The 72,089-nt window shown below is 38.4% G+C and overlaps 2 protein-coding genes and 1 pseudogene across 2 annotated transcripts; all 3 read left to right on the top strand.

The window, feature by feature from the left end:
• Positions 1 to 14,563: 14,563 nt before the first annotated feature.
• LOC110906747 (proline-rich receptor-like protein kinase PERK12) lies at positions 14,564 to 21,220 on the top strand. The gene is made up of 3 exons (XM_035982971.1): positions 14,564 to 15,179; positions 16,988 to 17,508; positions 20,945 to 21,220. Exons 1-3 carry the CDS (start codon positions 14,564 to 14,566, stop codon positions 21,218 to 21,220), a joined length of 1,413 nt encoding a protein of 470 aa, XP_035838864.1.
• A 305-nt stretch (positions 21,221 to 21,525) lies between these two features.
• LOC110906745 lies at positions 21,526 to 25,966 on the top strand (annotated as a pseudogene).
• An 88-nt stretch (positions 25,967 to 26,054) lies between these two features.
• Positions 26,055 to 31,814, top strand: LOC110906743 (receptor-like kinase TMK3). The gene is made up of 2 exons (XM_022151835.1): positions 26,055 to 26,514; positions 31,294 to 31,814. Exons 1-2 carry the CDS (start codon positions 26,055 to 26,057, stop codon positions 31,812 to 31,814), a joined length of 981 nt encoding a protein of 326 aa, XP_022007527.1.
• Positions 31,815 to 72,089: the final 40,275 nt, after the last annotated feature.

The following is a 72,089-nucleotide window of genomic DNA, read 5'->3' on the forward strand; positions in this document are numbered from 1 at the left end:
GTTTTGAATCGGGTACAAACACCCACAAGGGGTGGCCAAGCTTCAGGTTTAAAGGACTGAGTTTGGGCTTCGAGTGTGAACCGAGAGGTGTGTGCCAAGATATCCAAATGCGGCCCAACATGTGTGTGCTAACCAAGTTCGTTACCCAAGCGTGTCAATTGCATTCGCAGTTTAATTCAATTAGTTACCCAGTTTCATTTAGCAACACATAAAACGTTTAACGATTCCTAGTATAGCAAAATAATTATGTTCACACAAACATTTAATGGTGCACATGGTGGACAAGACAAGACAAGTAGACGTAATTAAGTTCGTTACACGTCAAAGGTTGTGGAATATTAAGTAGTGCTAACCTCGGTTATTCGGGTTGTCACATCATCCCCAACTTGAAAGAAATTTCATCCCGAAATTTGGTACGTACTCACTGAGGAAGCTCGTTACGTTGCAAGGTTTTCCTGGGGTGTCACACTATCAAAACTCGGACCATGAGAGGGGTTACAAAAACTCGGACATCAAACTCTTTAACAAACTCGGACCCTTAATCATGGAAGAACTCGGACATACTTTTGCTTATCAAAAATTCGGACACTACCTACAATATTCATAAAGTTCGGACAAGCATAGCCTTACATCTTCGGACACATCATTACTCTTACAAATTCGGACCCCATGGCTACTTACAACAAACTCGGACTCTTTGTTTTCATACAAAGTTCGGACATATAAGTGATGAATACTCGGATCCTTTTATTTAAATGAAAGTCGGACAAGATCCTTTTATACATAAACATCGGACCATTTACTTCTTTTAAAACTCAGACAATGCACATTCACTAAACTCTGTCTACAAGTAATACGATTATAGCAGTTTCGTTTCAACATCAACAGTTACGTTTCAAAGACCATTCTAAACCCTAGTTCATGATTTTTCACAGTGCAAGATCATATCAATCCACCAATACTTAACAATAACAATCATCATAAGAACAATCTATCAAACGTACAACTAATCCTCGTCATCAATAATTCAGAATCAAATCAAAATCACAGAAGTATCATATGAGAGCTAGGGTTTTCATGAACACACAATCAAGAATTGATAATGATCAAACAATCAACTAGGTTTACAAGTATTACAATAATCGATAAACAACTACCTTGAATGATTCTAGAGAAAAAGAGGAATCGAAAGTGATGAATGCCTTATGCCAATGATGGTGGTGATGATGATTGCTAGGGGATTAGAGAATTGCAAGTACGTGTTTTGTTTTGTGTGCCAATGATTAGTGAAAAGGGATTAGGGTTAAGTATCTCTAGGATTTCACTAATTACCCTCTACCTCCCTAAGTATCATATTTTACACATGTACACCATCTCATAACCATTTCCTAGTTTCACCACCAAGTTCATATATTTACCAAGTCTTTCACAATTAACAAACAACCATGCACAAACACACAATACGATTCATTGCATCAAAACGTATAAAAATCCATAGCAATTAATTGTGCAAATAATCAACTAAACAATACAAGAACGTGCAATAAATGCGAAATAGAAATCTTGGAAATTCGAGTTGTCACATTATCCCCAACTTGAAAGAAATTTCGTCCCGAAATTTAGCATGCGGTTACTGAGGAAGCTAGGTAAGTTGTATCGTTTACTGGTTTTCCTGGGGTGTCACATCTGAGGTTCGTTGCTTACACTGATTCAGACTTTGGAGGATGCAAATCAAACAGAAAGTCTACAACAGGTGGTTGTCAGTTCTTAGGAGGCAGGATCGTGTCTTGGCAATGCAAGAAGCAATCCTGTGTGTCTACATCTACTTGTGAAGCTGAATATATTGCTGCGGGTAGCTGTTGCTCTCAGGTTCTCTGGATTCAACAGCAGATGCGCGATTACGGTTTGGATTTCACTCGTACTCCTATTATGATAGATAATAATGCCACTATATCAATCACAAATAATCCCGTAAAGCACAGTAGAACTAAACATATTGACATACGTCATCACTTTATTCGGGATTGTGCTGAAAAACGACTAATTGAATTACATCGAGTCGACACAGAAGATAACCTTGCTGATCTTTACACTAAAGCTTTTGATCGAGCTCGCTTTGAACACTTAGTCGAACTCAACGGGATGAGGAATCCTGAATAACTGGTTTTTCATAAGAATTTTGTAAATAGTTTACTGCTTTCTCAAAAATCAAAAATACAAAAACATTGAAAAATCAAAAACATAAAAAAATAGAAAATCCAAAATGAGTTTTCACTGTGTGAAAAAGGAGAAATGATAGTACATCAGCAAGTTAAACTGTCACACTGAAATTGAACCTAACATTGCTTAAGTGTGATAGCAGCTTCATCATATGATGTACCAGTAGGCAAAAGCATGAAATAATCAACTTACCAAAGTGATATAAACCTAAAAGCACTGAGTATAAGTGGGGAACACATCAGTGGTGTATGGTTTAATGACCTTAATTCTTGCGTTGATAGATTGCCAAAATCTGAAGTTTTGGGTCTTTATACTGTTATTTCATCCGGGGATATCATGGGTGTCCTTCTGCTGCATCCAGATACATGCTGACCTAGACACACCCAGGATATCTTAAAAGAGCTAAAAATGCCAAAACCCTGAAGATAGCTCTCAAAGAGAGTCTTTCAATAAGTGCAAAATGCACAATTCGTACCAAAAATGGTATCTGCCTTAGCCCTCGATAAGATATTTTGGTCTCTCTGTTGTACGGAAGTACTGACTCGTTCACCAATTATCTATCGTTGAAAATTAAAATGGATGAATTCAGTATACTCACCTACTACGATGAATCTTTGTGCATACCTTGATCGTGGGGGTACATCCTGAAGGGGGACACGCTTGTATTTCAGTATTCTAAAATTACCTTAACGTATCATATGGTAATGGTACTTGAAATGTTCATGCATTTTGTTTAAGAGGACAAACATACTGGTAATCGTCTTGAACTGCTTTTCACTAAAACATTACATAAAGAATTAACTAATTGTGTGAAACAGTTTGATTGTGCTGATATGATCTTCTTACCGGTGATTCTCACAAAAATAGAGTGTTTATTGCTTTTGTTATTTATTGGCTTTCAGAAAATGCAAAAAATACAAAAATAGTGTCTTTTTCTGTTTAAAATTCTTAACGTACGGAAAACTGTTATTCTTGGAGGAATTGTTACTGATAGGGGGAGACGGTGTTAGTAAGTGAGTTCAAAATTTTCAAATCAAGCAGGTTATGATCTGTTTTGTTTAAAGTTTGTGCGTGTTGGTGCTGAATGGATAGTGCTTAATCTGTGATACAGTTTAACAAATCTCTTGAATAATAATAATTTGTTTCACTTATGTTGAAAAATTCTTATGGTTTCTCGAGATGTTTGTTTTATAGTATACAGATTGAAGCTGTATGTTGCTGGGGAGCTGCTGTGAAGATGAGAGTTTGCTTGGATGCATGGTAGAACCTCCTTTCTACATTGCAGACAAAGTTGAAGAGTTGAAGATTGCTATTCAAATGCTGAACAGGAGTTTACTCAAGCGCTAAAGTTTTGAAGATTTGGTGATTGGATGCATCAGCTTAGGGGGAGTCTGTTGCTGACAGAAGCTGTTAAAGCTGAAGCTATCCAAAGACCAAAAGACTGTGAGATTCTGAAGACTGAAGTTACCTTTGCAAGCTATTGTCAAGGGGGAGTTTGTTGGTGCATGTTTTGTGACAACAGCTTAGATTTGGTCTTTGGATATCTTGTAATTAGTAAAACGATAAACAGTTAGCGGGTTTAGCTTTGTAATACTTTGTAAGAGTGAAGTAAGAGTGATTGGGCCAAACCAAACCCACATATGGGGGAGGGTTTGCGAATTGGGCCTTGCCCAAGTCCTAGCCCATATGCAAAGCTTTGTCCTATATAAACAAAGCTTAGCATTAGGGTTTAGGTTAATCCTCTAATCACCTTAATCACTTGGAGAGAATTCGTGAAAGACAACGGCTTGGACGAATTAGGATCTTGATTGATTGTAATCGTTACGAAGATAATCAATAAAGATCGGGTTTGAAGTGATTCGTGTTCTACTCGTTTTCTGTGAAATCTAATCTAGGGGATTCCGCACTCTAGGTTGGATCGACGATTCTGTTACGATCCGCACGCGTTAGGGGACTTACACCGGTTACACCTTCTACATCAATGGTAGATTACCACCGCCACACATGCACCCTCATTTTAACCATAACACTCATCTACACCTTCCTAATTTCAATCATTTTCAGCACAACAGATCCCAGCGTATTAAACCGGTTACAAAAAGGGTTGGATTTGAGCAACAATAATATTTCCCCTCCTCAGCCTAAGTACAATCCCTCCATGAAACTTGTTTTAAGTGGGAACCCACTGTTTCAATAAAATTCATCAAAAATTCCTCCTAAACCCAATTCACCCTCGGGTTCCCATCCCGACAGGAGCAGCCAACTTTCACCTGGGATTACTCCTAGTACTGGTGATTCGGGCATCGGTGGTGTTCCCGCTATACAGCTAAAGAAGAAACCAAATGTAGTTCCGTCCCTCACTCCTGTTGCGGCTTGTGCTGGTTTAGCGCTTTTAACCGTCCCTTTAGGTCTCTACTTATGCAAGTTGGAGAAAGCTAACTCAAGTTAACCACCGAGCTCACTTGTTATTCACCCTCTGGACCTGTGTAACTCGGATAACAAAGTCAGGATTTCAATCGCCAAGGACACACAGATGCTTGCTAGTGTTGGAAGTGGTTCAAGTAAGTCCCCTGTAATCAAGTCTGGAAACATGATCATTTCAGTTCAATTTAAAAAATGTGACCAAAACTTCGCAAAAGAAAGCGAGCTCGGGCATGGCGGGTTCGGGATCGTTTACAAGGGCCAGTTAGACGATGGCTCAAAAATAGCATTCAAAAGAATGGAATCTGGTGTGATTTGCAACAAAGCATTAGATGAATTTGAATCAGAAATTTTAGTTTTAACCAAGGTTAGACACAGACACTTGGTGTTACTCTTCGAGTATTCAACGGCTGAAAAGGAATTCTTGTTTATGAATATATGCCTCAAGGTGAATTAAGTAGGCATCTATTTCATTGGTAAAACTTCAAATTGGAACCACTTTCTAGGAAAAGGAGGTTAAGTATTGCATTGGATGTGGCTAGAGGTATGGAATATCTTCACTCTTTGGCTCATCAGAGCTTTATACACCGGGATCTTAAATCGTCCAATATTTTACTTAGCTATGATTTTCGAGCCAAAGTTTCGGACTTTGGACCGGTGAGACTCGTCCCGGATGGTGGGAAGTCAATAATGACTCAGGTAGCTGGGACGTTTGGATACGTTGCCCCTAAATATGCTAGTAACTATCTTTCTTCGTCATATATATATATATATATATATATATATATATATATATATGTTGGACGTGACAAAAGGGCAGGTTGGAAACGATTAACTTTTGGCATGGGTCAAGTAAAAAACTTTGAATCGAGATTTTATTTCCGTATTTTTGGATATTCGGATATCCAAAAAATAATAAAATTTAAATTTTTGGATACCCGAATATTTGGATCTCCAAATTTCGGATATACGAAATTTTGGATTCGGATATTGGATATTTCTGATCGGATTTTCGGATACGGATAGTTTTGAACACCTCTAACTTTCATACCACTTCTCTCCTGATTGCTGCAGCACCGGTTACACCTTCTGCATCAATGGTAGATTACCACCGCCACACATGCACCCTCATTTTAACCATAACACTCATCTACACCTTCCTAATTTCAATCATTTTCAGCACAACAGATCCCAACGTATTGAACCAGATACGAAAAGGGTTGGATTTGAGCAACAATAATTTTTCCCCACCTCGGCCTAAGTACAATCCCTCCATGAAACTTGTTTTAAGTAGGAACCCACTGTTTCCATCAAATTCATCGAAAATTCCTCGTAAACCCAGTTCACCCTCGGGTTCCAAGCCCGACAGCAGCAGCCAACTTTCACTGGGATTACTCCTAGTACTGGTGATCCGGGCATTGGTGGTGTTCCCGCTATACAGCTAAAGTAGAAACCAAATGTAGTTCCATCCCTCGCTCCTGTTGCGGCTTTTGCTGGTTTAGCGCTTTTAACCGTCCCTTTAGGTCTCTACTTATGCAAATTGAAGAAAGCTAACTCAAGTGAACCACCTAGCTCACTTGTTATTCACCATCTGGACCTGTTTAACTCTGATAACACAGTAAGGATTTCAATCGCCAAGGACACACAGATGCTTACTCGTGTTGGAAGTGGTTCGCGTGAGTCCCCTGTAATCAAGTCTGGAGACATGATCATTTAAGTTCAAGTTTTAAAAAATGTTACCAAAACTTCGCAAAAGAAATCGAGCTCGGGCATGGCGGGTTCGGGATCGTTTACAAGGGCCTGTTAGACGATGGCCCAAAAATAGCAGTAAAAAAAATGGAATCTGGTGTGATTTGCAACAAAGCATTAGATGAATTTGAATCAGAAATTTAAGTTTTAACAGAGGTTAGACACAGACATTTTGTGTTACTTTTAGTGTAATCAACTCAAGGGCTCAAAAGAATTCTTGTTTATGAATATATGCTTCAAGGTGAATTAAGTAGGCATCTATTTCATTGGAAAAACTTCAAATTGGAACCACTTTCTTGGAAGAGGTTAAGTATCGCATTCGATGTGGCTAGAGGTATGGAATATCTTCACTCTTTGGCTCATAAGAGCTTTCTACACCGGGATCTTAAATCGTCCAATATTTTACTTAGCGATGATTTTCGAGCCAAAGTTTCGGACTTTGCACCGGTGAAACTCGTCCTAGATGGTGGGAAGTCAATAATGACTCAGGTAGTTGGGACGTTTGATACGTTGCCCCTAAATATGCTAGTAACTATCTTTTCACTTTATATATATATATATATAGAAACGGGTTCAGGAGAGAACGCTCAAAAGTGTGAGAACGGTGAGAATGCATCCTGGCCGAACAAGTGGCGGGGGGCATGATCAGGGTCCGAGGGTTTTTTTTGTCTTTTTAGTATTCTTCTCCTTTCATGATTTTCGCGTTTGACATGCTTCTTTTTTTTCTGCGTGCAAGATGATTTTGGCGTTATGTAGATTTATTAAAATTTTGGCGTTTTACTGTTTTTTCTTAGATTTCTTCTCGTTGAATTAATTTTTTTTGTGTGTCACATAGTTAATTTTTTGGTGTTATGGCTTTTTCCATGTCATTTTTGGCGTTTTGTTTCTTTTTGTTAATTATTCATTTCCATGGATTAATATTTTATAAAACTACAATAAAACGAAAATCAAAATAAACTAATAGTCTTCCGTAGGTGGGATTACATCAGAGATGTACCCATCGCTTTGTTCATCACTTTCTTCAGATTCTTCATCATCAAATTTCATTTTTGTGTATAACGCCATTAGCTCGTCTCTTCTTTGCTGCAGCCTATTCTTGAGTATCTCTGCATTCTTGGATTTTGGACCGTTTGAAGGTGTTAAATCACAGAGTTGTTCAATGAGAGATAGCAACCCTTTCTTCAACATTTCTTCCATTGGCCTTGAATATTGCACCACGTTTTTATAAGCCAATTCAAGTGTCCCTTCTTCCTCATGCAATACCCAAGTGCTAATTTTTTGTATATAGGTATCTTCAATATCATCATGATCTTCATCATCTTCTGCTGGAAACTTTCTCTGCAGCCTTTTTATTACAGTTCTTGTTCTTTCACAATGGTTGTCTCTTGGAACACCAAGGGCCAAGATATCCTTCTGAACATTTTCAGTCATTCCCATCATGGCTTTTATTGTTCTTACCTTTACCTTTCTCCTGTCAGAGAACTTTACGATGAATTGTCTCTCTTTCCTTTCAAACCTCCATGCAATAACCTTAGCCATTTTTTAAATTTTTTGGCGTTTTGGAGAATATTTGGCGTTTTAGTCTTTTTGGCGTGTTTGAGCTTGGGTTCTCATGGTCTTCTTTTATATTAACTTTTTTCCCCCCGCGTATGTCAGGAAAGGGAATTATGGCGTTTTGAAAAATATAAATAAATTTAATATAATAAATCTTAGTAATTATGTTTTACGTCGTTTCATTTTACTGTTTTTTTGTAGTTTACGGTGTTTTGTTTTCAGACTCAACTGTTTAATGGTGTAACACGTCAAATCTTTTAACGGCTGTAATTATGGGGTTTTGTTTTCCAATGGCGGTTAGATAACTATTGGACTTCTTTTTTTTATATTCTTTGCACATTGTTTCACGCTTTTTTTTTATAATATTAGTTGTTCAAATTAATTTTATTATATAGTTTGGTAGTTTTTTGGGGGCGTTTTTATGGCATTATGTCGTTTTTCACGTATTTGCTAATTTTGGCGTTTTATTATATTTTTCATTATAGCATTAATATTATTTTATTGTTTATTAACTGACATTACAAAACTAACAATAGATAAAGAAAATTAAAAAAAAAAAAAACAAAGTAGAAGCAATTTATGATTTTAAATCTTCAGTGCCATCAGTCTCTTTTTTTCTTTTGAAACTACAAGAAATGTGACAAATAAATGGCGTTTTGGGGTAGCGTTGTTTATTTTCTTTGTTCATGTGTTGTAGTGTCTTTGTGGATGTTGGAGACATAGAGTGACCCCTGTGGGTGGATGCTATCTGCCTGTGGTCTTCAATATATTCATTGAGGCTAAAGTAGCATTTGGTATTGGTCTCTTCTTATCATCCAAACCTTCTTTAGGAACAAAGATGACAGTATGACATATGGGTGTCATCAATCCCTCTTTTTTCAATTTGTCCATCTCATGCAGCAAAATTTTTCTTCACTCACGTAACAAATCATTCAATGAAGCTTCATGCAGAACATTACTGAGGATCAAAGAAAAGATTCGTTGTATTTTTTGGCGTTTTACATTGAGTTGTAAACTTTTTTAGCAACCATTGTGTGTTTTTTTGTGTTTTTTCGGTGTGATAAACGGAAGATGGTGAGGCGTTTCTATTTATATAATTTTTTTGGCGCGTAATTTAGGCGGGATATTTTTTTTATAACAAAAAATATAATTAACATTTATCCGGATGAAAACTTTGGGGTTATATAATGGTGTTTCATATTGGGGTTTTTTTAGCCAGAGAGCTTAAATATAAACGCATAAAAAAGTACGCAGTGATAAAATTGGCGTTTTGTATTTATTTGGCGTTTTATTTTTCAATGGCGTTTTATGTGAGGAATGGTTTTTTACCTTTTTTACCCTTAATGACACGCGTCCACGTAATAAAATTGGTGTTATTTACTAAAATGCCATCGCGCCAATCTACTCCATAGATTGTTTTAATCGGACGATCAGTAAGCATTCTCACCGTTCTCACACTTTCTACCGTCTTCTCTAAATCCCGACCATATATATATATATATATATATATATATATATATATATATATATATATATATATATATATATACACATCTATATATATATATATATATATATAGGGAGGGGCTCATGCGAGGACCACCCTTATTGTGAGAACCTTGAGAACCAATGTGAAAACAACCTAAAATAGCTAAAAAACCTAAAGAAAACCTAAATAAACTTAACCCCCACCCCCCCCCCCAAAAAAAAAAGCTAAACCCCCCCCCCCCCCCCAAAAGCTAAATGCTAAAAACTAAAACCCCCAAAAAACCTAACCTCCCCCCCCCCCAAAAAAAAAGACCTAAACCCCCCTCCCCCACCCCCCAAGCTAAAATGCTAAAAACTAAACCCCAAAAAACCTAAAAAAATCTAAAAAAATAAAAAAAAAATCTAAATTTTTTTTTTAATATTTTTTATGCTCAAATCGCTAGTTTTAGTGGCCAAAAAAAAAAATTTTTGGCTTCGAAAAGTAGCGATTTTTATATAAAGAATATTAAAAAAAATTTGTGTGATTTTTAGCTATTTTTAGGCATTTTTGGTGTGTTCACATTGGTTCTCGCGGTTCTCACAATAAGAGGTGGTTCTCGCATGATCTTCTCCCTATATATATATATATATATATATATATGCATATATATAGGAGAGGATCATGAGAAAACTAGAAAACTAACTAAAATCCACTAAAAAGGAGGGGGAGGGAGACTTTTAATGAAGGAGGGGGGACTTTTAATGAAGGAGGGCTAAAATTGGAAAAAAAAGAGTAAACTGCCATTTTGGTCCCTGTGGTTTGGCCAGTTTTGCCACTTTAGTCCAAATCTCAAACTTATTACATCTGGATCCCTGTGGTTTGCATTTTGTTGCCATTTTAGTCCAAAATCCAAAAACCCCATTTTTTTTACTGTTACAACCTCCTATTTTGTCCTTTAGTGCAGGGGCATTTTGGTCATTTTTTAAATTTCATTTGTTTTAGTTTTTTTTAATATATATTGAGGATGATGATGTTGGGGATGATGATGATCATAATCAGTTCTCTCTCTCTCTCTTCTCTCTCTCTCTCTCTATAGCACCACAACCGCCACCTCCTCCCTCCCTCTCTCTTCTCTCTCTCTATAGCACCACCACACCACCACCACCACCACCGCCACCTCCTCCCCCTTCCCACCACCACCACCACCTTGAAATCCACCACCGCCACCACTGAAACCCTAAAGCGCCACCGCCGCTGTCACCATCAAAGCCGATACTGAAACCCTAAACCGCCGGAAGTTTAGCAGATCTGGAACCTTCTATGTTCGATCTACGATGGTGTAGCAAAAGTATTGTTGAAAACCAGGTAAATAATCTGCTTTTACAGTGTGGTCAGAGACGGTGGTGGAGGGTGTACGGTGGTGGAGGGGAGATGGATGATGATCTGTGATTTTGTAATGGATGATGATCTGTGATTTTGTTAATGTTTTAGGTGGTGGAGGGTGATTTTGTAACAAACAGGATGATCAAAACTTGAACCCAGTCCTTTTATTCACCACGAGGCTGTGATGATTTCACCTAATCCGAGTCAAAATTGGGTAAACATTTGAGATTTTCCGCAGCTTGGCGTGGCAGAATCGGAGGAGGCCAAGTGCACTTGCAACCTCTGTTTGCAGCCATGGCGGTTTTGATTTGTTGTTGGAGCCTCGTTTCTTTTTACAAATCGTTTTTTTATTTTCTTGAACATGATGTTCTTGATTTTCTGGATTTTCTGGGTTTTGATGATGATGTTCTTGAAGATACAGATCTGAGCCTCGTTTCTTTTTACAAATTGGTTTTTGTTTTAATTTTCTGGGTTTTGATGATGAAGTTTGATGATGTTCTTGAAGATGAATTTATTAATTATTGAAATGTTATAATAAATTAACATGGACCAAAATGCCCCTGCACTAAAGGACAAAATAGGAGGTTGTAACAGTAAAAAAATAGGGTTTTTGAATTTTGGACTAAAATGGCAACAAAATGCAAACCATAGGGACCCAGATGTAATAAGTTTGAGATTTAGACTAAAGTGGCAAAACTGACCAAACCACAGGGACCAAAATGGCAGTTTTACTAAAAAAAATATATAACTTTTCAAACATTTCCCATTTCTCCATACGTTATCATTTTAAAACAAAAATGGCACCATAAGATCACAAATTTTCTTATCTTTCATTCAAGTATATTTGAGCATATTTTTTATGACATAAAAAAAGATTTATGGTGTCGTCTTGTTTTCAACACTATTATTATAGTAGTGCACATGTGCAATATAACATGTACTGTTTTGATTTGTTGTTGGAGCCTCGTTTCTTTTTACAAATCGGTTTTTGATTTTCTTGAAGATGATGTTCTTGATTTTCTGGATTTTCTGGGTTTTGATGATGATGTTCTTGAAGATACAGATCTGAGCCTCGTTCCTTTTTACAAATTTGTTTTTGTTTTGATTTTCTGGGTTTTGATGATGAAGTTTGATGATGTTCTTGAAGATGAATTTATTAATTATTGAAATGTTATAATAAATTAACATGGACCAAAATGCCCCTGCACTAAAGGACAAAATAGGAGGTTGTAACAGTAAAAAAATAGGGTTTTTGAATTTTGGACTAAAATGGCAACAAAATGCAAACCATAGGGACCCAGATGTAATAAGTTTGAGATTTAGACTAAAGTGGCAAAACTGACCAAACCACAGGGACCAAAATGGCAGTTTTACTAAAAAAAAAATATATAACTTTTCAAACATTTCCCATTTCTCCATACGTTATCATTTTAAAACAAAAATGGCACCATAAGATCACAAATTTTCTTATCTTTCATTCAAGTATATTCGAGCATATTTTTTATGACATAAAAAAAGATTTATGGTGTCGTCTTGTTTTCAACACTATTATTATAGTAGTGCACATGTGCAATATAACATGTACTGTTTTGATTTGTTGTTGGAGCCTCGTTTCTTTTTACAAATCGGTTTTTGATTTTCTTGAAGATGATGTTCTTGATTTTCTGGATTTTCTGGGTTTTGATGATGATGTTCTTGAAGATACAGATCTGAGCCTCGTTCCTTTTTACAAATTGGTTTTTGTTTTGATTTTCTGGGTTTTGATGATGAAGTTTGATGATGTTCTTGAAGATGAATTTATTAATTATTGAAATGTTATAATAAATTAACATGGACCAAAATGCCCCTGCACTAAAGGACAAAATAGGAGGTTGTAACAGTAAAAAAATAGGGTTTTTGAATTTTGGACTAAAATGGCAACAAAATGCAAACCATAGGGACCCAGATGTAATAAGTTTGAGATTTAGACTAAAGTGGCAAAACTGACCAAACCACAGGGACCAAAATGGCAGTTTTACTAAAAAAAAAAATATATAACTTTTCAAACATTTCCCATTTCTCCATACGTTATCATTTTAAAACAAAAATGGCACCATAAGATCACAAATTTTCTTATCTTTCATTCAAGTATATTCGAGCATATTTTTTATGACATAAAAAAAGATTTATGGTGTCGTCTTGTTTTCAACACTATTATTATAGTAGTGCACATGTGCAATATAACATGTACTGTTTTGATTTGTTGTTGGAGCCTCGTTTCTTTTTACAAATCGGTTTTTGATTTTCTTGAAGATGATGTTCTTGATTTTCTGGATTTTCTGGGTTTTGATGATGATGTTCTTGAAGATACAGATCTGAGCCTCGTTCCTTTTTACAAATTGGTTTTTGTTTTGATTTTCTGGGTTTTGATGATGAAGTTTGATGATGTTCTTGAAGATGAATTTATTAATTATTGAAATGTTATAATAAATTAACATGGACCAAAATGCCCCTGCACTAAAGGACAAAATAGGAGGTTGTAACAGTAAAAAAATAGGGTTTTTGAATTTTGGACTAAAATGGCAACAAAATGCAAACCACAGGGACCCAGATGTAATAAGTTTGAGATTTGGACTAAAGTGGCAAAACTGACCAAACCACAGGGACCAAAATGGCAGTTTACTAAAAAAAATTATATAACTTTTCAAACATTTCCCATTTCTCCATACGTTATCATTTTAAAACAAAAATGGCACCATAAGATCACAAATTTTCTTATCTTTCATTCAAGTATATTCGATCATATTTTTTATGACATAAAAAAGGATTTATGGTGTCGTCTTGTTTTCAACACTATTATTATAGTAGTGCACATGTGCAATATAACATGTACTACAATTGCATTACATGCTTAAAATTAGCTTTTTGAGTCTAGTTTAGCTTTTAGGGTTAGTTTTTTTGGAGGTTTAGGATTAGGTTTTTGGGTGTGGGGGGAGGGGGGGTTTAGGGTTTTTTTTTTTTTTTTTTTTTTTTTTTTTTTTTTTTGGGGGGGGGGGGGTGGGGGGTTTAGGTTTTTTTTCGGGTTTATGTTTAGGGTTTAGTTTTAGGTTTTTGGGGGGTGGGGGGTGGGGGGGTTTAGGTTTTTGGGGGTGGGGGGAAGGGGGGTTTAGGTTTTTTTTTTTTTTTGGGGGGGGGGGGTGGGGGGTTTAGGGTTTTTTCGGGTTTATGTTTAGGGTTTAGTTTTAGGTTTTGGGGGTGGGGGTGGGGGGGGGGGTTTAGGTTTTTTTTTTTTTTTGGGGGGGGGGGGTAGGCTTTTGGTGGGAGGGTGAATTTAGGTTTTTTGGGGGGGGTGGGGTTGGGGGGGGTTTAGGTTTTTAGGGGGTGTCGGTGGGGGGTGGGTTAAGTGGTTTAGGCTTTCCGTATTAGTGCACATGTGCAGTACAACAAATTTTTTTTTTTTTTTGAAAATTTTTTTCCATACATAAAAAGTAGCGATTTTTCTTTAAAAAATTGTAAAAAAAAAATTTGGGTATTTCTTTAGGTTTTTTTAGTTAGTTTTTTGGTTTTCTCATTTAAACTAGTTTTCTCATGATTCATCCCCTATATATGTATATGTATATATATGTATATACATTATGGACGTGAAAAAAGGGCAGGTTGGAAACGATTCACTTTTGGCATGGGTCATCGAGATTTTATTTCCATATTTTCGGATATTTGGATATCCAAAAAATAATAAAATTTAAATTTTTTGATACCCGAATTTTTGGATATCCATATTTCGGATATATGAAATTTCGGATATCCATATTTTTTGATATTTCGGATTCGGATATTGGATATTTCAGATCGGATTTTCGGATACGGATAGTTTTGAACACCGATAACTTTCAGACCACTTCTCTTCTCATTGCCGCAGCACCGGTTATACCTTCTTCATCAATGGTAGATTACCACCGCCACACATGCACCCTCATTTTAACCAAAACACTCATCTACACCTTCCTAACTTCAATCATTTTCAGCACAATAGATCCCAACGTATTAAACCAGTTACGAAAAGGGTTGGATTTGAGCAACAATAATTTTTCCCCTCCTCAGCCTAAATACAATCCCTCCATGAAACTTGTTTTAAGTGGGAACCCACTGTTTCAATCAAATTCATCGAAAATTCCTCCTAAACCCAGTTCACCCTCGGGTTCCCAGCCCAATAATAGCAGCCAACTTTCACCCGGGATTACTCCTAGTACTGGTGATTCGGGCATTGGTGGTATTCCCGCTATACAACTAAGGAAGAAACAAAATGTAGTTTCGTCCCACACTCCTGTTGCGGCTTTTGCTGGTTTAGCACTTTTAACCGTCCCTTTAGGTCTCTACTTATGTAAATTGAAGAAAGCCAACTCAAGTGAACCACCGAGCTCACTTGTTATTCACCCCCTGGACATGTTTCCGATAACATAATCAGGATTTCAATCGCTAAGGACTCACAAATGCTTGCTAGTGTTGGAAGTGGTTCGAGTGAGTCCCCTGTAATCAAGTCTGGAAACATGATCATTTCAGTACAAGTTTTAAAAAATGTGACCAAAACATCTAAAAAGAAAGCGAGGTCGGGCATGGCGGGTTCGGAGTCATTTACAAGGGCCAGTTAGATGATGGCCCAAAAATAGCAGTCAAAAGAATGGAATCTGGTGTGATTTGCAACAAAGCATTAGATGAAAGAATCAGAAATTTTAGTTTTAACAAAGGTTAGACACAGACATTTGGTGTTATTTTCAGGGTATTCAAATCAAGGGTTCAAAAGAATTCTTGTTTAGGAAAATATGCCTCAAGGTGAATTAAGTAGGCATCTATTTCATTGGAAAAACTTCAAATTGGAACCACTTTCTTGGAAAAGGAGGTTAAGTTTGCATTGGATGTGGCTAGAGGTATGGAATATCTTCACTCTTTGGCTCATCAGAGCTTTATATAGCGGGATCTTAAATCGTCCAATATTTTACTTAGCAATGATTTTCGAGCCAAAGTTACCAACTTTGGACCGGTGATATTCGTCCCGGATGGTGGGAAGTCAATAATCACTCAGGTAGGTAGCTGTGGCGTTTGGATACGTTGCCCCTAAATATGCTAGTAACAATCTTTTTTCTTTATATCTATATATGTATATATATATATATATATATATATATATATATATATATATATATATATATATATATATATATATATATATATATATATTATGGATGTGATAAAAGGGCAGGTTGGAAACGATTAACTTTTGGCATCGGTCAAGTAAAAAACTTTGAATCGAGATTTTATTTCCATATTTTTGGATATTCGGATATCCAAAAAATAACAAAATTTAAATTTTTGGATACCCGAATTTTTGGATATCCAAATTTCGGATATACGAAATTTCGGATATCCAAATTTTTGGAATCGGATTCGGATATTGGATATTTCGGATCGGATTTTCGGTACGGATAGTTATGAAAACCTCTAACTTTCATACCACTTCTCTCCTCATTGCCGCAGCACCGGTTATACCTTCTGCATCAATGGTAGATTACCACCGCCACACATGCACCCTCATTTTAACCATAACACTCATCTACACCTTTCTAATTTCAATCATTTTCACCACAACAGATCCCAACGTATTAAACCAGTTACGAAAAGAGTTGGATTTGAGCAACAATAATATTTCCCGTCCTCAGCCTAAGTACAATCCCTCCATGAAACTTGTTTTAAGTGGGAACCCACTGTTTTAATCAAATTCATCGAAAATTCCTCTTAAACCCAGTTCACCCTCGGGTTCCCAGCCCGACGGCAGCAGCCAACTTTCACCTGGGATTACTCCTAGTACTGGTGATTCGGGCATTGGTGGTGTTCCCGCAATACAGCTAAAGAAGAAACCAGATGTAGTTCCATCCCTCACTCCTGTTGCGGCTTTTCTGGTTTAGTGCTTTTAACCATCCCTTTAGGTCTCTACTTATGCAAATTGAAGAAAGCTAACTTAAGTGAACCACCGAGCTCACTTGTTATTCACCCCTAGACCAGTTTAACTCGGATAACACAGTCAGGATTTCAATCACCTAGGATACACAGATGCTTGATAGTGTTGGAAGTGGTTCGAGTGAGTCCCCTGTAATCAAGTCTGGAAACATGATCATTTCAGTTCAAGTATTAAAAAATGTTACCAAAACTTCGCAAAAGAAAGCGACCTCGGGCATGGCGGGTTCGGGGTCGTTTACAAGGGCCAGTTAGACGATGGCACAAAAATAGCAGTCAAAAGAATGGAATCTAGTGCGATTTGCAACAAAGCATTAGATGAATTTAAATCCAAAATTTCAGTTTTAACAGAGGTTAGACACAGACATTTGGTGTTACTTTTAGGGTATTCAACTCAAAAGCTCAAAAGAATTCTTGTTTATGAATATATGCCTCAAGGTGAATTAAGTAGGCATCTATTTCATTGGAAAAACTTCAAATTAGAACCACTTTCTTGGAAAAGGAGGTTAAGTATTTCATTGGATGTGGCTAGAGGTATAGAATATCTTCAATCTTTGGCTCATCAGAGCTTTATATATCGGGATCTTAAATCGTCCAATATTTTACTTAGCGATGATTTTCGAGCCAAAGTTTCGGACTTTGGACCGGTGAAACTCGTCCCGGATGGTGGGAAGTCAATAATGACTCAGGTAGCTCGGACGTTTGGATACGTTGCCCCTAAATATGCTAGTAACTATCTTTTTTCTTTATATATATATATATATATATATGTATATATATTATGGACGTGACAAAAGGGCAAGTTGGAAACGATTAACTTTTGGCATGGGTCAAGTAAAAAACTTTGAATCGAGATTTTATTTCCATATTTTCGGATATTCAGATATCCAAAAAATAATAAAACTTAAATTTTTGGATACCCGAATTTTTAGATATCCAAATTTCAGATATACGAAATTTCGGATATCCGAATTTTTGGATATTTCGGATTCGGATATTGGATATTTCGGATCGGATTTTTGGATACAGATAGTTTTGAACACCTCTAACTTTCATACCACTTCTCTCCTCATTGCCGCAGCACCGGTTACACCTTCTGCATCAATGGTAGATTACCACCGCAAGACATGCACCCTCATTTTAACCATAACACTCATCTACACCTTCCTAATGTCACACCCCTCCAAAACCCCACCCCGCCTTGGAGGCGTGACATGCCCAGGATCATAGCCACCAATCATATTGAACAACGTATTTAAGTAAATAAAACCAACCACAATACAATTGGTGTCAAAACATAGTTTTACAGCGGAAGCAAAACATAAGTTTAATATAAGTTTTCCCACAACGACCACGCCTCCTAGTGCAAGCTCCTTAAGCTAGGGACCTAATGACCTGCAAGGCATGTAACAACAAGTCAACAACAAAGTTGAGTGAATTCACGGTTGGTTCACTGGCTTACTAGCCCGTATCGCGGTCTCCCAGACATGTGTGCGAAGGTTAGTATCCGTATCGCGTCGCATCGCGGCCCTACAGGCATGTGTGCGAAGATTAGTGGAGTGGCATCCTACCTCTAGAGGATGGCCGTGCCTTGTAGAAAGTTCGTGAACTCACCTTTGCTTTTGCTTTGCTCGGTTTGCTTATCTTCTTTGATTGTAAGGGTATGGGATAGAGTTTAGCCTACTGATAAGCCTAATAATCTAATGCACACGAAATTAGGTAAATAACCAATACAGCATTTACAACAATTCACGAGATTAAACCCTCACAACGATTAATAAGGTGCAATACTTAACAATTCAACGGATTCACAACGAATAACAGAGCATAGTCCGAAATTGGATAATACTCAAATATTCAAGTCGAAATCACGACGAATAACAAAGTATAAACTCAATTTAAGCAGCACTTAAACAATCGTTGGATAGTTTCAATCGATCGGACGTTGTATCGTAATAGCGATCGAATTAATACCCTGAATCGTAGCAGCACATCGTGAATCGTGTGTGTTAATTGTACTGCTATTTCTCTAATTCGACGTACACAGTGAGTTTGGACGTCATTCTAAAGACAGAATTCAAGTGCCAATATCTGCTATTTATACTGATTTTTGGACATGCTTACAGACCGTATGCCTTATCCCTTAGGGTCCGTAAGGGACACCTATTTACTATAGGGTAGCCACGTTTGGGACTAGGCCTGCTGAGTTGACAGAATTGGCAAATGAAATTTAAACAACGATTTATTTAGATAATCGTTAGCTAGGGTTTACCCCCCTTGAGTTTTAGGGGCCCTAATCCTGATTCTGATTGTTCTGGAAATCTTAGGGTTTCTACAGAATCACTTGGGTTTCTCAATTTGGGTTTCCAATTAGACTAATTAAAATAATAAATAGGGCTTTTAGTGAGAGTTGCTACATTCTCCCCTCCTTATAGAAATCTCGTCCTCGAGATTTATTCGAATAAGTAAGGATACCAGTACTAATCTTTTATGCTCGAGAAACTTAACCTTTCTGTCTTCTATCTAAAGTGGTTTTTCAACAAATCTTTAAATTTTTCATTTACTTATATGTCTTGAAGAGGTACTACCAGCTATTCGTCAGATAGATATTTCTTAAAGTTGGATACATGAAATACTTAGGGAAGACTTAACCTTAGCTGTAACACTTAAAATAAATAACACAGTAAAGTATTGAGTCTTGCACTTAGAGCGAAGCATCGTTGCGGATTACTATACAGGTTATAGTCTGGTTTTATCCAAAAAGCTTTTCCCTTTTTAAAACCAAGTTCACTATAACCAATGGCTCTGCTACCACTCTGTCACACCCCTCCAAAACCCCACCCCGCCTTGGAGGTGTGACATGCTCAGGATCATAGCCAACAATCATATTGAACAATGTATTTAAGTAAATAAAACCAACCACAATACAATTGGTGTCAAAACATAGTTTTACAGCGGAAGCAAAACATAAGTTTAATATAAGTTTTCCCACAACGACCACGCCTCCCAGTGCAAGCTCTTTAAGCTAGGGACCTAATGACCTGCAAGGCATGTAACAACGAGTCAACAACAAAGTTGAGTGAATTCACGGTTGGTTCACTGGCTTACTAGCCCGTATCGCGGTCTCCCAGACATGTGTGCGAAGGTTAGTATCCGTATCGCGTCGCATCGCGACCCTATAGGCATGTGTGCGAAGATTAGTGGAGTGGCATCCTACCTCTGGAGGATGGCCGTGCCTTGTAGAAAGTTCGTGAACTCACCTTTGCTTTTGCTTTGCTCGGTTTGCTTATCTTCTTTGATTGTAAGGGTATGGGATAGAGTTTAGCCTACTGATAAGCCTAATAATCTAATGCACACAAAATTAGGTAAATAACCAATACAGCATTTACGACAATTCACGAGATTAAACCCTCACAACGATTAATAAGGTGCAATACTTAACACTTCAACGGATTCACAACGAATAACAGAGCATAGTCCGAAATTGGATAATACTCAAATATTCAAGTCGAAATCACGACGAATAACAAAGTATAAACTCAATTTGAGCAGCACTTAAACAATCGTTGGATAGTTTCAATCGATCGGACGTTGTATCGTAATAGCGATCGAATTAATACCCTGAATCGTAGCAGCACTTCGTGAATCGTGTGTGTTAATTGTACTGCTATTGCTCTAATTCGACGTACACAGTGAGTTTGGACGTCGTTCTAAAGACAGAATTCAAGTGCCAATGTCTGCTATTTATACTGATTTTTGGACATGCTTACGGACCGTATGCCTTATCCCTTACGGTCCGTAAGGGACACCTATTTACTATAGGGTAGCCACGTTTAGGACTAGGCCTGCTGAGTTGACAGAATTGGCAAATGAAATTTAAACAACGATTTATTTAGATAATCGTTAGCTAGGGTTTACCCCCTTGAGTTTTAGGAGCCCTAATCCTCATTCTGATTGTTCTGGAAATCTTAGGGTTTCTGCAGAATCACTTGGGTTTCTCAATTTGGGTTTTCCAATTAGACTAATTAAAATAATAAATAGGACTTTTAGTGAGAGTTGCTACACCTAATTTCAATCATTTTCAGCACAAGAGATCCCAACGTATTAAACCAGTTACGAAAAGGGTTGGATTTGAACAACAATAATTTTTCCCCTACTCAGCCTAAGTACAATCCCTCCATGAAACTTGTTTTAAGTGGGAACCCACTATTTCAATCAAACTCATCGAAAATTCCTCCAAAACCCAGTTCACCCTCCGGTTCCCAGCCAGACAGCAGCAGCCAACTTTCACCTGGAATTACTCCTAGTACTGGTAATTCGGGCATTGGTGGTGTTCCCGCTATACAGCTAAAGAAGAAACCAAATGTAGTTCCGTCCCTCACTCCTGTTGCGGCTTTTGCTGGTTTAGCGCTTTTAACTGTCTCTTTAGGTCTGTAGTTATGCAAATTGAAGAAAGCTAACTCAAGTGAACCACCGAGCTCACTTGTTATTCACCCCCTGGACCTATTTAACACGGATAACACAGTCAGGATTTCAATCGCCAAGGACACACAGACACTTGCTAGTGTTGGAAGTGGTTCGAGTGAGTCCCCTGTAATCAAGTCTGGAAACATGATCATTTCAGTTCAAGTTTTAAAAAATGTTACCAAAACTTCGCAAAAGAAAGCGAGCTCGGGCATGGCGGGTTCGGGGTCGTTTACAAGGGCATGTTAGACGATGGCACAAAAATAGCAGTCAAAAGAATGGAATATGGTGTGATTTGCAACAAAGCATTAGATGAATTTGAATCAGAAATTTTAGTTTTAACAAAGGTTAGACACAGACATTTGGTGTTACTTTTAGGGTATTCAACTCAAGGGCTCAAAAGAATTCTTGTTTATGAATATATGCCTCAAGGTGAATTAAGTAGGCATCTATTTCATTGGAAAAACTTCAAATTGGAACCACTTTCTTGGAGAAGGAGGTTAAGTATTGCATTGGATGTGGCTAGAGGTATGGAATATCTTCACTCTTTGGCTCATCAGAGCTTTATACACCGGGATCAAAAATCGTCCAATATTTTACTTAGCGATGATTTTCGAGCCAAAGTTTTGGAATTTTTACGGGTGAAACTCGTCCCGGGTGATGGGAAGTCAATAATGACTCAGGTAGCTGGGACGTTGGGATACGTTGCCCCTAAATGTGCTAGTAACTATCTTTTTTCTTTATATATATATATATATATATATATATATATATATATATATATGTATGTATATACTATGGACGTGACAAAAGGGCAGGTTTAAAATGATTAACTTTTGTCATGGGTCAAGTGAAAAACTTTGAATCGAACTTTTGTCATAGGATATTGGATTTTTGGATCGGATTTTCGGATACGAATAGTATTGAACACCTCTAACTTTCATACCACTTCTCTCCTCATTGCCGCAGCACCGGTTACACCCTCCTTTTAACCATAACACTCATCTACACCTTCCTAATTTCAATCATTATCAGCACAAATGATCCCAACGTATTAAACCAGTTACGAAAAGGGTTGGATTTGAGCAACAATAAATTTTCCCCTCCTCAGCCTAAGTACAATCCCTCCATGAAACTTGTTTTAAGTGGGAACCAACTGTTTCAATCAAATTCATCGAAAATTCCTCCTAAACCCAGTTCACCCTCGGGTTCCCAGCCCGACAGCAGCAGCCAACTTTCACCTGGGATTACTCCTAGTACTGGTGATTCGGGCATTGGTGGTGTTCCCGCTATACATCTAAAGAAGAAACCAAATGTAGTTCCGTCCCTCACTTCTGTTGTGGGTTTTCCTGGTTTAGCGCTTTTAACCGTCCCTTTAGGTCTTTACTTATGCAAATTGAAGAAAGCTAACTCAAGTGACCCACCGAGCTCACTTGTTATTCACCCCGTGGACCTGTTTAACTCGGATAACACAGTCAGGATTTCAATCGCCAAGGACACACAGATGCTAGTGTTGGAAGTGGTTCGAGTGAGTCCCCTGTAATCAAGTCTTGAAACATGATCATTTCACTTCAAGTTTTAAAAAATGTGACCAAAACTTCACAAAAGAAAGCGAGCTCGGGCATGGCGGGTTCGGGGTGGTTTACAAGGGCAGCTAGACGATGGCACAAAAATAGCAGTCAAAAGAATGGAATATGGTGTGATTTGCAACAAAGCATTAGAAGAATTTGAATCAGAAATTTCAGTTTTAACAAAGGTTAGACACAGAAATTTGGTGTTACTTTTTGGGTATTCAACTCAAGGGCTCAAAATAATTCTTGTTTATGAATATATGCCTCAAGGTGAATTAAGTAGGCATCTATTTCATTGGAAAAACTTCGAATTGGAACCACTTTCTTGGAAAAGGAGGATAAGTATTGCATTGGATGTGGCTAGAGGTATGGAATATCTTCACTCTTTGGCTCATCAGAGCTTTATACACCGGGATCTTAAATCGTCCAATATTTTACTTAGCGATGATTTTCGAGCCAAAGTTTCGGACTTTGGACCGGTGAAACTCGTCCCAGATGGTGGGAAGTCAATAATGACTCAGGTAGCTGGGACGTTTGGATACGTTGCCCCTAAATATGCTAGCAACTCTCTTTTTTCTTTATATATATATGTACGTATATATATATATATATATATATATATATATATATATATATATATATATATATATATATATATATATATATATATATATATATATATATATATGTTTATGTATTATGGGCGTGACAAAAGGGCAGGTTGGAAACAATTGACTTTTGGCATGCGTCAAGTGAAAAACTTTGAATCGAGATTTTATTTCCATATTTTCGGATATTCGGATATCCAAAAAATGATAAATTTAAATTTTTGGATACCAGAATTTTTGGATATCCAAATTTCGGTTATACGAAATTTCGGATATCCGAATTTTTGGATATTTCGTATTCGGATATTGGATATTTCGGGTCGGATTTTCGGATATGGATATTTTTGAACACCTCTAACTTTCATACCACTTCTGTCCTAATTGCCGCAGCACCGGTTACACCTTCCGCATCAATGGTAGATGATATGCACCCTCATTTTAACCATAACACTCATCTACACCTTCCTAATTTCAATCATTTTCAGCACAACAGATCCCAACGTATTAAACCAGTTACGAAAAGGGTTGGATTTGAGTAACAATAATTTTTCCCCTCCTCAGCCTAAGTTAGCGATGATTTTCGAGCCAAAGTTTCGGAGTTTGGACCGGTAAAACTCGTCCCGGATGGTGGGAGGTTAATAATGACTCAGGTAGCTGGGACGTTTGCATACGTTGCCCCTAAATATGCTAGTAACTATCTTTTTTCTTTATATATATATATATATGTATGTATATATATTATGGACGTGACAAAAGGGCAGGTTGGAAACGATTAGCTTTTGGCATGGGTCAAGTAAAAAACTTTGACTCAAGATTTTATTTCCATATTGTTGATGCATTTATTGTCTATCGCCTTCGTCAATCCGAGTCGTAGTGAAAAGCCGGAAGGAATCAAGCGCATAATGTCGTATCTAGATAGAAATGGCAAGGTGGCAAACTTGTAATTAATGATAACTATCATTAAAGTGCCTTGACCATATAAATAGGAGTGTGTGTTATGATTTTAGTTAGTTTTTAGAGATTTTGAGTTAGACTTTGGAGAAGACTTGGAGAGGAGACTTTCTAGAGAGAGAAAGTAGAGAGAGAAAGTAGTGTAAACGTGAGATCTTGTACCGAATCACCAAATCTATCAATGAAATCACGTTAGTAGTACGTTATCGTGTGTTCGGTCACGTTCGTTCACGGATTCCGCACGTGAAACGTTCGTTACGCAATCGAACGGTGCCAAAACCGGTCCTACAAGTGGTATCAGAGCTAGGAGCTCGATTGCTTGATCAAACACGTCGTTCTCGTACAGATTTCAGTGTATTCAGAGACAAATCAGATCCAAATTCATCGATTTCTTCATCTTCTACTCATTTCTTACGGTTTTTACGGAAATTCGACAAATTGAACGTGTTTTCACGGTCCGATTCGTCTGAATTTCAAGTATATTGTGCGAATATCATTGAATCAAAACCCTACCAAGTTTCACATCAAAACTCCAAGCCGTTTTGGAGAAATCGCAATTTTTCGAACCGAAATCGCGTCAAAATTCAGGTGTGGATCGCTTTTATGAACACCTCAGGATCGCTTATTGGAAATTAGTTGGATCGCTCATGTGGAGTTGACTAGGATCGCTCAAAAGGTTTAAAATTGTTCTGGTTCGCTGATAAGTGACACTATGGACCGCTCATAGTTACATGTATGAACCGCTCGTAATGAATTATGATTGGCTCGCTTTTTAGTCAATGATATGACCCGCTCATATGTCATCCAGTTGAACCGCTTTTTAGTCATCTTCTCCACATGTTTTCTGAATCATAGCAGATTGTCGGTTCAACAGTTCTCGTAAATTGATGTGATAAGAATTGCAGGTGATGTCCGTTGTGTTTGCACGTGAAGTGTGGGCAGTTATGTTTGTCTGTTGACGGCTCCGTTATACCGCCCATTTACCCAATCAGCTATTGTCCACCGCCCATTCAATCATTGTTTTTAAGCCACCGTCCATTTCTTTTAGAAGCCCATGTGACACAGTCCCACTAAGTCTTTTGTGGCCAATCGTAGTTTTTGGTCCACCGCTCATCATTACAAAGTTTGTTTTGTTGCTGTTGTGAAATCAGCTTATTAGCCCATTACCACCGCCCCACTACTGTTTGTTATCTCTATCACTTTTGCCGCCCATCATTTAATTTCTTCGCCCACTTCTATTTGAGGCCCAATGGCAGCCCACATCCATTTTATATCACAAGTCCATGTGATTTGTCTTTTGTGACCCGATCGGCAACAAACCCAATCTTGGTGGTGGTTAAGTGTTTGTGGCCCAGATATTTCTAAGCCCATCAGTGCATCACATAACAGAGATTTTCTCCGAAAAATTTTGGATTGAATCGACGGATCTTAGACACGAGTTCTAAATCAATTCCATCGACACACACTTTTACGGTTTTAGTTCAGTCTAAACTGATTGTTTACTTGTTTATTTGCAGGTAATCCAAGGTGATTTGTCAAGAATAGGATCCTCGCCCGAGAGAATCCTCACTCGATTTGTTGTTGCTTAATTTTTGTTATTCGATCGAAAAGTCGTCTATTTGTTCGAATTTCATTATTGATTGAGAATTCATTTTTGTGAATCGTTTGATAACGAAAATGGATTATGCAATTAATATTGTACTGAACAAGTTCAATAATTTTTCAGGTATCGATGGAGAATCGATTAAAGAATTGATCGAAAGGTATGTCGAGCTGTATTGGATAATGGTGAGTTTGAAGATTACCAAGACAAATGAGGAATGGGTTAACAAACTGGAAAATGCTTTACCGGGTGATGAGTGGAGAACGTTTTTGAAAGATTTGAGGAAGATATACTTAGAAGTGAGTTTGAGCGAGTTTATCGAGAAGATTAAAGAGCGAGAACTTGAAATTCAAAAGATTAGAAATGAAGCAAAATTAAAATCCGAAGAAAATGTTCGAGAGGTAGAGGAGCAAGTTAAGGAGATTTCAGCTATTAAGGTTGAGAAGAAAGCTGAGGATGTAAAGATGACCAAAAAGTGTTCAAAATGTGACAAATTTGAATCAGACAATATCAAACTGTTAAGTGATTTAGACAGTTTGACATTGGAAAACAAAATTTTGAAAGAAAAAGAAAAAGTTTTTGAAAATGAAAAATCAAAAATTGAAAAAGACTTTCAAAAACAAATCAAGATTTTAGAAGATAAGAGAGATATTTTTGGTAAAGATAATCTTGAAAAACAAATTGCAATCAGTTCTTATCTTGCTAAAATTATTCAGCTTGAAAAAGAAGCTAAAATTGATCATATTAAAATTACTGAATTAGAAAGTAAGTTGAAAGGTTTTGTGACTTCTGTACCGTATGTTTGTCCAGAACCGATCAATGAAATTCCAATAAGTGACAATGTCAGAAACTTTGACAATGTCAAAGTAAAAGATTGTGATGAGAAATCTGATGATGTAAATGAAAAAATTGAAAAACAAAAATTGTTTTTAGACTTAAATGAAAAATTCAAAAATACTGTTTTGCAATCTACTGAAATAGGTGAATGCTCAAAGCAGGAACCTGTTAAGAAGATTGTAGAACAAAAACAAATAGTTAAAACTGAGAAAATTGTACAAAAAGAAAATAAAAGCTCATCAGATCGATCATCCAATCGCATTCAAAAAGCACAAAAATTGAAAAACGAAAACTCAAAAATTGTTGGTAATGAGTGGTGCAGGTTTAACCACAGTGCTCAAGAGCCAAATCCAACAATCAAGAAGAGGAAAGAGTATCACCAAGCCAAACAGTGCTTTGATCTGAGCGTTTGGTATGAAAATGGTGATTGGCATGATAACAGAGTGTGTTACCGATGCGGGTATCGAGGACACATTGCTGTTAACTGCCAGAGACAGAGATTTGAGACAAGAAGATGCTATAATTGCCAAATCCAAGGACACATTGCCAGGGATTGCCCAAGGAAATCAAGTGAAAGATTGAGGGTTACTTCTCAGAAGTTGGCAAAGAAACCAGTCACTGTCAAGCCCAAGAAATTGAAAGTTTCAGAATAGAATGTCAAAGAACAGAAGGTCCAAGAACCTAAAGTTCAAGAAAAGAAAGTGAAGCTTTCTCAAGGGCAAAAAGACAAACTGAGAAAAAAGAGGAAGAAGGCCAGAGAATATCTAGAGAAGATTTTGTCCTCGGGTTCACCCGACAAATCGAATAAGAGTGCTGATGAATCGATTCACTTAACTGCAAAGTCAAGTAAACCGAATTCATCAGATACAAATCTGAGGACAAATGAGGAGATAAAGAAAAAGGAGAAAAAGGTCGGCGATGAATCTGACATATCGAAGTCAGACAAGCCACCTTCAGGCGATGAATCTGGCTCGTCAAAGTCAGACAAGCCACATTCAGGCAATGATTCTGGTTCGTCAAAACCAGAAGAGCCAGTTATTGAGGTAAAAACTGAGAATTCAGGTTTAAAAATGGATGATGAAAACTTTCCTCCATTGATAAACAAGAATTCAAAATCACCCAAGGACAGTCAGGCTTGGGTGAAATTGTTTAAATGAAAAACCTGACTTGCCGGAGTTCCCAGGTTGGTAATCGTGGAACAGGAATCGGCACATTTCTTGAGAAATTTCACTCTGGTGATTTTTCGACTTTCGAAGGATAAATCAGGGACATTAAGTTGTACTTGATTCATCTTTCCTACAAATGATAATTTGTAAAACAATGTGATGAAACCCCGAGTTTATGAAATGTCACACAAAACTAATTTTCCGGAAAAACCATTTTGATTAAAACAAACTTAAGTGTTTTGAAATCATAATGGGAAAATAGTTTGTTGTGAGGGGGAGTTCTGATTGTTTACGCCAAGTGGATGGAGAATTGAAGCAATTCTCATCAAGTTGTCAAGTTTGTACAGTTTGTTTCAAATTTTCTCAGAAAATCAAAATTGAAACATATTTTGATTTTAGGGGGAGAAAATTTTTTTAAAAAATTAGAAAATTTGAAAAAATCAAAAACATTAAAAAGTCAAAACGAGTTTTGTTGTGAAAAAGAGGAAATGATAGTAAATCAGTGGACTATCACAGCACGCTAAAGAAATGTAATGTAAAATCTGATAAACGGTCTCACTGATGATGTGACGATAGGTTTTTATACATTTAGTAGATTTATTCGGGATATAAACCTAAAATTTCAAACTTGTGAAATTCGTGGGGAACACTACTTGGATATATAGGTAACCCCTGAAATCTCGTTTGAAAGGTCTCGTATTCTGATATACTAGGTGTTTATACTCTATGATGTCTGGGGTATTATTCCGGGACTTCTGCTGAACGGTAGTTCTGACCTAGTCCTTGGCTAATACTTTCCGCAAAATGCTTGAAACATAGCATAAAGCCCTCAGCTGATTAGACAATAAAATTGATAATCATCTGTTGTAGCTGAAAAGATCCTCTAAAGGGGACACACTGCTAAGTCGAAGCTGATATCTCTCTGCTGAACGGAAGTTCTGACCTGAGATCCCTCAGTTCTCGCATTTAACCCCTAATTTATGTACAGATATCATTGTAGTATTCTTGCCTGTAAGACTGAATATTGGGATTCTGGATACGGGAGTATATTCAAGAGGTGGGACACATGAATCGAACTAAGTTCATAAAACACTTAAATAGTATCCTGAATAGATTGAAAATTGTATGAAAATTTAAGAGGATAACTATATCGTCAATCAACGTGAATCGTTTAGAACTTAAAATGTCTAAAAGCTTAACGGTGCGTGTGATGTGTCTCAAAAACTGATATGATCCTCTTACACAAACTCATAAAAATATGTTTGTACATATTTCATTTCCGCATTTAATTTCTGTCTTTGCATTTATGTTTCTTATTTTGAAAAATCCAAAAAGATTTTCGACAACTGATGATGAAAAGCTGACATTCAAAATCTCAAAGGCTAAACATGATGAACAGACAGGTTGGTTAATTGATTTGAAATGTTTAAGATGATACATTAATTTGAATCAGAAATTGAAATGTTTCGAACAAATTTTGAAAGGTTTAAATGTGAAAATTCTCAAATGTTTAGTTGATTCATTTATTTGATTCACAATATTGTTTGTTATAATTGTGTGTTTGAGATATGCAGGTTTTGAATTTGTTGCTATGAAAAGCCAGACTACGATCCCGACAGCTGAGACTAAGGGGGAGTCTGAAGACGAGCTTAACGCAAAAGGAGCTTGTATTCGGAAAGCAAGGCGTCGATCCCAAAAGCACGGAAGCTTGACGACAGGGGGAGCCTGAAAAATCTGAAGAAAGAGCAACGGAAGCTGAAGACAGATCCACCGGGATTCTGTTCGAGCTAGAGTAGTTGAAGACTCTCACTAAAGATTCCGTCAACATCCAAGGGGGAGTTTGTTAGTGCAGTTGTCTGTCGACTACATCTTCGTTCGAGTCTTAGAGAGAAAGAAAGACGAGTTTCGCTACGAGATTGACTACGGCAATATCCAAGGGGGAGATTGTTGATGCATTTATTGTCTATCGCCTTCGTCAATCCGAGTCATAGTGAAAAGCCGGAAGGAATCAAGCGCATAATGTCGTATCTAGATAGAAATGGCAAGGTGGCAAACTTGTAATTAATGATAACTATCATTAAAGTGCCTTGACCATATAAATAGGAGTGTGTGTTATGATTTTAGTTAGTTTTTAGAGATTTTGAGTTAGACTTTGGAGAAGACTTGGAGAGGAGACTTTCTAGAGAGAGAAAGTAGAGAGAGAAAGTAGTGTAAACGTGAGATCTTGTACCGAATCACCAAATCTATCAATGAAATCACGTTAGTAGTACGTTATCGTGTGTTCGGTCATGTTCGTTCACGGATTCCGCACGTGAAACGTTCGTTACGCAATCGAACGGTGCCAAAACCGGTCCTACACATATTTTCGGATATTCGGATATCCAAAAAAAATAAAAATTATATTTACGGAGATTTCGTATATCCGAATTATCAGAAAAAATTTAAAATCACTATCCGAATCCGAATCCAAATCCGAATCCAAATCCAAATCTGAAAAATTCGGATATCCGAAATTTGGGATATCCGATTTTTTTTGATATTTCGGATTCAGATATCAGATATTTTGGATCAGATTTTCGGATAAGGATAGTTTTGAACACCTCTAGCTTTCATACCACTTCTCTCCTCATTCCCGCAGCACCGATTACACCTTCTTCATCAATGGAAGATTACCACCGCCACACATTCACCCAAATTTGGACCATAAGACTCATTTACACCTTCCTAATTTCACTCGTTTTCAGCACAACAGATCCCAACATATTAAACCAGTTGTGAAAAGGGTTGGATTTGAGGAACAATAATTTTTCCCCTCCTCAGCTTAAGTACAATCCCTCCATAAAACTTGTTTTAAGTGGGAACCCACTGTTTCAATCGAGTTCATCGAAAATTCCTCCTAAACCAGGTTCACCTCTGACAGCAGCAGCCAACTTTCACCTGGGATTACTCCTAGAACTAGTGATTCGGGCATTGGTGGTGTTCCCGCTATACACCTGAAGAAGAAACCAATTGTATTTCCGTCCCTCACTCCTGTTGTGGTTTTTTGCTGGTTTAGCGCTTTTAACCGTCCCTTTAGGTCTCTACTTATGCAAATTGATGAAAGCTAACTCAAGTGAACCACCGAGCTCAGTTGTTATTCACCCCATGGACCCGTCTGACTCGGATAACACAGTCAGGATTTCAATCGCCAATGACACATAGATACATGCTAGTTTTGGCAGTGGCTCGAGTGAGTCCCCTGAAATCAAGTCTGGAAACATCATCATTTCGGTTCAAGTTTTAAAAAAAGTGACCAAAAACTTCTTATAAGAAAGCGAGCTCGGGCATGGTGGGTTCGGGGTCGTTTACAAGGGAAAGTTAGACGATGGCACAAAAATAGCAGTCAAAAGAATGGAATATGGTGTGATTAGCAACAAAGCATTAGATGAATTTGAATCAGAAATTTTACTTTTAACAAAGGTTAGACAGAGACATTTGGTGTCACTTTTTGGGTATTCAACTCAAGGGCTCGAAAGAATTCTTGTTTATGAATATATGCCTCAAGGTGAATTAAGTAAGCATCTATTTCATTGGAGAAACTTAAAATTGGAACCACTTTCTTGGAAAAGGAGGTTAAGTATTGCATTGGATGTGGCTAGAGGTATGGAATATCTTCATACTTTGGCTCATCATAGCTTTATACACCGGAATCTTAAATCGTCCAATATTTTACTTAACGATGATTTTCGAGCCAAAGTTTCGGACTTGGGACCGGTGAAACTCGTCCCGGATGGTCGGAAGTCAATAATGACTCGGGTACCTGGGACGTTTGGATACGTTGCCCCTAAATAAGCTAGTAACTATCTTTTTTCTTTATATATATATGTATGTATATTAGGACGTGACAAAAGGGTGGGTTGGAAACGATTAACTTTTGGAATGGGTCAAGTAAAAGACTTTGAATCTGAATTATCAGAAAAAGTTTAAAATCACTATCCGAATCCGAAAAATTCGGATATCCGAAATTTTGGATATCCGAATTTTTGGATATTTCGGACTCAGATATCGGATATTTCGGATCGGATTTTTGGATACATATAGTTTTGAACACCTCTAACTTTTATACCACTTCTCTCCTCATTCCCGCAGCACCGATTACACCTTCTTCATCAACGGCAGATTACCACCGCCACACATTCACCCTAATTTTAACCATAAGACTCATCTACACCATCCTAGTTTTACTCTTTTTCAGCACAACAGATCCCAACATATTAAACCAGTTATGAAAAGGGTTGGATTTGAGCAACATTAATTGTTCCCCTCCTCAGCTTAAGTACAATCCCTCCATGAAACTTGTTTTAAGTGGGAACCCACTGTTTCAATCAAGTTCATCGAAAATTCCTCCTAAACCAGGTTCAGCCATGGATTTCCAGCCCGACATCAGCAGCCAACTTTCACCTGGGATTACTCCTAGTACTTGTGATTCGGGCGTTGGTGGTGTTCCCGCTATACACCTGAAGAAGAAACCAAATGTAGTTCCGTCCCTCACTCCTGTTGCGGCTTTTGCTGGTTTAGCGCTTTTAACCATCCCTTTAGGTCTCTACTTATGCAAATTGAAGAAAGCTAACTCAAGTGAACCAATGAGCTCACTTGTTATTCACCCCCTGGACCTGTTTAACTCAGATAACACAGTCAGGATTTCAATCGCCAAGGACACAAAGATGCTTGCTAATGTTGGAAGTGGTTCGAGTGAGTCCCTTGTAATCAAGTTTGGAAACATGATCATTTAAGTTCAATTTTTAAAAAATGTGACCAAAACTTCGCAAAAGAAAGCGAGCTCAGGCATGGCGGGTTCGGGGTCGTTTACAAGGGCCAGTTAGACGATGGCACAAAAATAGCAGTCAAAAGAATGGAATCTGGTGTGATTTGCAACAAAGCATTAGATGAATTTGAATCAGTAATTTCAGTTTTAACAAAGGTTAGACACAGACATTTGGTGTTACTTTTAGGGTATTCAACTCAAGGGCTCAAAAGAATTCCTGTTTATGAATATAAGCGTCTAGGTGCATTAAGTAGGCATCTATTTCATTGGAAAAACGTCAAATTGGAAAGACTTTCTTGGAAAAGAAGGTTAAGTATTGCATTGAATGTGGCTAGAGGTATGGAATATCTTTATACTTTGGCTCATCGGATCTTTATACACCAGGATCTTAAATCATCCTATATTTTACTTGGCGATGATTTTCGAGGCAAAGTTTCAGACTTTGGACTGCTGAAACTCATCCCGGATGGTGGGAAGTCAATAATGACTGTGGTTGCTAGGACGTTTGGATACGTTGCCCCTGAATATGCTGTGTGACAACCCGATTTTTCAAGGTCTCTATCCGTTTTAACCTCGTACTTATTTGCAAGTGTGTTTTATAAATACTTGATGGACAATACATGTGTTGAGTACATAATTGTATTCATGATAGGTGTATGAATGTTATGTGTATATATTGTTTGGATTATTGGCTTTTAAAATTGAAATCATATGTTTTCGTCATCTCTTGCCTAAAACCTCCTCAGCCGAAAACACCCCACCCCATGTATGCATTGCTGGACGAAAACACCTCAAGTGTTTTCGTCATCTACATCTTGGCGAAATCCAAATGGGCTTTAGGCCCAGTAGTTAATCACTTATATGTATATTCGGATCACAACTTTTACGGGAAGTTTTATTCGGCAAACCCTAGACTCTCCCTTACACTCGACGGCAACTATCTGTCCTTTTGGAGTTCTTGTTTGTTCCATCCTGCATACGGTTAGTAATCGATTGTTTATAATCATCTGATTGAAATCATCGTGAACTATTTGTTGTTACCATTAGTTAACTGTTGTGCCTTGTATGATGGTAGATGAGTAGGAGAGGGATTCTTACTCTGATATATGATCTGTGTGCCATGCTTAATGTTCATGATTCGATTTGATAATTGATGATTTAATAGACGGTTAACCGAGTAGGATTATATGTGCTGCATGTGTCGAACTAATGGTAAACGTAATCATTACGGAGGTTGAATAGTAATGTATGATTTACAAACTGATGCGAATGAATGATTTGTTTGCTTAAAACTGTTAAGATTGTTAACGATGTTTAGGGTTGATGCGTAACTGATGTGTTGATGATGATGTTGTACATGACGAAATCAAGAGCCAGCGAAAACAGTGTTTCCATCAAAACTCTTGACGAAATCACTTTGGGATTTCGGCACCCTAGTGATTTCGCCAATAAGTGTTTTCGGCCCAAACAGTTTTTGTCCTAAAGTGTTTTCGCCCAAAAGAGTTTCCGGCCCAAATGTGATTTCGGCTCAATGTGATTTCGGCCCAAAGGGGTTTTCGCCGGTAAGGGATTTCGTCACATATGCCTTGCATACAATAGCGCGGTTAGTTATTAAGCATGTTAGTACGTAACTCGGTTGGTTCTCAACTCCGTTAGTGGTGATCCGGTTAAACATGTTAACTCTACTAAGTATGTCGACTTATGTTAAGTATGATTCTGTTAAGTATATAACATTACAAGTTATTAACTCAGTTAACCTTATCAACTCCGTTAGACTCATGTATGATACTCTGTTAAGTGGATACTCTTGTTTAACTCTGTTAGTTAATTAACAGTGTTGGTTTGTTATTTCAGTTATGTTTATAAACCTTGTTGAATTGCTAACTTCGTTAAGACTGTTAACACTTTCAAGTATGTTAATGAATAATCAAGTTAGTAAAAACTATGATGGACATTTACGTGAAAGATGGATTTGCATGAATTGGATTAACTGCTTACATGATACAAGATGCTAACTGCTGGGCACACTTTGTGATAATACTGTGACGCAAGTTACATGTGAAACATTGCGAACATGAACTGATTGAGTATACGTGCATTATAGGATTTGACTGATTTCTTGTGAGCACACACTTAGCAAACCGAGCAAACCAAGGTGAGTTCACACTCTTACTAAGGCATGGCATTCCCAGGGCACGGGAATTGGGATTGAAAGAATAAGGTTGAATAGAATCGTACTTACACTATTACTAGACTACCATACCATCGTCCTCGGTTGTGCAGGACACATACGTAAAACCTACGTATACTTATGCTACTCACTATCTTCGGTTGTGAAGGATACTCACGTAAAACCTACGTGAAATTATACTCACTACTGCCTCGGTTGTGTCAGACACTTACGTAAAACCTACGTAAACCCCCGCGTACCTCTATCCTCAGTTGTGAAGGATTACTTACGTAAAACCTACGTAAACTTGTACGTGTTACTGTTCTCGGGATATGTAGAACACTTATGGTTACGAGTAGTCTAGTGGTTATACAACATGGGAAGCCCCCACCAATAGAACGTACTATCGGCCCAGTAGAGCCACATGTTACAAACGAATATACTATTACGCATTTACTTTCTGTGAACTCGCTCAACTAGTTGTTGATCCTCTGTTACATGCCTTGCAGGTCGTTAGATACATGGAGCTTGCACAGGGAGGAGCTGGTCGTTGTGGGCTTAGATCGTGATTGTTTGTTGAACACTTTATGACATTACATACTTATTTATATTGGGTTTTACTTATACGCTTCCGCTAAACAGTGATAACTTACTTATGTTTTGGAAACACCTTTCATATGGATTTGGTTTGATTTAATTGCTATTACTTTAACTATATACATTGTTCTATATGATTGGTGGCTTGATCCTGGTCAGTCACGCTCCCAAGCGGTGATACTCCGCAGGTGGATTTTTGGGGGTGTGACAGATTGGTATCAGAGCCATTGGTTATAGAGAACTCGGTTTTAATACGGGGAAAACGTTTTTATTAAAACCAGACTATAACCAGAACAGTGCTCTCAACGATCCACAACGATGCTTTGCTCCACGTGCAAGACTCAACATCCTAGGTAATAAGGTTTATGTTTATTGCCTACTTGCTAGAATTGCATAGAACCTTGCTTGTAGTATGCTTAGATTACATTGCTCACTACTTGTTATTGCTTGAGAACACTTGTGTGCTTACACTCTTCTGTCATCGCACTATTCGCGAACCAATCTCACTTATTTTACCTTCACTATGAAGATCATGTCCGGACGTGTGAACATGACTCAAGCCCAGTTGGCGACACTCATTCAAGAACAAGTTGCTGCGGCACTTGCAGCGGCAAACGCAGGAGGTATACCCTGCAGTCGTAACTTATCCTAGGATCTTTAGATCCTACGTTCCTAACAACTCTTATGTTTAATCTCATTCTGTTCTTACACATTAGGTCAACCCGTTCAGCAACCTGTGTGTACCTTCAAGAACTTCATGGACTGTCGTCCAGGTACGTTTAGTGGCACTGAAGGAGCGGTTGGACTCCTCCACTAGTTTGAAAAGCTCGAGTCTGTGTTCGAGATGTGTGAATGCCATGAGGCTCGCAGGGTCAAGTATGCCACAGGTACCTTAGAGGGGATTGCGTTAACTTGGTGGAACGCCCAAGTTCAGATCTTAGGGTTGGCAGCTGCTAACGCCACACCCTGGAATGATTTCAAGGAACTGATCAAGAGGGAATACTGCACTAGAGAAGACATTCATAAGCTGGAAGACGAGCTGTATCATTTGAAAATGGTTGGGTCAGAGATCGAAGCTTATACTAAGCGGTCGAATGAGCTGGCCGTGCTATGCCCAACTATGGTGGACCCTCCAGTTAAGCGTATAGAGTTGCATCTCAAGGGTTTAGCGCCAGAGATTCAGAGCCATGTGACATCGGCTAATCTTGACAACATCCAGGCTATTCAACGCCTCGCTCATCGCATCACAGATCAGGCAGTGGATCAGAACAGACTGCCTAAACGTATCAGCGCTACTGCTACCGCTACTACTTCTGCTACACTTGCTACTCCCAGTGACAACAAGAGAAAATGGGACGGGGATTCTAGCAAGGGGTCAGCTTCAGTTCAGTCACAGGTTCAGCAGCGAAAGACTGACAATTACCAGAGTCCCAGCCAGCATTCTTCAGGCAGTCACAGGCAGGGTGGATATCGAGGGAACCTCCCAAAGTGCAACAACTGCAACAGACACCACATTGGCCAGTGTAACAAGGGTCGCTGTCAAAGATGCCTCAAGATGGGTCATGAGGCCAAAGATTGTAGGAGCCCTCGGCCTGCGAACCAGAATCAGCAGCAGCCACAAGCGCAGTAGAATCAGCAACAGGGCAACAAGGGATGTTTTCATTGCGGGGCAGAAGGGCACTTCAAAAGGCACTGCCCTCAGCTAAACAGGAATCAGAACAACAACAACAATCATAACAATCAGGGCAATGGCAACAACAACAATTGTGGGAACAACAACGGCAATGAAGCAAGGGGTCGTGCATTTGTGTTGGGGCAGGGTGACGCAAGAAATGATCCCAACGTCGTTATGGGTAAGTTTCTCCTCGATGATATTTATGTTACTGTTTTGTTTGATTCGGGTGCGGATACGAGTTATATGTCTCTGAAAATGAGTAAATTGTTAAAACGTACACCAACACCCCTAAACCCCAAACATGTCGTAGAACTAGCAAATGGTAAAAGTGTAGAAGCCACACATGTAGTCAAGGGTTGTAACATCGTTCTAGCGGGTCAGGCCTTCTCGATTGATCTTATTCTGATAGTTTTGGGTAGTTTCGACATCGTCATCGGCATGGATTGGTTATCCAAGCAGCAGGCGGATATTCTATGTAAGGAGAAGATCATCCGTATTCCTCGTGCGGGTAAGGAACCTCTCGAAGTTCAAGATGACAAGAGTGGTGCAGTGGTTGGCATCATCTCTTTCCTAAAGGCTCAGAAATGTTTACGAAAGGGTCATACGGCTATCTTGGCACTAGTTACTGATGCAGCTTCGAAAGAGAAAGGAATAGAGGATATTCCAGTTGTACGCGAATTTCCTCAGGTGTTTCCTGAAGATTTACCTGGTCTACCGCCCTATCGCCAGGTCGAGTTTCAAGTTGAACTAGCTCCAGGAGCAGCACCAATAGCTCGCGCACCATATCGTTTAGCTCCAACTGAACTGCAAGAGCTCTTGGATAAGGGCTTCATTCGTCCAAGCTCTTCGCCTTGGGGAGCTCCAGTACTTTTCGTGAAAAAGAAGGATGGCACTTTCAGGATGTGCATCGATTACCGCGAACTGAACAAGGTCACAGTGAAGAACCGTTATCCTCTTCCACGTATCGACGACTTATTCGACCAGTTGCAAGGGTCGAGTTACTATTCCAAGATCGATTTAAGGTCAGGTTACCATCAGCTGAGAGTCCGGGATGAGGACGTCTCCAAGACAGCATTCAGAACTCGCTACGGTCACTGCGAGTTTCTAGTCATGCCATTTGGGCTTACGAACGAGCCTGCAGTTTTCATGGATCTTATGAACAGGGTGTGCAAACCCTATCTAGATAAGTTCGTCATTGTCTTCATCAACGACATTCTGATCTACTCCAAGAGTCAGGAGGAACATGAGCAACACTTACGTCTTATCTTGGAACTTCTTCGAAAGGAACAATTGTACGCCAAGTTTTCAAAATGCGACTTCTGGCTACGTGAAGTCCACTTCTTAGGCCATGTGGTGAACAGGGATGGGATTCATGTCGATCCATCCAAGGTAGATTCGATCAGGAACTGGCCTACACCGCGTACACCGACAGACGCCAATTCTTGGGTTTGGCGGGGTACTACAGACGATTCATCAAAGACTTCTCCAAGATTGCACAGCCGCTTACTATGTTGACACAGAAAGGTGTTACCTATCGTTGGGGTAATACACAAGAAACTGCTTTTCAGTATCTGAAGGATAGACTATGCAGCGCACCTATTCTCTCACTGCCAGAGGGCACGGATGATTTTGTGGTCTATTGTGACGCATCGATACAGGGGCTTGGTTGTGTATTGATGCAGCGAAATAAAGTTATTGCCTACGCTTCTCGTTAACTCAAGGTTCACGAACGGAACTACACGACACACGATTTAGAGCTGGGAGCTGTTGTTTTCGCGCTTAAGATATGGCGACACTACCTGTACGGTACCAAGTGCACTATTTACACCGATCACAGGAGTCTCGAGCATATCTTCTAGCAGAAGGAATTGAACATGCGTCAACGACGATGGGTCGAGTTACTTAGCGATTACGAATGCGCTATTAAGTATCATCCAGGCAAGGCCAATGTTGTGGCTGACGCTCTCAGTCGAAAAGACTCTCTACCTAGGCGCGTACGAGCCTTGCAGCTCACTATTCAGTCCAGTCTTCCTGCACAGATACGAACTGCTCAGATAGAAGAATTGAAACCCGACAACGTCAAAGCTGAAGCCTTACGCGGCTCAAGGCAACGAATGAAACAAAAGGAAGACGGTGCCTACTATGTAACGGGGCGTATTTGGGTCCCACTCTACGGCAGTTTGCGAGAGCTTGTGATGGATGAAGCACACAAGTCTCGCTACTCAATACATCCAGGGTCGGATAAAATGTACCACGATCTCAAAACAACATACTGGTAGCCTAGCATGAAGGCCCACATTGCAACTTACGTCGGCAAGTGTTTGACATGTGCGAAGGTCAAGGTGGAGTATCAGAAACCAGCGGGCCTACTTCAGCAGCCCAAGATACCGCAATGGAAATGGGAAGAAATTTCCATGGATTTTGTTACAGGCCTACCCAGATCCCAGCGTGGGAATGATACTATATGGGTGATCGTGGATCGACTCACCAAGTCTGCACACTTCCTGGCTATAAAGGAAATGGATAAGTTCTCCACTCTCGCAGACATCTATCTTAAAGAAGTTGTTTCGAGGCACGGGGTGCCCACCTCCATCATTTCAGATCGGGATACACGATTCACGTCAGAGCTATGGCAAGCGATGCACAAATCTTTCGGCTCACGGTTAGACATGAGCACAGCGTATCATCCTCAGACGGATGGGCAGTCTGAGCGAACGATCCAAACTCTTGAAGACATGCTTCGGGCATGTGTTGTTGATTTCGGCAACGGCTGGGAAAAGCATCTCCCTTTGGTGGAGTTCTCATACAATAACAGCTATCACACCAGCATACAAGCCGCTCCATTCGAGGCATTGTACGGACGTAAATGCCGGTCACCTCTTTGTTGGGCAGAGGTGGGGGATAGTCAGATCACGGGTCCAGAGATTGTAGTGGACGCCACGAAATAGATTGCACAGATACGACAACGCATGGCGGCAACATGCGACCGTCAGAAAGCATACGCGGATAAGCGTAGGAAGCCTTTGGAATTTCAGGTCAGGGACCGGGTTTTACTTAAAGTCTCACCCTGGAAGGGTGTGGTTCGTTTTGGCAAACGAGGCAAACTAAATCCGCGATATGTCGGACCGTTCGAGATCATCGAGAAAATAGGCAAGGTGGCCTACAAGCTAAACTTACCAGCTGAACTCGGTGCAGTTCACAACGTATTCCACGTGTCGAATCTGAAGAAATGTCTGTCAGATGAGACCCTCATAGTTCCTTTTAAGGAACTCACTATCGATGAGCGGTTGCAGTTCGTCGAGGAACCAGTTGAAATCACGGACCGGGATGTTAAGGTCCTCAAAAGCAAGAGAATCCCTCTTGTTCGAGTTCGTTGGAACTCCCGTCGTGGCCCAGAGTACACCTGGGAACGCGAAGACCAGATGACAGAAAAGTATCCCCAGTTATTCGAAAACCATGCAACCACTACTGAGGCTGAAGCTACTACTACAGAATTTCGGGACGAAATTCCAAATCAACGGGGGGATGATGTGACACCCCAGGAAAACCAGTAAACGATACAACTCACCTAGCTTCCTCAGTAACCACGTGCTAAATTTCGGGACGAAATTTCTTTCATGTTGGGGATAATGTGACAACCCGAGTTTTCAAGGTCTCTATCCGTTTTAACCTCGTACTTATTTGCAAGTGTGTTTTATAAATACTTGATGGGCAATACATGTGTTGAGTAAATAATTGTATTCATGATAGGTGTATGAATGTTATGTATATATATTGTTTGGATTATTGGCTTTTATAATTGAAATCAAATGTTTTCGTCATCTCTTGCCTAAAACCTCCTCAGCCGAAAACACCCCACCCCATGTATGCATTGCTGGATGAAAACACCTCAAGTGTTTTCGTCATCTACATCTTGGCGAAATCCAAATGGGCTTTAGGCCCAGTAGTTAATCACTTATATGTAGATTCGGATCACAACTTTTACGGGAAGTTTTATTCGGCAAACCCTAGACTCTCCCTTACACTCGACGGCAACTATCTGTCCTTTTGGAGTTCTTGTTTGTTCCATCTTGCATACGGTTAGTAATCGATTATTTATAATCATCTGATTGAAATCATCGTGAACTATTTGTTGTTACCATTAGTTAACTGTTGTGCCTTGTATGATGGTAGATGAGTAGGAGAGGGATTCTTACTCTGATATATGATCTGTGTGCCATGCTTAATGTTCATGATTCGATTTGATAATTGATGATTTAATAGACGGTTAACCGAGTAGGATTATATGTGCTGCATGTGTCGAACTAATGATAAACGTAATCATTACGGAGGTTGAATAGTAATGTATGATTTACAAACTGATGCGAATGAATGATTTGTTTGCTTAAAACTGTTAAGACTGTTAACGATGTTTAGGGTTGATGCGTAACTGATGTGTTGATGATGATGTTGTACATGACGAAATCAAGAGCCAGCGAAAACAGTGTTTCCATCAAAACTCTTGACGAAATCACTTTGGGATTTCGGCACCCTAGTGATTTCGCCAATAAGTGTTTTCGGCCCAAACAGTTTTCGTCCTAAAGTGTTTTCGCCCAAAAGAGTTTCCGGCCCAAATGTGATTTCGGCCCAAAGGGGTTTTCGCCGGTAAGGGATTTCGTCACATATGCCTTGCATACAGTAGCGCGGTTAGTTATTAAGCATGTTAGTACGTAACTCGGTTGGTTCTCAACTCCGTTAGTGGTGATCCGGTTAAACATGTTAACTCTACTAAGTATGTCGACTTATGTTAAGTATGATTCTGTTAAGTATATAACATTACAAGTTATTAACTCAGTTAACCTTATCAACTCCGTTAGACTCATGTATGATACTCTGTTAAGTGGATACTCTTGTTTAACTCTGTTAGTTAATTAACAGTGTTGGTTTGTTATTTCAGTTATGTTTATAAACCTTGTTGAATTGCTAACTTCGTTAAGACTGTTAACACTTTCAAGTATGTTAATGAATAATCAAGTTAGTAAAAACTATGATGGACATTTACGTGAAAGATGGATTTGCATGAATTGGATTAACTGCTTACATGATACAAGATGCTAACTGCTAGGCACACTTTGTGATAATACTGTGACGCAAGTTACATGTGAAACATTACGAACATGAACTGATTGAGTATACGTGCATTATCGCTTAGCATACCGAGCAAACCAAGGTGAGTTCACACTCTTACTAAGGCATGGCATTCCCAGGGCACGGGAATTGGGATTGAAAGAATAAGGTTGAATAGAATCGTATTTACACTGTTACTAGACTACCATACCATCGTCCTCGGTTGTGCAGGACACATACGTAAAACCTACGTATACTTATGCTACTCACTATCCTCGGTTGTGAAGGATACTCACGTAAAACCTACGTGAAATTATACTCAATACTGCCTCGGTTGTGTCAGGCACTTACGTAAAACCTACGTAAACCCCCGCGTACCTCTATCCTCGGTTGTGAAGGATTACTTACGTAAAACCTACGTAAACTTGTACGTGTTACTGTTCTCGGGATATGTAGAACACTTATGGTTACGAATAGTCTAGTGGTTATACAACATGGGAAGCCCCCACCAATAGAACGTACTATCGGCCCAGTAGAGCCACATGTTACAAACGAATATACTATTACGCATTTACTTTCTGTGAACTCGCTCAACTAGTTGTTGATCCTCTGTTACATGCCTTGCAGGTCGTTAGATACATGGAGCTTGCACAGGGAGGAGCTGGTCGTTGTGGGCTTGGATCGTGATTGTTTGTTGAACACTTTATGACATTACATACTTATTTATATTGGGTTTTACTTATACGCTTCCGCCAAACAGTGATAACTTACTTATGTTTTGGAAACACCTTTCATATGGATTTGGTTTGGTTTAATTGCTATTACTTTAACTATATACATTGTTCTATATGATTGGTGGCTTGATCCTGGTCAGTCACGCTCCCAAGCGGTGATACTCCGCAGGTGGATTTTTGGGGGTGTGACATGCTGGTAACAATCTTTTTTCTTTATATATATATATATATGTATATTTATATATATATATGTGTGTATTGTGTTGGACTCTGTATGCCCAAGACACATATTAAATTGATGTGGCTAGTACGTTATGATACAAGTCGGGTCATACCCAATAAAAAGCTAGACAAACACCTATAATATTTATTTATGATATGATCAAACAAATAAATATTAACACTTAGAATATTTAGAAATTGGCTTTCTAAATAATTGCACTTCAGAAACTAAAAAAAATATATGGTTAATTTATTTTGAGAGAATATTTTATTTTGTTATTTAATGGGTTGAATAACATTTAAAAGGTTGCATAAATCTTACAAGATGTTATGTTATATTTTATAAATGTTATAAAATATAAACTACACTTAAAATTTTAATGGAAAATTTTGATTGGGTGTGGTTGGGGGCCACATATGGCCGCCCCATGTATGGTCCCAAGGTCGGTCTTCCACCAATAAGATTTCATGCAAAAACTCTTATATGATTACCTTTGTTTTGGTGATATAAGGATTGATTCTCTCACACTTTAAAAAAGAGACTTTTTTACTCTAATAATTCAAGTTGCAAGAACTCATAAAAATTCTTTAAAATTTCCGGCCAAGGTGGGTTGATCAAGAGGGAATTTCAATTGAGTTTCAAGTGTAGAAATCCTAGCAACATAAGGTGTTCGTTGGAGGCTTGGGGTATGCAAGCTTGAGGTCTTCTCCTTTGAAGATTTCCATTCAAGAATATCATCTTCTTCATATCACCTTGCTCTTGGAATGGTAGTATTCTAAAACACCCTATGGTTGCATTTTGATAGCATGCATGTCATATATGGATCCGGTTATTGGGTTTTGCATTTAAAATGGTTTTAAATCTTGTAAAGTAACATGTTTTAAATATATTTTCCGCTGCGTTATAATTTTATTCGGATAAAATTACTTTGATAAACATGTGAAAAACCCAACAATGGCATCTAGATCCGCTTATATGAGTGCATGCTTCATCGGATTTAAAATTTTCCGGTTTTCGGGTTTGGAGAAACCCTATGGCCGAAATCTTATCCATGGTTTTCCTTTTGTTTTTTCAAGATTTATTTCCTACATGCATAAAGGAATCTTGAAAAAATTATGTCATGTGGATGATTTGTTTTGTTTGGACAAAAACACACATTTTTCGGTTTTTTCATTCTTGACCAAAAATGTAGGTTGTAAAAGGAAACGATTTTTGCTCTTGAATTTTTATATATATGTGGATATATATTTTGGTGCACATAACCTAGGAATGACCTTGTTTGTATGTTGAATGTGTTAGTGCATCCATCTGTCGACTTCGTCTTGTATCGAGTCTTACTCTAGATAGAATAGATCAGGGCACGTTGTACGAGAAAATAGGATGTTTAAGGTTGTTAAGAAGCTGATTTCGCTTGAACTTAGTGATTCCGCTTGAAAGTGTTTCAAGCGAAATCATAACATTCAGATTCCGCTTGAACTGGTTCTGGGTTGTTTCAAGCGAAATCTCCACCCTATATAAAGGGTTGGAGCGAAATCATTTGTATCTTTTTGTGAATTCCATACCGAGGTGCTGGCGGTGTGAAGAATGATTGTAATTGCTGTTATTTCAATCTAATCAGTCTTTAAAGTGAAGATTAAGTTGTTTCTAAGTCAGCTTCTTGTTTTCGGCACCTGAAACCGATCAAAACTCCTCTGAACGACTCTTTCCGGTCAATCACACGATCCTACAAGTAGTATCAGAGCACACAGGAGGAGAAGCTCTGCAGATTACAGCTCTTTTTCATTGCATTTTCTTAACTCTACACCTTCTTTCTTAAACAGAACAAAATTTAATGGTCAAAATTGGATCAATTTTTCACAAATTGTGTAAAAGTACATATTAACATACCCTTGAAAGTTTCACAGCAAAATTCGAACTAAAAGTGAGTAAAATGGACCTGAGAAGTAATTCCGCTTGAACGGGCCATTTGAGATTCCGCTCGAGATAGCTTATTTCGCTTGAAAATTTCAAGCGAAATCTGTTGTTTCACTTCAAAATTGTTGATCCCGCTCCAATCTAGCTATTTCGCTTGAAAAGTTTCAAGCGAAATCAGTGATTTCGCTCGAAAGATCTTATTCCGCTTGAATTTCAAGCGAAATCAGGATCATTTCGTTGAAAAGCTTTATTCCGCTTGAACTAGCTTATTTCGATTGAAGTTGTATTTTCAGGTATTCCGCTTGAATAGGTTGTGTGATTGAAAATCTGATTCCGCTCGAAAAAGATATTTCGCTTGAATTTGATTTCACCATGAGTGAAGATTTCTACAACGCATTCGCCACATCCCCGACTACTCCGGCTGTCATTGCTCAAAACATGAATTTGGAAAACAAAACGGGAACTACCCAAAAGCCCACGAAGCTAATGAGCATTGAGGAGTATTACAGATGGAAAGACAGATTCGAAAATTGGGTTCAAGCTAACCATCTAAGATCGTGGAAGTGTATACTGAAGAGATATGTTCTACCTCGTACTGTATTGCAAACTGAAAAAGAAATCTCAGAGTTCAATGACAAAGAATGAGAAATGTATAGAGCTGAAAAAATGATGATCAGTCTACTTTAGCAAGCTATCAAAGAAGATATTTTCATATTGCTTCAACACGACAAAACTTCAAAATCAATTTGGGATGCTCTTAGAGTCAAGTTTGAGGGTAGTGAACACATGATTAAAAGCAAGAAGGCTTTGCTTAAAAAGGAATTTGATCTTTTTACAAGTCTACCCGGAGAAGATACTAGGAAGCTTATTGAAAGATACTGCCACTTAGTGCGATCCATGTCGATGCTGAGCATAACAAAAGATCGTGAAGAGTGGGTGGACAAGTTAGCTGATGCTTTGCCACAGAAAGAGTGGGGAACTTATTTGACGATTCTGAAGAACACTAGGGTTTATGATGGGTTAACGATTTCTCAGTTTATTGAGAAGATTGAGGGTTAAGATCTGGAACAACAGAAGATTGCAAGGATGAATAGTCCAAGTGGTCAACAGGATGTGAAGATGTACTAAAAAGGCAGTGTTCCAGAAGTAGAAAGAAGCCCGAAAATCCAAACTGCATTTAGTGATGGAGATTCAACGGAAAAATTTGATCATAGTTCAAACAAAAGCAGTGGATTTTCTTCATATCCAAGTGTTAATCCAAAGAGTTCATCTGAAAGTTTTCAGCATCAAAGCACAAAAATGGGAAATGGTTATGTGATACAGTGCAACATAGCATTGAATCTTCCAGATGGTCAAAGTTTTTCTGAAGAGGTTGCGAAAGATGACATGGCATTACTTGGTTCCGTGCTACTATCATATGAAGGCTTAGTTGCAGGGCGGATCAGAAATCCTATGCTCAAAAAAGAGGATTATGATCAAATCGACGCTGAAGAGATGGAGCTAATGGACATCAAATGGTGTCTAGCTAGCGTTCTAAGAAGAGCAGAAAAATTCAAATTGATCACCGGGAGAAATGACTTTCTTGATGCACATGTTTCTACTTTAGGTTTTGATAAATCTAAAGTTACTTGTTTTCGATGCAGGGAGAAAGGACATTTCAAGAGGGAATGCAAGAACAGAGAAGCTAGTGAGATGAAGAATCTATTCGGAAAAGATGACTACTACCGGAAAGCCATTTACCAACAGGTCGGTCAACAGCAACAGCAAGAACCACAAGTGGCTCATGGTAGAAAAGTGATTGAGGATTCAAAGAGAGCATGCCTGGGGAATCAAGAAAACTTTAACTGGAACTGTCAGGATGATGAAAGATTACCAGAAGGTTTTAGTTGGGATATGTTTACCGATGAGAAAGGAGACTTCAAAGCTTTCATTGCAAAGATTGTGAAAGAACCAGATATGTTCACCGAGTGCATGAAATCTATTGGTGAAACTGTGAAGAATGAAGATGAAAAGTCTGTTTCATCTGATGAAAGCTCACAGATTCCAGATGATAGTTCAGAAAAGGAAATTGTCTTTGATCAAACACCATCTGATTCTGGATCTTTGGATGATGATTCTGACAAATCAGTAGAATTTGATCATTCGCCAACCGATGATAGCAGTGATGATGAGGAAGAAAGACATATTAATGTTGCTAAATCTAATCTTTCTCCGGAAAGTTTTCATCTTTATTTTGCAGATCGCTTGGAGAAGCTAAAGGAGAAAAGAGTAGCAAAAGAGCAAAAGCATGAGAAATCTAAAAATGTTGCTGAAAAGGATGAGATTATTAAAAATAATGAAGTTAAAAGTGTTATTGAGGAGATTATTGAAACAGAAAAGAAATGTAGTATGGATCAAGAAGAAGATTCTAATTTTAATGATAAAATTCAATATTGAAACAGAAAAGAAATGTAGTATGGATCAAGAAGAAGATTCTAATTTTAATGATAAAATTCAATTTTCTAAAGAAGTGTTTCAAACAATCAAAAAGGTAGTTGAAGAAAATGAAAAAGTTGTAGAAGTGGAGAAAATTATCGAAGTAGAAAAGATTGTGGAGATCATCAAGCCGTGTTTGAAGTGTTTAGAGCCATGCAAAGAATGTGCAGCTAAAGATGAAAAGATGGCTGAGTATGAGAAGATGAAAGAACAATTACTGTTCAATCTTAACTATGTGAAGGAATCATATGATGTTTTGAACAGAACAGTAACTGATCTTCAAAAGACTAACTCTAAGAGAGAAAACGCTTTGACAATGATGAATGCTACGATGATGTCAAAGCAAAAAAGCTATAAATCATTACATTGAAGAATGTGCTACACTGAAACAAGAGTTGGAGAAGGAGAAAATTGAGAATGGGAGAATCAGACGTTTGTTACAAAGCTATTCAAGTTCTGATTATCTTATTGGTCGAATTTATCCAACTGTTGTAGGTTTCGAAGCTTTTTAAGATGACAAGCCTAAAAAGAAGGATACTGGTAAGAAACCGATTGTTAGCTATAACAAGTGTCCGCCTCCGATCTAGGAAGGTTATTCCCCTAGAAAACCAAATGAGGAGCAAGTTCAAAAGGCAGTCAATATAAAGTTAAAAACCGACACAACTGATGAATTACCAAAAAACATTGACGTTACTTTCACATCGTCTGACACTGATCATGAGTCTGAGTTAATCAAAAAGGTGGTCGATCAGGTGTTGGATACTGATGAGGAGTCTGAGTCTAGAGGGTCAAGTTCGTCAGTCAACAGTCCAAAACCGATGGTTAAAAGGGCATACAGTAAAGAATTTTTGTTATCAAAATCAAATTTGGATGATGAAACATTTGAAGTAGCATACACTTTAAATGATTCAGAAAAATTATATTCTGACAAAGAGTTTCCAATAAGAAGTGTTAGATTTGAAATGATTAAAAAGGTTTTCAAAATGATAGAAATTAATATTTCTGAAATAAAAGATTTAAATCTTACTGGAAAACCTAAACAATACACTTCAAGAGTTCAACAATGATTAAACAAGAAAAAGGGTTACAATTCTGGTTCTGGTTTTCAAAAGAAACCAAACCATAATGGTAGCTACAAAAAGAAAGGTTTAGGCTTTATTCCATCATAAAATTATACAAATGAGAAAAATTCTAAAACAAAAGCAGAATTTGTTTCAGGTGGAAGTGCTGAAGAGGAACAGAAGAAACCGTTCTGGAAACAATCAAACCTGCTTCAAATGCAATGAAGCTGGTCACATTGCATCAACTTGTTCTCAAGTGACAAAACCAAAACAGGGAGTATCTGAAAAACTTAAAGAAAAAGTTGTTGATGTTGAGACACCAACTGAAAAATTCAAAACTTTTGAAAATTCTACTTATGAAGTTGGTGAGAGTTCAAAGTAAATTTTTTACAAAAAGAAAGCCAAGGACAATCAAGTGTGGGTTGTCAAGAAAGTTGATGAGAAAGTCGGCGATGAACCTGATTCCACAAAATCAGAGGAGCCACAGGTTGAAGTAAAAGAAGAAAAATATGTGCCTTCAGTAGATGATGTTAAATTTCCATCTTTGAAGTTTGAAAATATTAAGCAAAAAGTTGGTAAAGTTGAGATCTCAATTCAATTTTTTTCTGATCAAAAGGAATTTGATGTTGAGAAAGCATTCAATGGGAATGTTAAGAAAATTTTTGGAAAAATGCTTGATGGGAAAGTAAAAGGGGTTAAAGATTTTTATGCAACAAAGAAAGCAACCTATAACCCGACTGAACAAGAGCTGAAAACACCCAAGGTTGGTAAGACTTGGGTGGAAATTCTCTTTCCCTGAAAATCTGGACTATGCCGGAGATTTATTCCTACAATTGTTTCAGATGTTTTGATTCTTACAACTGGTACAGAGGGTGCATACTTGCAAGTGGTAAATCAGGGACATTAAGTTGTACTTGATCTACTACTAGTGGTTAAAAATGAACAAGATGATGAAACAATCCATACAAATTGATAAAATTAACTAAACTCATTTTCCGGAAAAATCATTTTGATTAAAACAAACTTAAGTGTTTTGAAATCATAATGAGAAAAATGGTTTGTTGAAAGGGTGAGTTCTGATTGTTTATGCCAAGTGGATGGCGAATTGAGGCGATTCAAGATCGGTTGTCAATTTTCTGTATAGTTTGTTTTCAAATTTCTTTAAATGTGTTTGCATTTTAGGGGGAGTAGAAAATTTCAGAAAATCCAAAAACATTAGAAAATTTGAAAATGCCAAAAACATGATAAAATTTCAAAAATGAGTTTTGGTGTATAAAAGAGGAAATGATAGTACATCAGTGGACTGTCACAACAGGCTAAAGAATTCGAATGTTAAAATGTGATAAACAATCTCACTGTGGATATAAACCTAAATTCAAACTTGCTTATATCGTGGGGAACAACGTCTTGGATATATGGGTAACCCCCAAAATCTTGTTTGAAAGGTCCCTCTTTCTGAGATACTAGGTCTTTATGCTCAGTGATATCTGGGGTATTATCCCGGGACTTCTGCTGAATGGAAATTCTGACCTAGTCCCCGTATAATACTTTCTGCAAATGCTTGAAATATAGCACAACCCTCAGCAAATTGATTGAAACAATAAAATTGATAATCATTGTTGTTGAAGAAAAGATCCTCTAAAGGGGACACACCAAAAGTCGAGCCGTCATCTCTCTGCTGAACGGAAGTTCTGACCTGAGCTCTCACGGTTTCGCACCTAACCCCTTAACAAATATCATCTATGGTATACTTACCTGTAAGACTGAATATTGGGATCTGGATACGGGAGTATATTCAAGTAGTGGGACACGCGAATAAGTTTAAGTTCTTAAGACATTAATATCATATCTCGGAACAATTAAACTTTGTGTGAAAATTTAAGTGGACCAATATACTGACAATCTAGGTGAATTATTTAGAACTTAAAATGACATGAAGCTTAACGGTGTTGGTGATTTATCTCAAAAACTAATATTATCCTCTTACACAAACCCACAAAAATATTGTTTGTATATATTTGTTTACTGTATTTCATTCTTAAATTCAAAATCCAAAAAGATTTTAGTGTGTTTTAGCATAAATTTTGAAAATTTCAAAAAGATTTTTGACAACTGATATTGAAAAACTGATTTTCAAAATCCCGAGTGCTAAACATGATGACATTTTTGCGAGTGGGAGTTTGTGTTTTAACTCAAAATGTGTTGACCTGATCTATAAATGGTTCATCAAGATTACATCGTTAATTTTGAGGGAGAGTCTGAGTTAGTGCGTACCTGAAATTTGAAATAGTTTAAATGTGTGCATTTACTTTGAAGTAGATATTGTGCAGGTGTAAGTCTGAGCCAGGTAACGATGCTGAGCAAGATGAGAGCTAGGTCACGATCTTGAAACAACATTAGTAGAGCAAGGTTGATCGATCCTGAGAAGCTTATGTTTAAAGAGCCAGGTTTCGATACCTGAGGTTTCTGTGGATAGAGCATGAGCCAAGTTTCGATTCTTCAGGCAAATGTTGAGCCAGAAAAGGATCTTGAACCTGTAAAAGACAGATTATGATCCTGAAGCAAATAATGCTGATGAACCTAAAGAATGCCAGCACATTGTTAGGGGGAGTCTGTTGATGAAGATTGATAGAGTGAAGCCTAGAGACTGATAAACACTGAAGTTGCAAAGACTCGACACGTGAGACTCGTCAACATCTGAGGGGGAGTCTGTTAGTGCATGCATCTGTCGACTTCGTCTTGTATCGAGTCTTACTCTAGATGGAATAGATCAGGGCATGTTGTACGAGAAAATAGGATGTTTAAGTTTGTTAAGAAGTTGATTTCGCTTGAACTTAGTGATTCCGCTTGAAAGTGTTTCAAGTGAAATCATAACATTCAGATTCCGCTTGAATTGGTTCTTGGTTGTTTCAAGCGAAATCTCCACCCTATATAAAGGGTTGGAGCGAAATCATTTGTATCTTTTTGTGAATTCCATACCGAGGTACTGCCGGTGTGAAGACTGATTGTAATTGCTATTATTTCAATCTAATCAGTGTTTAAGCTGTTTCTAAGTCAGTTTCCTGTTTTCCGCACCTGAAACTGATCAAAACTCCTCTGAACGACTCTTTCGGGTCAATCACACGATCCTACAGAATGTTTGTGTTTGTGATTTGTATTTAATTATTCAGTGGGTTGTAATAATTATTATTTTTGTCTTCCATTTGTAAAAATATGTAATTTATTTATTTTCATTTGGTATGTAAGTAAATAGATTAGGTGCATTTTATTTTACTAGAAAAATGTATTAGGATACTTTTATGTAAAAGAAGATGCACACAAAAATGCGGTTTTGGTTTTTGCCAATTTCGGGCATAAAGGATTTCATAATTCTTAACGGGATTTTAGCCCGATAAACAAAACACATTTTTGAAGTCCAAAGGAGTTTGGAGCTGAATATAAAAGACATTTGGAAGCCCAAAGAATGTGAAGAAATCACAACACAAGAATAAGACTTGAAGCATTTGGATGCGGGATCAAGTGGGAGTTCAACGACACATTATTTGTGTCAATATTCACCCTTTAGGAAGGACCTTTTGACACACTTGTTTTGGCTAACAAGTGTGGTCAAAATAGTTATGACAACCCGAACTTTCAAGGGTTGTGCCTTTCGGTCTTGTGATCCTGATTCCTTTCCTCTTTATTCCTTTTGCCACGTTCTTGTTATATTGCTTGTTAAGCGTTGTGATAATAAACGGGTTAAACCTGGACGTAGACGAGAATAATTGCTTGTGTGTTTGGGCCGCACACACACATAGCGTATAATTGGGCCACACACTCTCCCTAGTTATAAATCCCTTCGGCCCACAACCCACACACATGTTATCTTAGGCCCTAACTACACAAGCCCAATCAAGACTTAGAAGTTGGGCCGGCTGTTATGAGTTCGTATATACACACGTACATGCTAGTAATTAGATACGGTTTTCATAATTAAGTATTTACAAGTTCCTAGCAAACCCTAATCTCCTCCTTTGAGTCGGCAGTCCTTGGGCCGGAGCTCCCTCAATCTTTTCGGTTAGTGTTAACATATTTGTTCTAATTCTTGATTACTTATTCCCTACCATGTGTAACTTGCTGAATGATTATCAATGATGAGTATGAATCTTATATGTGTTAGAGATATACTAGTAGTATATGCTGATGTTATGTCGATATAAATGTTTAATTCAACATTAACATTAACTAGACTGTTTGTGTAGAAACTTGTATGATTTACGCTAATGATATGTCGATGTAGATGTTTAACCATAGAACGAATTATGTATGATTTGCGTTGCATGAGGGTGAATAATTGTTGGGTTAAATCATCCCATGATCAACTGTTTGCATGATGTTATTGTTTCCAGAATTTATTAAAAGGTAAATTGACGGTTATCATGACACATGGCAACAATCTTGCAGACTTCTACCTTGAGTCACACACGTGTATGTCACACACATATGTATTTAAAATCCATCTGGTGCATTACCTTGGTGCATGTCAAATAAATAAAAATAACCTGGTCACACACTAGCATATACACACCTTTGAACTTGCATGCGGGTACTGAGGATCTAGTGGTATACCGTTATGGTTTGAATTAGAGTCCCAGTTACACGCCAATACAATACGAGTAGGTGATGGCTTATGTGGTGGATTAATAAGAAGAACTGGACGACTCACAACCTGGAGTGGGAAACCATGGCCTTCGATTTAATTGGGGGCATTACTTAGACGGTACCAAGCGCATTACTTAGACCGATCACAAGGGCCTCCCGTGTATCGATGTTTCGAAAGAGCTAAAGCATGCAATGTCATCGCTGGATGGAACTTTTGAATGACTACGCTTGTGAAACCTGAACGTACACGAGCTTTGCAGCTCACTATCGACTCTAATCTACCTGATCAGACTCGCTCTGTTCAAACTGGAGAACTGAAGGGAGAGGATTTTCAAGTTGAACCCATGCGGGGCATGGAGAAGCAACCTTTGACAGGACGGACGATATTCGCTACCTCATGGAATGAGTGTGGGTCTCATTATACGGCAACTGTAGGGAAATCGTGTTGAGCAAAGCGCACCGGCCTCGATATTCTAGTCGTCTGGGTTTTGATGGGAGATATTAGGATCTATAAATCTTGTACTGGTGATCGGGCATGAAGGCCCACCTAGCTATGTATGTAAATGATGGTTGACTTATGAAGGCCCACAGACTGCCATAGATTTTGTCGCTAGTCTACTTCCAACTCAGAACGGAATCGATATCACATGGGTGATCTTTGATTGTCTCATGTAACCAGCACACTTCCATGTAATCAAGGAAACTGACGAGTCTTCACAGCTTGTGAATATTCCTCTGAGAGAGAAGGTTTTTTTTAGGCATGAGGTGCAACTCCTGATACCTTTGGTTTTGATCTATACCTGATTTATGTCAGACAATAGACAACACCCTTGGCTCACGTCTAGATATGAGCATTACTTATAACTGTAGGATAACCGGGCAGAGTAACGAGCCATCCTGACACACGAAGACATGCTGCGAGCATGTGCGTGATTGACTTTAGTAAATATTTGGAAGGACACTTATCTTTGGGTGAGTCTACTGCAGCCGTTACCGTTTTAGTATGCATACAGCTCTGAGGTGGAGGACAACTTAATCACAGGTCCAGAACTTACACTCGAAACTCTTGGGAAGATTATTTAGATTGGAAATTGTTGAGAATGAACCCTGCCAAAGGAACAGATAATTAAAGCCAAAACTGGATCAGAGCAGTGGATCCTGAATAAGTAGATGTTATGCATACAAGTCTCTCCCCTTGAAAGTGGTTTCAACATCTGCTGACCTCCTATCTACTGATCATACAAGTTGCTGACTCACAATCTACTGCCTTGAGTCAAGCACTGCTGATCATGACAAGTACTGCTGGGTTCACAGCAGTGGAATGATGCAGCACTAGTTTTATTCATATTATGTATTGAATTGTAATAACAGTAGTTAGCACAGCAGAGGTTGTATAGATCAGAGGTTAGAGTTGGTTAGGAGGTTAGATGTCACTTTCATGGTGACGTCAGCTTAGATGCTCAGTGGTTTGTTGCGTGCCTATAAACAGAACAGTGCTCTGTACTATTCTATTAGCTCTTCACCATCTTCTTCCTACACGAATAAATTACTGAGCTCGGGCTGAGGGGGAGTTTGTAAGCATACATGCAAGTGTAATCAAAGTTTGAAATAAATTTAAGCATTTGATTCTCTGTTGAAAATGTATGTTTGAAAGCATTTCTCTTGTTTGATTGTGAAAAGTTTGTTTCCATCTAATTTCCGCTGCACTACACTTTCATTGTTCATCTTAATTCAAACACAAATCACAATCAATGCAAACTCAGATCCTAACAATTGGTATCAGAGCTTGGACAGTCAAATTTGATTTAACAATCATTTTGACATAAATAGTTCAGCTCGCAATCGTTGATACTGATAGTTTGTTCGTTTCATTGAAAAACAGAGCAAGGTTTAATCACCATTAAAGTTGATTAATCAGTGTCGGTAAAACAACCAGGATGACGTCACAATCACAAGATGATAGAAATAACATTGGCTCTCTTTTCAAACCAACCATGCTTAAACGTAATGAATACAACATCTGGGAGAGAAGGATGGGTCACATCCTTGCTCAACAGAACACTGGATGTTGGAGGTCTATTGTTTTTGGTCCTCATGTTCCTATGGTGCCAAGTGCTGAGGATGCAAAGAAGTTCGTTCCTAAACCAACTTAAAACTATACTGAAACTGATTTTCAAAAATTCGAACTCGATGCCAAAGCATTTAGCATCATAGCATCTGCATTACCAAATGAAATCTATGCTGGGCTGTTACATTGTAACAGTGCCAAAGAACTATGGGATGCATTGAAGGAACAATTTGGGGGGACGGAAGTGGTTATTGAAAACAACAGGGAAATTCTAAATCAGCAGTATGAAACATTTTGTCACATCAAGGGTGAGTCATTAACCCAACAATTTGAACGTTTCAGCTGTCTCATTAGTGAACTAAGGCTTATTAAAGTAACATTTCCAAATGCAACTCAAAATAGCAGGTTCCTTAGATCATTGCCTAAAAAATGGGACGCACTTGCTTTTGTCACAAGGAATTCAGCTGAGTTCAAAGATCTGACCCTGACCCAACTCCATGGTAGACTGCTGACCTATGAAAGGGAGTTAAACCAGAAAAGGAAGTTGCAAGAGTCTGGTAAAGATGCTGATGACTATTCATTTGGCAGCACAGCTCTTTTTGGTCAGGAAGAATCTGGTAGCAGTAGTAAGGATCAGAGTTATGATCATTTTATTGCATAACTGCTGGTGGTAATTTTAACAACTCTGATTCTCACTCTGCAAGTTATGCTTTCACTGCAAATTGTGAAAACCAAATGTCAGATAACTTGTGCTTTGAACTAAATGATTTGCAACATTTTGATCCCACTGACTTAGAAGAGATGGACATTTTGCATTAATTGGCTTTGCTTAGTGTTAGAACAAGCAAATTCTACAAAAGAACAGGGAGAAAATTCCCAGGGCTTCATGGGAATTTAAGAGTGGGGTTGGATAAGTCAAAAATCAAGTGCTACAAATGTAATAGTCTAGGTCATTTTGCTAGGGAATGCAGGAGTCAAACCACTGGTACAATAATTACTCATCCCAGCTCAAACCCTAGACCACAACAACAAAGCACTATGCACTATACCCAATATACCCCTGCAGCACATGTTAACACTGCTCACTATGCTGCAACCCCTGTGCCTGTGCATTATGTTCAAACCACTGTTCCTCAAATTCAGTATATTCAAGCCCCTGTCCCTCAGGCACAAGTGCAACCTGCTGCACCTCAACAAGCTGCTCCAACAGTTATACAACCATAATTAAGTATTTACAAGTTCCTAGCAAACCCTAATCTCCTCCTTTGAGTCGGCAGTCGTTGGGCCGGAGCTCCCTCAATCTTTTCGGTTAGTGTTAACATATTTGTTCTAATTCTTGATTACTTATTCCCTACCATGTGTAACTTGCTGAATGATTATCAATGATGAGTATGAATCTTATATGTGTTAGAGATATACTAGTAGTATATGCTGATGTTATGTCGATATAAATGTTTAATTCAACATTAACATTAACTAGACTGTTTGTGTAGAAACTTGTATGATTTACGCTAATGATATGTCGATGTAGATGTTTAACCATAGAACGAATTATGTATGATTTGCGTTGCATGAGGGTGAATAATTGTTGGGTTAAATCATCCCATGATCAACTGTTTGCATGATGTTATTGTTTCCAGAATTTATTAAAAGGTAAATTGACGGTTATCATGACACATGGCAACAATCTTGCAGACTTCTACCTTGAGTCACACACGTGTATGTCACACACATATGTATTTAAAATCCATCTGGTGCATTACCTTGGTGCATGTCAAATAAATAAAAATAACCTGGTCACACACTAGCATATACACACCTTTGAACTTGCATGCGGGTACTGAGGATCTAGTGGTATACCGTTATGGTTTGAATTAGAGTCCCAGTTACACGCCAATACAATACGAGTAGGTGATGGCTTATGTGGTGGATTAATAAGAAGAACTGGACGACTCACAACCTGGAGTGGGAAACCATGGCCTTAGATTTAATTGGGGGCATTACTTAGACGGTACCAAGCGCATTACTTAGACCGATCACAAGGGCCTCCCGTGTATCAATGTTTCGAAAGAGCTAAAGCATGCAATGTCATCGCTGGATGGAACTTTTGAATGACTACGCTTGTGAAACCTGAACGTACACGAGCTTTGCAGCTCACTATCGACTCTAATCTACCTGATCAGACTCGCTCTGTTCAAACTGGAGAACTGAAGGGAGAGGATTTTCAAGTTGAACCCATGCGGGGCATGGAGAAGCAACCTTTGACAGGACGGACGATATTCGCTACCTCATGGAATGAGTGTGGGTCTCATTATACGGCAACTGTAGGGAAATCGTGTTGAGCAAAGCGCACCGGCCTCGATATTCTAGTCGTCTGGGTTTTGATGGGAGATATTAGGATCTATAAATCTTGTACTGGTGATCGGGCATGAAGGCCCACCTAGCTATGTATGTAAATGATGGTTGACTTATGAAGGCCCACAGACTGCCATAGATTTTGTCGCTAGTCTACTTCCAACTCAGAACGGAATCGATATCACATGGGTGATCTTTGATTGTCTCATGTAACCAGCACACTTCCATGTAATCAAGGAAACTGACGAGTCTTCACAGCTTGTGAATATTCCTCTGAGAGAGAAGGTTTTTTTTAGGCATGAGGTGCAACTCCTGATACCTTTGGTTTTGATCTATACCTGATTTATGTCAGACAATAGACAACACCCTTGGCTCACGTCTAGATATGAGCATTACTTATAACTGTAGGATAACCGGGCAGAGTAACGAGCCATCCTGACACACGAAGACATGCTGCGAGCATGTGCGTGATTGACTTTAGTAAATATTTGGAAGGACACTTATCTTTGGGTGAGTCTACTGCAGCCGTTACCGTTTTAGTATGCATACAGCTCTGAGGTGGAGGACAACTTAATCACAGGTCCAGAACTTACACTCGAAACTCTTGGGAAGATTATTTAGATTGGAAATTGTTGAGAATGAACCCTGCCAAAGGAACAGATAATTAAAGCCAAAACTGGATCAGAGCAGTGGATCCTGAATAAGTAGATGTTATGCATACAAGTCTCTCCCCTTGAAAGTGGTTTCAACATCTGCTGACCTCCTATCTACTGATCATACAAGTTGCTGACTCACAATCTACTGCCTTGAGTCAAGCACTGCTGATCATGACAAGTACTGCTGGGTTCACAGCAGTGGAATGATGCAGCACTAGTTTTATTCATATTATGTATTGAATTGTAATAACAGTAGTTAGCACAGCAGAGGTTGTATAGATCAGAGGTTAGAGTTGGTTAGGAGGTTAGATGTCACTTTCATGGTGACGTCAGCTTAGATGCTCAGTGGTTTGTTGCGTGCCTATAAACAGAACAGTGCTCTGTACTATTCTATTAGCTCTTCACCATCTTCTTCCTACACGAATAAATTACTGAGCTCGGGCTGAGGGGGAGTTTGTAAGCATACATGCAAGTGTAATCAAAGTTTGAAATAAATTTAAGCATTTGATTCTCTGTTGAAAATGTATGTTTGAAAGCATTTCTCTTGTTTGATTGTGAAAAGTTTGTTTCCATCTAATTTCCGCTGCACTACACTTTCATTGTTCATCTTAATTCAAACACAAATCACAATCAATGCAAACTCAGATCCTAACAATTGTATCAGAGCTTGGACAGTCAAATTTGATTTAACAATCATTTTGACATAAATAGTTCAGCTCGCAATCGTTGATACTGATAGTTTGTTCGTTTCATTGAAAAACAGAGCAAGGTTTAATCACCATTAAAGTTGATTAATCAGTGTCGGTAAAACAACCAGGATGACGTCACAATCACAAGATGATAGAAATAACATTGGCTCTCTTTTCAAACCAACCATGCTTAAACGTAATGAATACAACATCTGGGAGAGAAGGATGGGTCACATCCTTGCTTAACAGAACACTGGATGTTGGAGGTCTATTGTTTTTGGTCCTCATGTTCCTATGGTGCCAAGTGCTGAGGATGCAAAGAAGTTCGTTCCTAAACCAACTTAAAACTATACTGAAACTGATTTTCAAAAATTCGAACTCGATGCCAAAGCATTTAGCATCATAGCATCTGCATTACCAAATGAAATCTATGCTGGGCTGTTACATTGTAACAGTGCCAAAGAACTATGGGATGCATTGAAGGAACAATTTGGGGGGACGGAAGAGGTTATTGAAAACAACAGGGAAATTCTAAATCAGCAGTATGAAACATTTTGTCACATCAAGGGTGAGTCATTAACCCAACAATTTGAACGTTTCAGCTGTCTCATTAGTGAACTAAGGCTTATTAAAGTAACATTTCCAAATGCAACTCAAAATAGCAGGTTCCTTAGATCATTGCCTAAAAAATGGGACGCACTTGCTTTTGTCACAAGGAATTCAGCTGAGTTCAAAGATCTGACCCTGACCCAACTCCATGGTAGACTGCTGACCTATGAAAGGGAGTTAAACCAGAAAAGGAAGTTGCAAGAGTCTGGTAAAGATGCTGATGACTATTCATTTGGCAGCACAGCTCTTTTTGGTCAGGAAGAATCTGGTAGCAGTAGTAAGGATCAGAGTTATGATCATTTTATTGCATAACTGCTGGTGGTAATTTTAACAACTCTGATTCTCACTCTGCAAGTTATGCTTTCACTGCAAATTGTGAAAACCAAATGTCAAATAACTTGTGCTTTGAACTAAATGATTTGCAACATTTTGATCCCACTGACTTAGAAGAGATGGACATTTTGCATTAATTGGCTTTGCTTAGTGTTAGAACAAGCAAATTCTACAAAAGAACAGGGAGAAAATTCCCAGGGCTTCATGGGAATTTAAGAGTGGGGTTGGATAAGTCAAAAATCAAGTGCTACAAATGTAATAGTCTAGGTCATTTTGCTAGGGAATGCAGGAGTCAAACCACTGGTCCAATAATTACTCATCCCAGCTCAAACCCTAGACCACAACAACAAAGCACTATGCACTATACCCAATATACCCCTGCAGCACATGTTAACACTGCTCACTATGCTGCAACCCCTGTGCCTGTGCATTATGTTCAAACCACTGTTCCTCAAATTCAGTATATTCAAGCCCCTGTCCCTCAGGCACAAGTGCAACCTGCTGCACCTCAACAAGCTGCTCCAACAGTTATACAACCAGATCAACAAAGTTTCTTTACCCAAGGCTTTGTTGACTGGAGCAGCATGCCTGATGAGCTTGGTGATGAAAATTTTGCACTCTATGCTTCTAGTGATAATTTTAATGATGAATTTTGTTTGATAGCATTAGAGTCAATACCAGAAGGGATTGAAACTGAAGGTGAACAGCTAATTACTGAAACAGTGGATGAAGTTGCTGAAGGAGTGGTTACTGTAGTTGCTGGTGAACTACTGCTGGGAGAAAATTCAGAAACCCTGATTGAACCACTGTCTGACCCCTGGTCCAAAGAAGACACAGAGAAAGAGGAAAAGAAGAAAGCTAGTAGGGAAGAAGTTAGAGCTGATGAAGAAGATGATCATCAATGTGATTGTGCCATGATGGCTGCTGCTAAGGTATCACCTCAAGTTCTTGAAAAATTGTATTCAGACAAATGTATTATTGCATTTGCTAACATTAAAGAGGTAAATGAAAACCTTAGGGATAAAGTCTTATCTGATGAAGTCAAATTTGAAAAGTCATTAAAAGAACTTAGAAACAAATTGGCTGAAAAGGGTAAAGAGATCAGCAGTCTCAAAGAAGAGCAGAGCATAACCAAAACTAAACTCCAAACTATGGTAGAAAAATACCAAGTTTGCAAAAAGGAGTTAGAGTCTACCCAGATCACCTGTGAAAGATGGGTAGAATCTTGTAAAGGGTATGAGGTTATGCTTGAGAAACAGCTTAAAAGCAATGTCAAGTTTGGTATAGGACATAGAAAATATGATGATCTTGTAAACACTGCTGAAAAACAAGCTGGTTCATCTGAAATAATACCAACCACCAAAAATGGGCAAGAGGTTAAAATAACTGACAAACTTGGTAACAAAATTACTCTGGAAAGATCTGTGGGATCCTTAACTTTTGAGGAGATTGAGAAATACCAATTTAAACCCACATGGTCTGATGAGTGTGACATCCTGGAAAACTTCAAACCAATGGATTTCACAACCACTGATGGTGTAAAAGCTCCAAAAGCAAAGGTCATTCCTATCAAAGATATCCCAACAGAGGTTCAAAACTCTATTGCTAAGGAATCTGAGAAAAGGAAGAAAAGAGAAAAGATCAAAAACCTGTTTTGTGATTTTCGTGAAAAGAGAAATCATCTAACAAAAGACTGTTTTCATTTAAAAGCATATGATCTAAACAAAACAAGTGTCATTATACTTGCTGAATGCTGCACCATCTGTGGTAAAGATAACCACAAAACTCAAAAATGTGTGTATCTCAAGAACTTTGATATAAAAAAGAATGAGTACACTGCAAAAACATCTTTGAGTCCATCAACATCATCTGTCAAATTCACCAAGAAACAAGCACTATTTGTCCCTGTCCAAACTGCTGCCACAAAACAGCTGAACCAAACATCTGTCCAAAGAGATGTACAGGTGACTGATGCACCTCCTACCAATCATTTCAGAAAAGGAAAGGAAAAAGCATCATACCAAAGGATTCCACACGTTTATGAGACCTACAAAAGGCCCTCTAAATCAAGAGTGAACAGGCATCCTTTTGGTTATCAACAGGTGACTGGCCAAGACCCCCAATAGTGGTTAGAGAAAAACATTCCAAAAAATGTTCAAACCCCTGAGCTAACCACTGTCCATGCATCTACCACCATCCCAGACACTGTTGAGACCCCATCCAAAGCCTTATTGGCTTTGGAGACCTTAATGAACTAATCCTTTTACTTCATGTGCAGGGAGCTTCTGCATGCTTAGATAGTCTTTGGTATGTACACAGTGGAGGCTCCAGGCACATTACAGGATGTAAAGCCCTACTCAAAGATTTCAAAATCCATGGAGGGGGTGATATATCCTTTGGGAATAATAGTAAAGGGAAAGTTCTGGGGTCTGGTACAGTTTAGTCTGGAAATGTAAAATTTGAAAATGTCAATCTGATAGACATTCTGAAATTCAACCTCCTGAGTGTCTCACAAGTGAGTGATAAGGGGTATGGGTCATTCTTCACAAAGCAGCGTTGTAGGATTGTTGGACCAGAAATGGTTGAAAAGATTGAAGCAACAATAAAATCTGGAAAAACAAAACTTGTTGCTAAAAAGAAGTGGCAATGTTTATGTTGTTGATATGTCAAAAGAGTGTCCCAGAACTGATGCCTGTCTATTCTCAGCTGCCTCTAACAAAGAGACAGAACTTTGGCACAGAAGACTGGGGCACACAAATCTCAAGACAATCACAGAAATTTCAAAAAATGGCTTAGTAAGAGGCTTACCACAAAAACTATTTCATGTCCTGAGCATTGTGTTTCCTGTTTAAAAGGAAAACAACATAAAAGCTCCTTCAAGTCCATTGAAGAGTCCAAAACAACCCAGTGTTTGCAAATGCCGCACATGGATTTGTTTGGCCTAGTTCAAGTCATGAGTCTCAAAAAGAAGAGATATTGTTTGGTTATTATTGATGACTTTTCTAGGTTTACTTGGACTTTCTTTTTACACTCAAAAGATGAGACTGCGGGCATTTTGCAAGACTTTGTGACACAGGTTGAAAAGCAATTTGACCTTCCAGTAAAAGTCTTCAGAAGTGACAATGGCACAAAATTCAAAAATAAGGAGTTGGATGCCTTTTGTGTGGAGAATGGGATTGTAAGGCAGTACAACATCCCTAGAACACCAGAGCAAAATGGGGTTGTTGAAAGAAAGAACAGAACTTTGATTGAGGATGCCAGAACCATGCTTGAAGATTCAGGTTTGCCATTAACTTTTTGGGCAGAGGCAGTAAACACTGCTTGCTATGTCCAAAACAGAGTTTAACCCCAGGCACAAAAAGACTACTTATGAAATTCTATATAAAATCAAACCACTGATCTCAGACGTCAAAGTATTTGGCTGCCCATGTTTTATTTTGAATTTAAAAGATTCCATCTCAAAATTTGCAGCCAAAGTAGACTGTGGTTATCACCTGGGATACTCAACCACTGCCAAGGCCTACAAAGTGTTTAATACACGGACCAAAGCAGTGGAGGAGACATTGAATGTCAAGTTCAATGAACTTTCATCAATAAAAATCCCAGCAAATCCTGCAGATTTGTTTGATCTTGATAAGTTCACTTTTGAAAATACTGCTGTCAAGACTAACAGTGCAGGTCCATCTGAGAATTCATCACCAGACTATGGGTATGAGATCATCATTCCTCAACAAAAGTCTGCCACAATGGGAAGAGCAGCAGATGTCCAAAACAGCTGTCAAAGCTCAACCACTGCTACCTCAACAGTTGTTGACCAAAGTAGCCCATTAACCACTGCTTCCACATCATCAAGCACTGTTGATAAAAGTCCTCAAACAATGGATCAAAGTCAGCATGTGTCCACACCTTTACCCCCTATGCCACCACCTTTTGAAGCCATTGCTGGGTCATCAAAGTCACCAGCAGTGGTTAGCTCAGATGATACACATTTGCAGCCCTCACCACTCAATGCCATTGTTCCATACCAAGGAGAGCTCATCTTCTTGAAATCTCATCCACCAGATCAAATCATTGGCAACATCAATGAAGGGGTGCTTACAAGAAGGCAATCCCAAAACATTTGTCTTTTTGCTGGTTTTCTATCACTCCATCAGCCAGTCAAGTACCAAGAGGCACTGAAAGACAACAGCTGGGTAGAAGCCATGCAAGAGGAGCTCCAACAGTTTAGAAGACAACAAGTATGGGAGCTTGTTCCATTGCCAGAGGGTGTAAGTCCTATTGGCACAAAATGGGTCTTCAAAAATAAAATTGATGAAAGGGGTATTGTTGTCAAGAATAAAGCCAGGCTTGTGGTTCAAGGTTTCAGACAAGAAGAGGGCATTGACTATGATGAAACATTTGCCCCTGTAGCAAGACTTGAAGCTATCAGATTATTTCTAGCCTTTGCTGTCAACCACAACATCAAGGTGTACCAAATGGATATTAAATGTGCATTCCTCTATGGTAAAATTCAAGAAGAGGTATATGTTTGTCAACCTCCAGGTTTTGAGGATCCATTTAATACAAATTGTTAGTGCATGCATCTGTCGACTTCGTCTTGTATCGAGTCTTAGATTACATTGTATAGATTAGGGCACGTTATACGAGAAAATAAGAAAGGAGAGTGAGTTAAGATGTTGATTTCGCTCCTGAGGGTCAGTCAGGTGATTTCGCCTGAAATCACATCTTGTGATTTCGCTCCTATGGTCATGTGTATGTTCGGGCGAAATCAAACCCCTATATATAGGGTCATCCTGAGCGAAATCAGGAGATGCATTGCCTTGTATTCCACACCGAAGTGCTGCTGGTGTGAAGACTGAGTGTATTCATGTTCTAATCAATACAATCAGTAGTTAAAGTTAAGAATCAGCTGTTTCTAAGTCAATTACTTGTTTTCCGCACCTGTAATTGATCAAAACTCCTCTGAACGACTCATTCGGGTCGGCATCACGATCCTAGAATTGGTATCAGAGCTCAGGAGGAGGAGTTCTGCAGAGATTAGATGGATTTCATCATCATTTCTTACTTCTACACCTTTTTTCACCAGAACGAGATTTAACGGTCAAAACCTGCTCAAAATTTCACAGACTGTGTATAATTGTACATAGACAAACCCTTGAAAGTATCCAGGCTAAAATCGGACTAAAAGCGGACAAAAATGCCCTCCGAGCTGATTTCCCTCGAACGGACAAATACTGATTTCGCTCGAGACAGTCTAGTTTCGCTCCAAAGTTGGGTCTGATTTCGCTCCTGGGATTCAAAGGTTGAGGTTTCGCTTCAAATTGTCTTCTGATTTCGTTCCAAGATCATCTAAATTCTAATTCGCTCTAGGGGTTCTCTTGATTTCGCTCCAGTTTGTAAAACAAGTGATCTCGCTCCTGTGCAAGCTCTAATTTCGCTCCAGGGTAACAACTTTGAGATTTCGCTTCAATCAACAAACTGTTGATTTCGCTCTTGACAAGTTCTAGTGATTTCGCTCGTGACTAAAAGTTGAGATTTCGCTCAAAGCTGGTTTCTTGCTAATCTCGCTCGAAAGTTATTGTGTTTGAACAACGTGCTGACAAATCATGGATACAGAGTTTTACAACGCGTTTGCAACTCCGTCTGCCCAACTGTCATTGCTCAGGCCATGAATTTAGAAAATGAGACGGGAACTACACAAAAGCCCCCGAAACTGATGAGTATCGAAGAATACTACGGGTGGAAGGACGGATTCGAAAATTGGGTTCAAGCAAACCATCTAAGGTCTTGGGAATGTATTCTGAAGAAACATGTGTTGCCTCGAACAGATTTGTAGGTTATCAAAGATCTATCAGAGTTTACTGATCAAGAACGGAATATGTACAAAGCCGAAAAGATGATGATCAGTCTGCTTCAACAAGCTATCAAAGAAGACATCTTTATCCTGTTACAGCATGACAAAACATCAAAGTTAATTTGGGATGCTCTTCGTGTTAAGTTTGAGGGTAGTGAGAACATGATAAAGAGCAAGAAGGCGTTGCTCAAGAAAGAGTTTGATCTATTCAGTAGTTTACCGGGAGAGGATACGAAGAAGCTAATTGAACGATACTGCCGCCTTGTGCGATCCATGTCAATGCTGAGTATTACAAAAGATCGTGAAGAGTGGGTAGACAAGCTAGTTGATGCGTTACCGCAGAAAGAGTGGGGAACGTATTTGATGATTCTTAAGAATACGGGTGTTTATGATGGGCTAACGATTTCTCAGTTTATTGAAAAGATTGAAAGTCAGGATCTGGAACAGCAAAAGATCGCAAGGATGAACAGTCCGAGTGGTAAACAAGATGTAAAGATGTATTACAAAGGTAGTGTTCCGGTTCCAGAAGCTGAGAGAAGTCCGAAAATCCAGACTGCATTTAGTGCTAGGGACTCAACAGAAAAGGTTGATCAGGGTTCAAACAACAGCAGCAGTGGATTCTCATCATTTCCAAGTGTCAATCCGAAAGAGTCAACTACAAGTTTCCATTCTCAGAGCACAAAGACAGGAAATGGTTATGTGATCCAGTGCAACATCGCATTAAATCTTCCAGAAGGTCAAAGTTTTTCGGAAGAAACTGCTAAAGACCACATGGCTTTACTTGGTTCTGTGCTTCTCTCATATGAAGGTCTAGTGGCTGGTCGGATCGGGAATCCTATGCATACAAAGGAGGATTACGATCAGATAGACGCCGAAGAGATGGAACTGATGGACATTAAATGGTGTCTAGCAAGTGTTCTCAGACGAGCTGAAAAGTTCAAGCTTATTGCTGGGAGAAATGACTTTCTTGATGCACATGTTTCTACTTTAGGTTTTGATAAATCTAAAGTTACTTGTTTTCGATGCAGGGAGAAAGGTCATTTCAAGCGAGAATGCAAGAACAGGGAAGCTAGTGGAGCTCAGAATCCATTCGGAAAAGATGATTATTACAGGAAAGCCATTTATCAACAAGTTGGTCAACAACAAGAACCACAGGTGGCTCATGGTAGGAAGATTGAGGATTCAAAGAGAGCATGTTTGGTGGATTTTAATTGGAACAACTACATATCACCTGAAAGCAAAGCATGTTTAGTCGATCAAGATGATGAAAGACTACCTGAAGGCTTCAGCTGGGATATGTTTGTTGATGAAAAAGGAGAATTCAAAGCTTTTATCGCTAAGATTGTTAGAGAACCAGACATATTTGCCACATGGATGAAATCTATTGGTGAGACTGTGAAGAGTGTGGAGGAAGAGTCTGTTGTTTCTGATGAAAGTTCAGAAAGTGCTGATGAAAGCTCACAGAGTTCAGATGAGAGTGTACGAAATGATGTTAGTTCAGAAAAAGAAGTTATTTTTGATCAAACACCATCAGATTCTGGTTTATCAGATGCTAGTTCTGAACAATCTGTACAGTTTGATCAGTCACCTCTAGATGACAGTAGTGATGAAGAGGAGGAAAAACACATTAATATTGCAAAATCTCATCTTTCTCCTGAAAGTTTTCATTTCTATTTTGCAGATCGTTTGGAGAAATTGAAGAAGAAAAGAGTTGCTAAAGAACAACAACAAATGAAAACTGTAGATGTTGTTCAGAATGAGAATGTTGAAAGTGCTGCTGAGGAGATGGTTGAGTCTGAGCAAGTGAAAGTAGAAGAAAAGACTGTCGAAGCTGAGAAAATGACTGAGATAGAGAAGGTGGTTGAAGTAGTGAAAACAATCGAAGTTGAAAAGATTGTTGAAGTCATCAAGCCTTGTGAAAAGTGTTTTGAAGCTTGCAAAGAATGTGCAGCAAAAGACGATATAATTGCTGAGTATGAGAAGAAGAAGGAGCAGTTGATGTTCAATCTCAACTATGTAAAAGAATCTTATGATGTCTTGAATAGAACAGTGACTGGTCTTCAAAAGACAAATTCTTAGCAAGAACAAGCACTAACTATGATGAATGCTGTGATAATGTCAAAGCAAAAAGCTATCAATTTCTACATTGAGGAGAGTGCAAAATGGAAGCAAGAGTTGGAAACCGAAAAGATTGAGAATGAGAGAATCAGACGATTATTGCAAAGTTATTCGAGTTCTGATTACCTCGTTGATCGTATTTACCCAACTGTTGCAGGTATGGAAGCTTTTCAAGATGACAAGCCAAAGAAGAAAGATAGTGGTAAGAAACCGACTGTTAGCTATAACAAGTGTCCGCCTCCAATTTGGGAAGGGTATTCTCCTAGAAAACCAAATGAGGAGCAACTTGAAAAAGATGTCAATATAAAGCTAAAAACCGATACAACTGATGAATTACCGGAAAACATTGACGTCACGTTTACCTCGTCTGACACTGATCATGAGTCTGAGTTAATAAAAAAGGTGGTCGATCAGGTGTTAGATACTGATGAGGAGTCTGAGTCAAAGTCTGAGTCAGGAGGGTCAAATTCATCCGTTAACGGTTCAACATCATCGGTTAAACGGTCTTATAGTAAAGAATTTTTGTCATCAAAAGCAAATTTGGATGATGAAACATTTGAAGTCGCATACACTTTAAATGATTCTGACAAATTATACTCTGACAAAGAGTTTCCAATAAGAAGTGTCAGGTTTGAAATGATCAAAAAGGTTTTCAAAATGACAGAAATTAATATTTCTGAAATAAAAGATTTAAATATTACTGGAAAACCTAAAAGGTACACTTTAAGAGTTCAATAACGCTTAAACAAGAAAAAGGGTTACAATTTTGGTCCTGGTTTTCAAAAGAAACCTAACCAAAATCGTAGCTACAAAAAGAAAGGTTTAGGTTTTGTTCCACCAGAAAATTATAAAAATGAGAAAATTTCTAAAACAAAAACAGAATTTGTTTCAGGTGGAAGTGCAGAAGAAGAACAGAAGAAACCATTCTGGAGACAATCAAATCAGGAGTTTCTTGCTGAAAAAAGAAAGAATGGAACTGGAATGGTTCATCCAAAGGAAACTCGGACCTATTTCAAGTGTAATGAAGCCGGTCACATTGCATGGAGTTGCCCGAAAAATGCCAAGACAAAACTGGGAGTTTCTGACAAATTGAAAGAAAAAGTTGTTGATGTTGAACCACCTACCGAAAAACTTAAAGTTTTTGAAATTCAATTTATGAGGTTGGTGAGTGTTCTAAAAAGAATGTTTACAAAAAGAAAGTTAAAGACAACCAAGTGTGGGTTGTTAAGAAGGTTGATGAGAAAGTAGGCGATGAATCTGGTTCCACAAAGCCAGAAGAGCCACAGGTTGAAGGAAAAATCTCGCTGAATGATGATGAATTTCCATCACTGAAATTTGAAGAGGTTAAACAGAAAGTTGGCAAAGTTGAAATCTCGAATCAGTTTTACACCGAGAAAACTAAGTTTGATGTCGAGAAAACATTCAATGGGAATGTTAAGAAAATTTTTGGGAAAATGCTGAATGGGAAAGCAAAGGGGGTTAAAGATTTTTATGCAACTAAAAAGGCAACTTACAACCCTACTGCGCAAGAATTGAAAACCATCAAGTCTGAGAAGACTTGGATGGAGGTTTGTTTTCCTTGAAGTCTTAGGACTTTGCCGGAGATCCCAAGTTTGTATTGTGGATCAGGAATTGGCATCATTCATGTTTAATGAGTTTGTATGAAAGTTTTTGAAAGTGTTTGAATGTTACAGGTTGAAGGACTACGCCAGAGCTTCCAGGTTGGTAAGTGTGAAGTAGGAATCGGCATTCTGATTGGTAATATGGTATATGTAGATGTGACCTTCCTACAATTGGTATTGTTTGTTTATTTACAAGTGGTACAGAGGTTGCTTAATTGCCAACAGTAAATCAGGGACATTAAGTTGTACTTGATTTACTACATATGACAAAACGATGAACAAGATGATGAACCATATCCCCGATTTTAACACGTGGTTAACCTACAAGTGCCTACAAGTGGTAAAAACAAATTCTTTTTCCGGAAAAATCATTTTGATTAAAACAAACTTAAGTGTTTTGAAATCTAAATGAGTAAATGGTTTGTTGAAAGGGGGAGTTCAGACTGTTTATGCCGAGTGGATGGAGATTTGATGCGACTCGATGTCAGTTGTCAAGTTCTGTATATTTTGTTTTACATTTTATGTTTCATATGGGTCAAAAGTTTAGTTTGTTTTCAATTTTTCTTTAATGTGTTTGCATTTTAGGGGGAGTAGAAAACTTCAGAAAATCCAAAAACATTAGAAATTTTGAAAAAGCCAAAAACATGATAAAATCAAAAATGAGTTTTGTTGTGAAAAGAGAAAATGATAGTACATCAGTGGACTGTCACAACACGCTAAAGAAATGGATTGTAAAAATGTGATAAACAATCTCACTGCGGATATGCAAGTAGGTTTTTGCACATTTAGTAGATTGTGACGAGATATAAACCTAAAAATTCAAACTTGATTATTCTGTGGGTAACAACTTCTTGAATATATAGGTAACCCCTGAAATCTTGTTTGAAAGGTCCCTTATTCTGAGATACTAGGTCTTTATGCTCAGTGATATCTGGGGTATTATCCCGGGACTTCTGCTGTATGGAAATACTGACCTAGTCCCCGGATAATGCTTTCTGCAAAAGCTTGAGACATAGCTTCGCCCTCAGCTAGTTGATGAAACAATAAAATTGATAGTCACTGCTGTTGAAATCAAAAGATCCTCTAAAAGGGGACACACCGAAAAGTCGAAGCCGTCATCTCTTTGCGTATACAGAAGTATCGACCTGAGCTCTCACGGCCCTCGCAATTAACCCCTGACAGATATCATCTGTGGTATACTCACCTCTAAGACTGAATATTGGGATCTGGATACGGGAGTATATTCAAGTGGTGGGACACACGAATAAGTTCAAGTGTTTAAAACATTAACATCGTATCTCAGATCAATTGAACTTTGTGTGAAAATTTAAGTGGATCAATATACTGACAATCTAGGTGAATTGTTTAGAACTTAAAATGAAATATAGCTTAACGGTGTTAGTGACATGTCTCATTAACTGATATGATCCTCTTACACAAACTCACAAAAATATCATCTGTAAATATTTCTTTTCTGCATATATTTTCTTTCAGAAAATCCAAAAAGATTTTGTGTGTGTTTTAGCATAAATTTTGAAAAAGTCAAAAAGATTTTCGACAACTGATGTTGGAAAGCTGATTTTCGAAGTCTCAAGTGCTAAACATGATGACATTGTTGTGAGCGGGAGTGTGTTTTGAACATCAAATGTATTTTTTTTTAAATCAACAAGTGGTTCATCAAAGAGAATAGTTTGATCTGAGGGAGAGTATGTGTTGATGTTTGCCTCGATATTTGAAATGTTTAAATTTGTGAAATTTATTGTGAGGTAGAGTTTGTGCAGGAGTTAAGTTGAGCCAGGTCAATTGATCCTGAGATCTAAGCTGAATAGAGAGCCAGGTTATGATACCTGAGGACTTTGATTGAAGAATGCCAGGTTTCTGATTCCTGTGGTCTATGAAGACAGAGTATGAGTTAGGCTATCGATCGTGAGCAGAACTAGAGCCAAGTTTCGATCTTGGAAATTAATAGCTGTGGGATAGAAAGCCAGACAACGATCCTGAACCTGATGATGTTGATGAACTTAAGGAATGCCATCATATCGCAAAGGGGAGTCTGTTAATGTTGTTAGAAAGAGTGAAGCCCAGAGACAGATCAATACTGAAGATGCGAAGACATGGTTATGTCAAGACTCGACACTTGCGACTCGTCAACATCTGAGGGGGAGTATGTTAGTGCATGCATCTGTCGACTTCGTCTTGTATCGAGTCTTAGATTACATTGTATAGATCAGGGCACATTATACGAGAAAATAGGAAAGGAGAGTGAGTTAAGATGTTGATTTCGCTCCTGAGGGTCAGTCAGGTGATTTCGCCCGAAATCACATCTTGTGATTTCGCTCCTATGGTCATGTGTATGTTCGAGCGAAATCAAACCCCTATATATAGGGTCATCCTGAGTGAAA

This window comes from Helianthus annuus, chromosome 14, assembly GCF_002127325.2.
Source record: "Helianthus annuus cultivar XRQ/B chromosome 14, HanXRQr2.0-SUNRISE, whole genome shotgun sequence".
Classification (NCBI taxonomy): Eukaryota; Viridiplantae; Streptophyta; class Magnoliopsida; order Asterales; family Asteraceae; genus Helianthus; species Helianthus annuus.

Bases quoted from the DNA above. Each gene is read 5' to 3' on its own strand.
- LOC110906747 (XM_035982971.1), top strand. From the start codon at position 14,564: ATGAAATTTCGGATATCCATATTTTTTGATATTTCGGATTCGGATATT. The intron at 15,180-16,987 runs GTGAACCACCGA...ACTTCGCAAAAG, and splicing joins ATTGAAGAAAGCCAACTCAA to AAAGCGACCTCGGGCATGGC. The intron at 17,509-20,944 runs GCTAGTAACTAT...TCCCCTACTCAG, and splicing joins GATACGTTGCCCCTAAATAT to CCTAAGTACAATCCCTCCAT.
- LOC110906743 (XM_022151835.1), top strand. From the start codon at position 26,055: ATGGATTATGCAATTAATATTGTACTGAACAAGTTCAATAATTTTTCA. The intron at 26,515-31,293 runs GTTTGACATTGG...ACTTCTTATAAG, and splicing joins ACTGTTAAGTGATTTAGACA to AAAGCGAGCTCGGGCATGGT.